This window comes from Hibiscus syriacus, unplaced genomic scaffold (assembly GCF_006381635.1).
Source record: "Hibiscus syriacus cultivar Baekdansim isolate YM2019G1 unplaced genomic scaffold, ASM638163v2 tig00110328_pilon, whole genome shotgun sequence".
In the NCBI taxonomy this organism is placed as follows: domain Eukaryota; kingdom Viridiplantae; phylum Streptophyta; class Magnoliopsida; order Malvales; family Malvaceae; genus Hibiscus; species Hibiscus syriacus.
Genome location: NW_024062685.1, coordinates 4,926,369 through 4,987,316, shown reverse-complemented (window position 1 = coordinate 4,987,316; position 60,948 = coordinate 4,926,369). Strand labels below are relative to the sequence as shown.

General features: G+C 34.1%; 2 protein-coding genes and 2 pseudogenes across 2 annotated transcripts; 2 read left to right on the top strand and 2 right to left on the bottom strand.

Moving 5' to 3' along the window:
- Nucleotides 1-6,759: 6,759 nt before the first annotated feature.
- Nucleotides 6,760-8,467, top strand: LOC120118521 (protein MOS2-like). The gene has a single exon (XM_039138550.1). It carries the CDS (start codon nt 6,891-6,893, stop codon nt 8,280-8,282), a length of 1,392 nt encoding a protein of 463 aa, XP_038994481.1. The 5' UTR covers nt 6,760-6,890; the 3' UTR covers nt 8,283-8,467.
- Nucleotides 8,468-12,783: 4,316 nt separating this feature from the next.
- LOC120118307 lies at nt 12,784-13,617 on the bottom strand. The gene has a single exon (XM_039138379.1). The coding sequence runs from the start codon at nt 13,615-13,617 to the stop codon at nt 12,784-12,786; it is 834 nt and encodes a 277-aa protein (XP_038994310.1).
- Nucleotides 13,618-17,818: 4,201 nt separating this feature from the next.
- Nucleotides 17,819-19,660, bottom strand: LOC120118306 (annotated as a pseudogene).
- Nucleotides 19,661-29,082: 9,422 nt separating this feature from the next.
- LOC120118264 lies at nt 29,083-31,034 on the top strand (annotated as a pseudogene).
- Nucleotides 31,035-60,948: the final 29,914 nt, after the last annotated feature.

Sequence of the window (60,948 nt, the reverse complement as noted above, 5' to 3'; positions counted from 1 at the left end):
CTAGTTCTAGAACACTTTTGCCTCTAGAATTTGATGTGTTGAATTTCAACCGGTGCTGCTTACTTGTTATGCAATGCTCACACAAAGTAAGTGATACATTTGTTAAGCCTGAAAGTAGTTTTTGCTCCGCAAGGACTTTCATTCCTTGTTCTGACATGTGTCCAAGTTTCTGATGCCATATCATTGCAGAATCTGAACTACATGAGGCAACAGAGGCTTCTGCTTCTAGCAAAGTCTCTCCCTTCAGCATGTACAAGTTTGCTGCTATCTTTTCGCCTTTCAGCACCACAAGCGCTCCACGGAACACCTTCATGATTCCTTTATGTGTTTCAATCTTGCTTGCATTATTATCCAACAATCTGTAGGATAATAAATTTTTCTTCAGGCCTTTCACGTGTCGCACATCTCGAACAACTTTAATTGTTCCATCATACATCTTCAATTTAATGGTCCCCATGCCAACGATCTCTAAGGCATGATCATTGTAACTATACACAGATCCTCCTGAGATAGGTTCATAATGATGGAACCATTCTATTCTTGAGGTCATGTGATATGGTTCTCCTGAATCAATGAGCCATATATCTGTAAATCTTTTTCTGCCTTCCACGGTAGTTGACGCTTCACAGCATAGAGCATCTCCATCATCTGAAGTGTTTGCGGTATTGTCTTGTGGATTGGAGTTTTTATTTAGACTCCAACAATCCTTCTTCAAGTGACCCTTCTTTCCACAGTTGTAGCACTTTAAATTCTTCTTGCTCCTCGACTTTGATCTACCATATTTGTGACTGCTGCTTTGGCCACGTTCTGTTGATCTCCCTCTCATCGTTGTCATCGTTGTCAATGCTTCTGCTTGTTGCAGATTTACTTGTCTGTCTTCCTTCTCTCTTGCGCCGATTTTCTTCTTGTAGAACAACAGTTGCAATGTCATCGAAGAGTAGACTGGTAACATTACTGTTTGTCAAGTTGATGATGAGTTGATCATACGAATCAGGTAGACTTTGAAGTAGAAGTTCAGCACGTTCTTGTTCTCCTATTGTACATCTTAAGGATGTAAGCTGAGAAAATAAAGTGTTCAGCGTGTTTAAGTGCTCCGTCACTGAAGTAGATTCTGGCATCCGGAGAGTGTACAATTTTCTCTTAAGGAAAATTTTATTGTGCAACGATGTGGCCTCGTACAATTTGGTGAGATGATCACATATCTCTTTAGTTGTCTTATTATCCTCGATGCTTGACAATACTTCATCTGCTAATGCTAGATGAAAGTTTGCCATAGCATTCCCGTCCATCTCGTTCCATTTGCTGTCATCTATGAAATCCACCGACCTTTCACTGATAGCTGCTAGACAACCGTCTTTCCTCATGATGGCCTTCATTTTTAATTTCTACAATTAGAAATTTCTCCCATTGAATTTTTCAATATCAAATTTCGTTGCCATAGCTTCTATTACGGATAGCTCACACTATTTCACTATCGTGAATAGTTCTCTGGAACCTTCAAAAAATGGGTAATACCTTCTTACTTTCTTATATTGGAGGATCCACCTTTTGGTGGCAACCACTAAGACAATAAGCATATATTACACACTCTAATCTGGCTCGGATACCAATTGTTGCGGAAGACGGCTATTAGATAGAGCAAAATCTCAACTAATAATTTGAGAAAATAAAAATGAAAATAAAGAAGACACAAATTTTACGTGGAAAACCCCTAAATAATATAGGGTAAAAACCACGGGCAACGGTAGAAGAATTTCACTATGAGAAAATAGGAATTACAACTTCTCTCAATCGACCAAGGAAAAAACAATGATAATTCTCTCTTGATAAAAAGGAGAAAATAACTCTCAAGAAACTCTCTAGTATTGGAATAAAGCTAGAATGTTTTGGGATGATTTTGAAGTTAAATGGGATCGAGTATTTATAGTTGAAGCTTGAGGATTAATCTTGTAAATATCCTAAAGTTTAAGGATTAAATTTTAGTAATTATCCCTTTATTATTTTAACAATTTAGTGCCACGTTTTGACAAAAAAAAAAAAGCCGCCCTATTTGCTGTCCAAATTAACCGTCTGGATGTATGACTTTTCAACACCCACTGCAGGCATCCTTTCCTATAATCCTTTCAGTACTTTTTATAGTTACTTTATTAATTAATCTTATCACTATTATATTGTATTTCCCAAGTCCCCATATTGTCGCTCCTGCCTTTCTTCCTCAACTTGAAAGCTTTTTTATTTCTCTTTTCTTCAATACACCCACAATGTCGAGTAAGTCGATTCCAGTTACTTCTAGAACAAGAAGTAAATGGAGGGAAGCGATGTCATTTTGTGGTGATAGCAAGCGAAGGAAGACACCGGAGGTGGATGATGGAAGCTTGGCCAAAACGAAAATGTCTACGCCGTAGCTTTCCTTATACGTTGACGTGTCTTTGAGTTCTCAAGAGGAAACCGCTCAAGTTCGAATATTGATAGAAAAATCTGACGATGAGTTAAGAGTCCAAGATGGAAGCAACCTTCAACCGGGTATTATTTGGCTGAGTAGTGATGATGATAATGATGAAGAAGAAGATAGTGACGATGACGATTCAGTCGGAGTTTCGGATGATGATCTCTTAAATACAAGTGGAGAGGATAGTTTTGAATCTTCTGATCCGGACGATTTGGATTATTACGAGGAATAGGAAGAGGAAGATCATCAGTCCTCTTTTAGTTCGGAAGATGACACCGTAACTTCTTTTTCAGAGACGTAAAGTTGTTTCACTTGTGAAAATAAAGTTGCAGAGACCGAGTTCGTCGTGGAATGCACTAAATAGTGTAAAAAGAACTTAAATGGCTCCATTGGCTTGGATGGTTCCATCACTATGTCTGAGAGTAAAAAGTTTGATCTTCTTAGTGTTCTCGCTGAATCTATTGCGGACAAGTAGGATTTAGACTTGGATTCTAACATATCCGAAGAGAATCTCATTCTAAAAGAAGAAAACGAAGAAAACTTTTTGCCTCACAAGTTTACTTTTGGAGTTGAGGAAGAAATCATTCCCGAGAAAATGGAGTTCGAGAAAGAAATGGATTACCTGTGGTCTGAGATGCATTCCTCTATGGTGTTCGAGTTCGGTTCGACATCAACCCTGTCATCTATGGTATGCCGAATGCTTCATGAATAATAACGAGGACGCCCTTGTCTCCATGCTGCATTTTGGATTTGAACTGAACTAATACTTTTCATATTGAAATATTGATGAGTAGGTGGAAAATGAAGTTGTTAATGTTTCAGAGTCTGAACATGACAGAACAACCCTATCTCGATGTCGTCAAGAGGGTCACCATCTCGTGTTAAACGAAGAAGTTGGAATGAAATGCAAATTCTGCTTTCCTACTGATGGATATCAAAGATATGTCACCACCTTTTGTAAGTTGTTTGTCATACCTCCATGTTTCATGTTTAATAATCTAAAATAGAACTTTCATTTTCATAATAGTGGTTTGTTTTATTGTATCTTGGCTGGGTATAAAGTGGCATGATTATATAACAAGTGCTCTGTTGAAAGCGTTGATGGATTAACTTTCTTGTATTTTGAATTGCTAGGAATGTTGGGAATTTTATCCCATAAATTTGGGTGAATCCACGAGATAATGTTCTCGAACTTTTTTATTCACGAGATAATACACATCCCAGATTAATTGCTGAAATGGGGTGAATTCTACAGTGAGCTTGGGCGACCTCGGAGGTCGCCATGGCATCCGGGCGACCTTGGAGGTCGCCATGGCATCCGAGCGACCTGTGGGGTGTTTTGCAAAGGTAGGTCGCCATGCAATCAAATAGTGTAGTGTTTTCAGATTCAATTTTTAAAGCATTTTTAGTCTATTATTGTATTTTATTTACATTTATTTATAATATACCTTTAGGCATCTTTGTTTCTCTGTTTAATTTTTAAGATTAACAGAGTTGTGTGTATATATAGAAATTTATTATTGAATTTAGAGAAAAAAGATTAATTATGAAGTCTAGCATTTGTATTGGAATGTCCAGCGTGAAACGTTGTTGTAGGTCGCCATGCACGTCCCAACACGCTGGGCATCCGAGGCCATCCGACCGAGGCCATCCGAAAGCATCCGATGCCATCCGAGAGCATCCGAGGCCATCCGAACGAGCTATGTGAGGGCATCCGAGGGCATCCGAGCGAGCTATGCGAGGGAATCCGAGGGCAACCGAGCGAGGGTAGGTCGCCCGGAGTACATGGCGACCTACAAGGTCGTTCGGTTTCCCTCGCACGGTTGCCCTCGGATTCCCTCGCATAGCTCGCTCGGTTGCCCTCGGATGCCCTCGCATAGCTCGTTCGGATGGCCTCGGTCGGATGGCCTCGGATGCCCAGCGTGTTGGGGCGTGCATGGCGACCTGGTAGGTCGCTGGGCGTGCATGGCGACCTACCCCAAGGACTGTAGAGATCACCCTATCTGAGCAATTAATCTGGCGAGGACACTATCTCGTGAAAAAAAAATTTCAACGCATTATCTCGTTGATTTTGCCCATAAATTTTGAGGGCATTTTATTCTAAGTAGTTCCAGTGATAATTATGTTATTGGAGTAGCTAAATGGCTCAATAGGCTAATCACTAGGAGCGTAATATGTATATACTCATTTATATAACACTTGACTAAATGGCCCTTATTGGCTGATGATTGATTATTCATAACTTAGTTTTGCTTGATACAGATGACAGATCCTTGTGGAAAAATATGAAAGGCAATTCTCTAACATTATGGACTCTTATATATTTGATGACCTTCAGTGTGAAGATTCTAACCGTGATATTCCCGACATTGATCACTCTGCTAATATCGAGTGCACAATGTGGGGAATCATTCCTGACTTGAAACGTAAACCCTATCCCCATCAGCATGAAAGTTTTGAATTTATTTGGAATAATATAGCATGAGGGATTTATCGTGACAAGTCGGAAAACTCATCCAAATGTGGTGGTGAATGCATTATATCTTATGCTTCCGGGACAAGGAAAACGCTTCTCATGACAGTCTTTCTTCAGACGTACTTAAATGAATATCCAAGTTTTAGGCTTGTGATTGTTGCTCCTCGCAACACGCTACTCACATGGGAAACAGAATTTAGAAAGTGGAAGATTGACATTCCCCTTCACAATCTCAACAGTGAGAATATTTTTTGGCAAGGAAAACCTGTAAGCACCGTGTTCCTTATCAAGATAGACCTCTTGTCCGACGCATGGTGAAGTTTATGTCTTGGAAATCCGATGGAGACATTTTGGGAATCAGTTACAACCTTTTTGTTTAACTTACCGGAAAAGACGTCGAGGAGAAGCAAAAATGTACAATGGTAGATAAGCATGTGAGTAAAATTCTTCTTGAGTTTCTCGGTCTCTTTGTTCTTGATGAAGGGCATACACCTAGAAATGATGATACACTTGTGTGGAAGGCATATCAAGAATCAAAAACGAGACGTCGTATCATTCTCTTTGTAACTCCTTTCCAAAATAATTTTGATGAGCTTTTCAACACTCTCTGCCTAGTGAGACCGAAATTTGCTGAAGGAATCCAGTATAGGCATCGAGTAGGGGCTAATAAGAAGTGAAGTGATAAAGGAAACGAAGCAAAAAGTAAATAAGACTTTTTGACTGATTCCATTGACAAAGTTGACATATATGAAGCAGAGAAATTGAGAGAGCTTAAAGTTGTGATTAAGCCCTTTGTATATGTGCACAAGGGTACAATTCTACAAAATACCGTTCCCGGTTTGAGGCATTCTATGGTTGTTTTACGACCCTCTAATCTGCAGAGTATAATCCTTGAGCGTGCTAAAGAAACAAGAATTCATTTTTGCGAGAGTATTATGTTTCTTTGATCTCTACCCACCCTTCTTTATTGCTGCAGTTATCTAGTTAAGAAAGATGTTACAAAAATCGTTGGCCCCATTGTTTGTATGAACGAGTTAGAAAGAATAAGACTGAAGCCTGATAAAGGAATTAAAACAAAATTACTCATGGAACTTCTTAAGCTTAGTGGAGCTCTAGATGAGAAGATGTTAGTTTTCAGTCAATACCTTGAACCAGTAAACCTAGTAGTGGAGCAGCTTAAATATTTTTTCAAATGGAAGAAAATGGATGAAATATTGTACATGGACGGAAAATGTGAAATAAAGCAGCGCCAAAGGATAATCAATGTTTTCAATGATCCAAATAGCAAAGCAAGGGTATTGTTTGCATCAAATAGGGCTTGCTTGGAAGGTATAAATCTTGTTGGTGGTTCTAGAGTGGTTTTGCTCGACTTGACATGGAACCCGTCTGTGGAAAAACAAGCTATTTATCGTGTATATAGACTTGAACATCAAAGTGTTGTATACACTTACCACCTTATCTCGTCTGGGACGTTAGAGGGTTTGAAATATTATCAATAAGCTGAAAAAGATCGGTTATAAGAATTATTGTTCTATGCTTCTCACAAAAAGGATGTTCGACACAATAAAAGATGCATTATCCCAGAGGATAGGATTTTGGAAATGATAGTGTAACAAGATGAATTCACTTCAGTGATTGAAAGGATAATAGACGAGACTTGATCGTAACTTACGGTGGTCTGTAACAGGTCAATTAATGTCGAATTTAAGAATTTAAAATTATAAAAAAAAATTGTATGAAATATCTCGGACTAAAAGAAAGAAAGGAAGTTGCATTGGGAAATTTGCTTCGGAGCCTCGTGTTTGTAATTGTTTCGGTCCCCTACTTAACGTATTTCCCTTTTTCTCCCTCTCATAGGTCAAATCGGACCATCCCCAACTTTATTCTTCAATTTTGACCTAATCGAATCGTCTGATCCAACACAAATCTTTGCTCTCTTCTTCAGTGAATTTTCGATTCGACGCCATGAAACTCTCCTTCTCTCTCCCTTCCAAATCAAAAACCTCCCAGAAAGCGGCCATCCCCAACCCTTCCGCCGCCCAAGAAGACCAAAACCACAAAGAATTCGTCACAGAATTCGATCCTTCCAAAACCCTAGCCGATTCCAAACCCTCCTTCGTAATCCCTCCCAAACAGAACGAATGGCGTCCCTACAAGAAAATGAAGAATCTCGATCTCCCTCTCCAATCCGATGCTTCTCGTGATCTCAAATTCGAGCTTGATTCCTCATCTATTAATCTCGACTCGGAGTCGGGAATCTCATACGGTCTCAATCTCCGAAACAACTCTACCAAGGGCGAGGATGATATCATGGAGGTAGCCCCTGCGTCTGCTGCTCCGGTCGAGACGGTTCTTCTCCAGAGTTTTAAAGAAGATATAGAGAGGCTGCCCGATGATCGAGGGTTTGAGGAGTTCGAGGATATGCCTGTAGAGGGTTTCGGTAAGGCTTTGCTTGCTGGTTACGGGTGGGTTGAAGGGAGAGGAATTGGGAAAAACGCAAAAGAAGATGTCAAAGTTAAGCAATACGAGCGGAGGACCGACAAAGAGGGGTTAGGGTTTAGTTCTAAGGAATTTAAATCTAAAGACAGGATTCACGGTTCGAAGAATGTCAAAGAGAATCTTGACAAAGAAGAAAGAGTGAAGGAGGATGGAGATGGCTTTTTTGTGGGTAAAGATGTTAGAGTTATTGAAGGAAGAGAGATGGGTTCTAAAGGTACAATAATGGAGAAGTTGGGTGGCAATTGGATTGTTTTAAAGTTGAAGAACAGAGCTGATGAAGTTAAATTTCGTATATCTGAGATAGCTGATTTGGGTTCCAGGGAAGAAGAGAATTGTTTGAGGAAATTGAAGGATTTGAAGATCAAGGAAGAAAAATTGTCAAAACATAAGGGCAGCGAAAGGAAGTCTAGCAAACGAGGCATAGAGAGTGAAAAAAGGAGTGAAACAGTAGTTAATGTTGAGAGAACTAGGAGTAATGGTGATCGAGGGGTTTCTTGGCTCCGAAGTCACATTAGGGTTCGGATTATTAGTAAAAGTTTGGCAGGGGGAAGGCTGTATTTGAAGAAAGGGCAGGTGGTGGATGTTGTTGGGCCATACATGTGTGATATATCAATGGATGAGAGTAAGGAGTTGATTCAAGGGGTTGAGCAGGAACTGCTTGAGACTGCATTGCCTAGGCGTGGTGGTCCAGTTCTTGTATTATACGGTAGGCATAAAGGTGTATATGGAGATTTGATAGAGAGGGGTTTAGATAGAGAAATGGGTGTTGTAAGAGATGCTGACAGTCGGGAGTTGCTAAATGTGAAACTTGAACAGATTGCTGAGTATATGGGTGATCCGAGCTATCTTGGGTACTGATTTTGGCCTTTATATTCTCGCCACAAATTAATCCATTCCAAGCCAAATGATACGATCGATAGGTATTTTCTGCTTAAGTGTGCCCTTTTCTGATAAATCTATGTTTAGCATTGATTGGTATGAAAAACACCAAACTATCTACTTTTTGGGTCCAAATATAATCATTCTTCTTGTATTTTTATTCATGCTTGAGGTTTAATATTCTCCATTATTGTTCATTGGCAGTTTAAAAGATTTCAATTCATAGATTAGAATTATTGTCGAACTGAAAATAAGGTTTTATTTCTTCCTATCAAGTATCAACTTATAGCTTCTACCTGCCCCCTGTCGACCCACCCTGACTACCGCTATGACACTAATGGTTTCAGAAATTGGTTCTGAAAAATTTAGAAGAGTTTGATATAAGTTGTTTGGAATGATAATATGTAAAACTATATTCCAATTTGTGTGTTGGTCTTCAGTAAAATTTGATATGAATTAAGAAAGAATCAATCTCTACATATTGAGTGATAGATTCTTATTTGCTCTGCTTTTTTATTCTAAAGGAATTGAACCTGGATTAAATAATATCACTGGGATGAGGCAAAAGCTTGATAATATCGTTTTTTTATGTTTAGGAAACTGGTAGCTGGTTTCTCTTGGCTTGTTCTGTTTGCCATCTCAGCGCCCGGGAGAAGGGGGGGGGGGGGGCGCAGGGGGTGGTTGTAAACTTGACTGATGTTAGGTAGGCATCTTTTAGTGACAGATAGGTTTAAATAATTTAAGATGTGAGGAAATGAAAATTCATATATGGTTTGATCCTACACAAGACTACCATAACTATATAATTTTGTAGGTTTATACTGAGATTATGTAAGTATGATCTAACTTGTTTGTAATTTTAGAAGCAAAATTGATATTTCTAAATTAGATGGATTGACAATAGTATCTAATACATATAAAAATATCTAATCTTAATTAATATAAACTTTAATAATAAATATTAACCTAATGTAATTTAACAATAGTGTATAAGTAAATTTATTAGATATAAAGAGTGTTAGATCGGTAAATTTTAGGGAAATGGTGTTTCACAGATAATATTATAATAATTAGGTATTTTTGGGTAAAAACGCCTTGTTATCAATAATCAATTCATCAATCTCAAACGATAATTCAAATTAACCAGTTACTTCAAATACCACAACAAGAATTAGCTTTATAAAAATAAAGATCAGGCTTAATTGATACCAGTTTCTTAACTACAGAAATGAGTAAAAAATGATTCCAATTTCTAATTGACAGTAATTATTCATCTTCAAGAAAAGTATTAGCCAAAATTACAAGCACTAAGACAGTTTCATGAGGACATCAAGCAAACCAACAAACCCTTTGAAATATCAATTTTACTTCTAAAATTATAAACAAGTTAGATCACACTAACATAATCTCAGGAAGGGTCCACAGAGTTGCATAGTTATGGTAGTCTTGTGTAAGATCAACCCATAGATAAATTTTTATTTCTCTTACATCTTAAATTATATAAGCCTCACATCTTACATGTTCATGGCACCAAGCAATATTTTTTTCATATTTTTATATTAGATTCAACTTAAATTATAGATCTAATTAATCATATTCAGTAAATAATACATTTTTATGTCAATGAAATATTTTTAATTTGTGTTACATAATTTTTTTGAACTTGTAATTAAAAATTAAGTACTTAAATATATTAACATATAAAAAATACTTTATCTTAATTAATAAACCTTAATAATAAATATTAATCCAATGTAATTTAATAATAGTATATAAGTAGATTCATTAGATATAGAGATAAAAAAATTAAGGAATACATTTTTTACTTTTATCCCACATTGTCAAGAAACATAACCTAAACACTCCAATATATGTCAATGGCAAGAGATGCTAATTTGTTTCAGATAAGAAGAAATCTACTAAGAACTAGCTAGTAACTACCTTGCTTTCTAGGAATCAAGAAAATAACTTCATTCCATAGGACTTTGAAAATCTCAATGCTTAGTCATCTAAATCAAAACTTAGCCTCAATAGAACAATTACTTGTCCTTGACAAGTATAAATCAACAACATGAAAAGTTGTATATGATAAAACAACAATTGCTAGTAACCCATTTCAGAAGTGGGTGTTTTTATGGTTCTCGATCTCAGGACTCCTACTGAGTACCTGGGCCAGAGGGCAGAGGTTCATGCAAGTTTTAGTTTTCTAGCTCTATGGTTAATATTACTATCACAGATACTTTAAGGTAATTTTCTTTTCCATCTCAATTACTGAACCCAAACAATGCCAGTAGCAGCAGCTATTTCAACAAAGTTTGACAAACAAAATAATTCATAAAATGGAAACCATCTTCTTGATTGTCACCAACTCAACGTAGTCTTCTCCCTAGTCCAAGTTTACAAGAAATAAAGTTAACCACTAGCAAACTTTACAATAGATTGAAGATGAAGTGATTCTTATCCAGAAACAATGATATCATATGACAGCATATGAGCAGTAGAAAAGAAATGTAGATGTCAATTCTGGGTGGGAAACAGGGATATAATTGTTCCTATATAAAGACAAATATTATATTATATTCAAAATCTGTAGACAACTTGCACTTTTCCCTTTTTCAAATTATATTAAATTGCATGGTATATTGTTACTGTTACAATAATTGAACAATAATAATAACAACTAGCCTGCTACCTTTTCATCTCCATGAAATGAAAATAATAAAATAATTTGCAGGTAATGAAAAGGTTGTGATGGAGTGAAGCTGATGGATGGTTTGTGGTCCCCCAAGATTTTACACCCAAAATTGAATCTTTTTGCATGGAAGAAATTGCATGTTGTAAATAAAATAAATTAATTAATGCCTCTACCATTTGTACGGAGACAGAGGACCTTATTGCAGCCATCAAGTAAATAACGAGTTTAATGGTTTTTGAACACCAGTTGACGGCAGTGACAGGCAGAAACAACAAAAGGCGAAACGATAATGTGGGTCATGCTGATGGTTAACGATTATAAACAATGAAAAAACCCTCCCTTTGTGTTACAGACTGACTTCATCGCAAACAAGTTAATTCTAAGATATCAGGAAGTCTAATTTAAATACATATCTGATATGAATATAGTAATACAAAATAGGAATACCCTACAACCCACAAGGACGTTGAACCCCAGTCTAAACCCATTGTTCCCTAGTAAACCACCATAGCCTCAACCCTCTTTTTTTTTTATCCCAATGAGTCCTTTTTGTGAATACTGGGAACCAAATAAAACCATGTTCTTGAAAGGTTTTACAAAGTCTTGAATTATTGAACTGCGCATGCAGACAGCTAGTTTTCACTTTTTCAACTTTCTTGGTACTGGATTCTAACCGTAGGCAAATAAGTTTTTCATGGTTTTTCTTAGAATACATATATCACTTGAAAAAAAGGACAATACAAAAAGCTGGCGGTGGGATCTTATAGAATTGCAGCAACTATTTTTACCATTTTGTTCCAAGGGATTCTAAACAATGAAAACACAATTATGATGGAGATCAATTAAAAAGTAGATCAAAAGCTTTTGACGTTCCTCACAAAATTTCAAGCTTTATTGGTTGTAGATTCATGATATTTTAATTGAATTGTTAATGCGCTTTCACTTTCCCTTTTTAATTTCAATAAATACGGATTGTTATATTAAAAAAATTGGCTTTTGAATTACCATAGTTGACTAAGGTAACACAAAGTTCCCCAAAAAGAAGTACTAAGACCAGTGTGTAGCATCAACCAAGTAACGTCGCTGGTAAATGAATTGTTGTTATTTCAAGCGATTTCGGTGGTAAAAGAATTGTTGTTATTCCAAGCGACTTCGGTGGTAAATGAATAGTTGTTATTCATTGAAGTATCGGGTTCGAGCACCATGAATATCACAAATGTGAGAGTTCAATATCAAATGATTGAAAGTTATCTTTGAACAGAAACTACCTTGTACTTACTCTAAAGAGTGATTAAAATAACATACAATAAATTGGAGATTTAAATCTTAACCTACATAATTATTTTAATATGCAAAAAAATCTTTTATGTAGGATCAGGGTTTTAAATAGCGTTCCGCGATCGTGATAACACCCGCTGAATAGTGGTAGCGAAGCCTTCCGATATATCAGCTATGGCCATAATAGCGCTCGCTATGGCCACAATAGCGCTCGCTATGGCCGCAATCGCAGTAAATGAGACATGACCAAAAATATGACCGCAACTACGATTTGAATACCTGTGTAGGATTGCTTTTGGTTCATACGTAAAAATTTAAGCTCAGATATTCATATAGATTAATAATAATCTCATTAAGTTTAACCGGGAAATATTATCACTGTACATCCCAAATAGTTATTAATATTATACGATCCCAAACCCTAATAATTAGAAAATTGTTATACCTTTTTTTTAATTGACTTGGTCTGATTAATCTCCTAAGTCTTCACTCGAATAAGCAAGTCTCCTAGTGTGATGGGGCAGTATTTTCTTGCAGCAGTGTTTTCTTTCTCTCAGCGATGAAACTATCTATAATCAGCTGAAACTCTTCGCTGCTCATTTCGTCCATTGATTTCTTCCGCGGCTCTATACTTGAAGTCACCAGCTTTCCGCCGCCGATAATCGTCTTGGATCTCCGAAGCTCCACGGGCCTCTGGTTTCGAGATTCCGAAACCATTGATTGACTTCTTCGGTATTCCTTTTCCTTCAATTCAGCTGAAGACACGGCCGCCGGCTTTGTCTTTGTCAGTATTGTACGGGCCATCGTCGTCGTATGTTGTTTAACTGGTGAGGGGGGAATTTTTGTATCTCTAATTGTATCAGTATCAACTGTCGTTTCTAGCTGCTTTGCGGGAGAAAGAGGAGCCGCATTTACTTCAAAAATGATTTGCTTGTCCATCACGGTCTCTTCCGTTTCCGGAGCCACCGTGGAGGCGGTGTGTGTGGGTATACTCCGGCGTGAACTGCAGACGTATTCATCGTAGATGTCCATGTCCGTGCTGGTAGCTTGTTTCTGGGTCTGTTTTTGGCCAGATATTATATAAATAACCATGATGATGAAGTTTGCAAGGACGAAAGTAAAGAGAGGTTCGTTAAAAGTAGAGACAACACGACGGAGAAAATCTCCGGCGACCGCAAAGGTGGCAGAGATCAAAGTAGGGAACCAAGACCATGACAACAAAAACAAAGCCAACAAAAATCCGGTTAAGTGGAGCCTGATCTTCAACTTCTTCTCCATGTTGTATCTCCATAAAGCATCTTCTTTCTCAGCCTTGACATTATCAAATTCAAAGGAAGCCATGTTTGATTAAGAGAAGACTGAAGAGGAAGGTCAGAGATTACTTTCAGAGTTTATTGAATACAGAAAAGAAAAAGAAGTAAGAAAAAGAGAGCTTCTTCTGGGTTTCTAAACTGAATGATTTGCATTGAGTCGCAGGGCGCAATGTACATTATATATAGGTGAAATATGCAGTGCCTTTTGCATTAAAAAATATATACGGAAATAATAATTGAGATAATATGTAGTTGACAATGACAGTGTCAACTAGTGAAGCGAGACTTAAGTCGAATGTGAAGCAGACGTCGGTAGAAGAGAGGTCAGTTAGGTGGTCCGCAAGACTGTCGACACCGGTGGGGCGAATCGGACAGGAGCTGATGGGTTCCTTCGGTGTCACGCTCACGCCAATAATTTTCCTTTATCGGCCGTATCGCGAGACGCTCCAGCGGCCCAGCCTATGATTTATCAAGGGTTTCATTCCTTTTCTTTACAAGAATAAATATTTACTATTTTATCTGTCAATATAAACTTTTTAATCGCATGAAAAGATCAAATCAAAAACAGTTTGCTATTTTATATTTTTATATTATAATTTTTTAATTTTAACTTGTAAGAATATATATATATAATTAAATACTAAAGTGAAAAAAAAAGAATTAATATGAACAAAATATTATAAACTTACAATATTAAGAGGAATGATCAACTTGTGTGTTATTGAATACAACTTCAAAGACCAACACGATAAAAAATTAACTCTATAATTGTATAGTGTAATTTAAAAAAGTTTGTAATCGACAGTCTTTGTTTTCTTTATGTCTAAGACATAACAACGCTGTCCATTATAATTATATATAACCCTAAAAGATAATGCCACGAAAGTGGGATACAAATTACTCTATAGTAATAAGATGAACTTTTTATTATTTTTTCATGGTCTGTTGTTTGATATTTCTGATTTGAGTTTTTTTCTTTTTATGGATTCGATTAGATATTTTTAGCTTGTACTAAAACAATACATTATTCCTGGCAGAATTCAATATTATTTCTTGCGGGAGTTATTTAGAAAATTGTATATATTAATTAAAACATTTTAATACCTTTCTTACCGTAAATTATATATTAAAATATCAAATTAATTAGTTTATTTTTATAAATATTTAAAATTTATTTATTCACGTAAAAAAAATTATATCGTTAATAATATAGAATTCTATCTAACTTTTTTTAATTTCAGAGATGAAAAATTCGTGAACTCACATAACAATAGATATTTGAAACAAAATCATAAATATAAATTTAAATAAAATTTTATTTTTAAAAATATCTTTAACTGAAATAAAATTAAAAAGTTGAATATTTGATATGTTATTGAGGTGAAGAAGAAGAATCAAATAGAGAAAACATGAACTTTTCTATTAAAATCGTAAATGACAACAAATGGATTCATTTAAAAATAAAATAATAATATTAAAATTTAATGTTAACTCTTTTTAATAAATGATAAGTGATTTTTAAATTTTAAAAAAATATATAGAGAGAGAGAGACAATTAAATCTAATATACTATACATATTATTTGTGGGCCAAATTTAATAATTTAGTATATATATATATATATATTATTTTTTAAATATTTGGGGCCATGACCCCACTAACTCTCTTTAGTTCCGCCATTGGTACCAGTCTATTTATGTTGTAACTACAACATTGCTACTTGAGTTATTTTAAAATATTAATTAGTATTAGATGTCCTATTTATGTGAATTTTCTTCATATGATTTTAAATATATATATATATATGTATCAAACAAGTAAATATTAAGAACGAATATTTTAAAACATGGGAAGAAAATTGTTGTTTTTTCTCAACAAGTTGATGGATGAAAATCTTATCCAATGAGTCAATTTCAATGCTTGCATATTTGCAACAAAGGGCCATCCAAGTTATATGGTCCCAACTTTCACTCGGCCATAAGTTTAAAATAGAATTAATGAACTGCTAAAACCTTGTTGAGAGTTTGAATTTTCTCAAGTTAAACTAAACTAGTTAGCAGTCATTGTTGAATTATTGACTTGAGTTAGAGAACTAATTTGAAATTTAAGTTGGTTTAAATATTTTTTTCAGCTCCTCTAATTGTATCCCAAAATTAAATGGGTTATTATTTTTAACTATGGATCAAATAAATTTATATTCATGGTCAATGATATTTCTTTAATTGTAATTCTAGTTAATTATATTAATTGTTGTCAAACTTATTGACGTGATAGTATCAAATTTGCTATGGTTACTTTAATATTGAAAAAAAAAACTATCTTAATTTATAATATATGCCATTTAATTTTTATAGTAACTCTTTATTAGGATAAATTATGTATTTAGCTATCCAACTATTTGTGTAGTTATGTTTTGATTATTTAATTATTTTTTTTAAAATAATATATAATTTTATGTTTTTATTTTATTCTGGCAACTTTTGTTTAAAAATTGACATAATTATTAATGTGACATTTTAAAAAAATCAATGATGCTATGACATTATCTTATGGTGATACGTTAATATTATGGTTAATTTTTTTTAACAGCCGATGACAAAAACGTAACGTTAGTTATGATTTTAAAAAAATAATTGAATGGTCAAAATATAACTGCATGAATAATTGAGTGACTAAATAGGTAAGATATTTTATTTGTTATTAGTAGCGGAAAGATGTCCAATTCTTGGATAAAAAGGGGACGAGGCTAAGGTAAGGGCCTGAAAGGATTTGTTAAAGTAGGAAACGAGAGTGGGGGAAGGAAGCAAAATCATTGGGCTTACTCCATTAAAGAACATGCCTTTATTTTCGGATTTTGTTGACTCATTAGCGCATTCGGCTTTTTTATTTAGCTAGTAGGGTATTCAGGTATTTTAGATAATACGACAAATGTTACAGTAGATAAAAAAATATTTCTTATTAAAATTTATTACATCGAGATAAAAAATTTGAATAAAAATATTTTTTATTAGAACTCGTCATTTCAATGTGATGAGTTCCGTGCACGATAAAATATATCGTAGATTAAAAAAAAGTTTGTACCCTATTTTGTAACTATTTTTTGGGGCTGACCCATTGGCCAAAAAAACCTTTATTTTCATTTCGGTGGATCTGACACCTTGTGTTTAATGCAGAACAAGCCCATCCCTTTTCAAGGTCAAGCAGTGATGACTGACGAACACAGCTTGGAGTTGCGGTCTGTTCCAAGCCTAATTTGCAAAGCACATTCATGCTGATGTTTTTTCAGATATGAAATGATATTACTTTCCCTTTGTATTTTTCTTCCAAAGGAGAATAAGCTGATCGGTGGAGATCATCCATCCTCATCACTTTAAATACCAATCTCCATTGCTACACTTCCACGTACTTCCATACCCGAGCTGAAATGGCCAACTTATTTGTTCGTCTTCCAAGCAATACCTCGCTTATGTCGTTGAGTCGTCGGTGTGAGTCATTGGTGAATGAAAACTATTGTTAAAAGTTGAATATGAAAGGTTATGTGGTGAGAAAAAGAGAGGATAGTGTATTTATATTATGACAATTCTTTTAAAATTTAACTAAAAACCAAAAGTTTAAATTATGTTTTTAAGTGACCAAAGTTTTTTTCAAATAAGTGAAAGTTAAATTTAAGGAATTAATGTGATTTAGAAAATATTAGGTAAATTTAACAAGGTCGTTATGTCTTGTCTTTTATAAAAAGAATGAGATAAAGTCATCTGTAAAACTAGATGACATTATTAAAAAAAATGAAAGTTGTCGTTAATAGATTATTTAACATTTGTTTTTTTTTGAACCACTAATTTTTTTATTATAGAAAATAGCTAGTTTTACTAAAAAAAATATTCATAATTATAATAAAGATTTACGAGCATAATCGTAAACGTAAACGTAAACTAAATTATAATTATAACATTTTCCTATAACCAATAACATAGAAACTAACCACCTAGATCACACAATGATCATAAAAGGAAAAGGTTAAAAAATCTAACCAATGCTCGAATAAAATAAAGATACAAATAAATCTGACTGCATCGGCAAACGAACTACAAAAGGGGATGAAATTATTGAAAGATCACCGACAAATCGCAAATCAGAGTCAAGGAACGTGAGAAAACTATCCACGAGAGCAAAACGCATATCCAAATCAATTCGAGGGTCCAAAGCAGCGAAGATCAACAGGATAACAATTAAGCACCATCTTGATCAGTTGTGACAATGCCAAATCTAACAATGTGAAAAAAGATAAACGAAAAAAAGCAAAAAAAATCGTAAGCTACCAAAAGGAAGAGAAAAATGTGTCATAAAGACAGAAAACATGCACAAAGACATAATTATTCTTATTAAAAAAAATTAAAAAAATAAAGAAAAAATATAACTGACGGACGACAACCAACATCAAAATCAGTGCCGCCGCCAGTTAAACAAAATTAAAAAAAAAAGTTGAATTGATCAATAAAATTGACACAAATTGTAAAGAAGAAAAAAAAGGATAGAGAGGAAGAGGAAGAAAATGACTATGGTTTTTTTAACCGACCTTTGTTTTTTTAATAGAAGTGATTTGCAATCATAATCGTAAATGATTATAAATTAAACATATGATATGAATATTTTTAAAAAATTATTGATATAAAAATTAATAATTAATTAAACATATAATTAGGATATATTGATACAAAAATTAGTAATTAAGATCACATAAGGATCATACAAGGAAAGATTAAAAAATCTAATCAAAACTCGAACAACGAAAGATACAAATAGATTTAATTGTATTAGCTAACAAACCGTAAAAGGATCAAGTTATTGAAAGATCACCGATAAAACCATAATTCAGAGTCGAGCGACGTGAACAAAATTCAATAAACGCAGATCGAATATCCAAATCTAATACGAGTACATTAAATACTATATATATCATTTAATATTACGTTAAAAATAACCCTTTATTTGAAGCAGTTCGAAAAGAGACCGATGACTGACGAGTACAAATTGGATTGAGTTAATTACCACATTCATACATGGATTATATCCGATTTTTAGTTTCATACATAAAGTTTAAAAAATTCTTGATTAGCTACATAATGTTTTCTTCAGTTAACGGATTCACCCACTTCCGTCACGGAAAGTGACGTGGAACCGTATAACCATAACATGTGACACATTAAAAAATATGTTTTTTATTTTATTTTTTAAGTAAATTACACTATTCACCACTCACCTATCTTCTAACTCTTATTTTAATTATTAAAATTTATTTTTTTAATTTAATTATTAAACTATAGAATTGCTCTTATTTTAATAACTCAAATTTATTTTATTAATTTTTTATGACATGACATCTATTAATAACTCAAATTTATTTTATTGATATTTTAATAACTCAATTAATATTTTAATTGATCCAAAGAAACTGGAGCTTTTGTCTCCATTAGAAGAGCCATTCACTTCTGGATCATCTAAATGCAAGTGTCTACTGTTGCCATTGCTGTTTTTCTTCTTACCTTGTTCAACCGAGTGCTTCCTCAATAATTCAAGGAGAGAATCGACTGTTTCACTCTCTTTTCCCTTCTGTGAGGCTTCAGTTTTCTTATCTTCGTTAACTGCAACTTTTCTTGAAGTTTAGTTTGGACCTTCCTAAAAAGCTCCACAATCTCCTTCTCTCTTGGACCTGGGGCTGCAGCAGCTTGAAATTTCGTGGAACCAGAAAGAGAGAGTAATGGCCCGTTTTTTGAAGATATCATTTCAGATTCATCTATATTTTCAAGATTCTCTCTCTCCTCATTCTGCATGTTCTTCCCTCGAAACCCATGTCTTTGCCTCGAGAAGTTAGGGTTTCTCCTATGACCACTAGAACCTGCTCTGCATACAACAGATATTCCTCTCGAACTACATTTCAAGGATCTAATCTTCACCTGTGTGCAAATTCTGTGGTGACTATGTGAAGAGCAAGGAGAAAGAGTCGCTGCTCTTCCGGAAATGCTCGAGTAGGAGCGATATCTGCAGTCTGTTGGTCCATAACCTACAATAGATCAGAATCAAATGACACAGAGTTAAGAAAATAACCATTTTCGATACAATATTATCTGTGGGCCTAATTCTTTACCCATAAAGCACTTGTCAAAAATCCGAATAACTAAAAACAACAAATAAATAACACACCAGCAATCTAGCCAATAAACTACCTTGGGAAAATCCCACATTACAATCAGTTGCAATCACCTTAAACCGGAACAAATTAAAATGAATTTTCAAACCAACCAAAGCATGCCTACTTAAAATAATCTTCTCCGAGACTTCCTTAGGGTGCAATAAACCTTTTGCTCAGGAATATAACAAATTTCTACTTAGATAATATAAAAGCAAAAGTTCAACATTCGCTAAACTAATCTTCCAGATACATAGCAGCCTAAGAATGAAAACAACACTCAACCCCAAAGTCTACTTATGTTACCCGAGCTACACCCGAGCGACGAAAACAAACCCAACAAGACAGGACTATCTCTTCCTCTAGCTCATCACAAATGAAAAATACTTATTTTAGATGCACAAAAACTGCGTAACTCAGTGAACTTCCTTTTTTTTTTAAAAAAATGCAACAAAAAAATAGAAAACAATTAAGCTACCTTCCAGACCACAAGAATGCATATATAAACAAATTCAACATATCAACATGAATTAACAATAGATCATGCAAGCAAGTTGGCGCAACTTTGTTACTTTTGGCCAATTCTTGTTCACAAATTGGCGAAGTTTCTTCGTACTTCTTGAGCTTTTACTTTCTGGATTTTCCCCCTTTTACTTTCTGGATTTTCCCCCTTTTATGAAATGACAACACCTACACATATTTAACACGTAATTTTAACACTGAATTATCATAATTTTTATATCAATTCAAATTATCTTAAATTTATTTTATTATCAAATTCGACTTAAAACTTCTAGTCACGTTTAAATTCTAACGCTCTCTAAACTTAACTTTTCGTTTTAAACTTTTCCTTGAGTTTATAGAATATATATGCTTTCAACGACTTCATAAAAATATATGATAGTTAACCTTTTATTATATAATATTAGCTATATGTTTTCTTCACCTATTCTCTAGTAAACTGATACTTTGTATCGATTTCTTTACTTCGGTTAAGAAAGATTAAATTCCTTATAAAAGATTTTGTAGACTTGTTAACATAAAATGTCGTTGGCACTTCTTGTGCAAGATTTAACTCGTCCATCTTTTTTAATTATTTTGTTTGGTAATTACATATCATAATTAGGTATGAGCAAAACTTGATTTGATTCGAAAAATTATTTTTTTCAATTTCGAGTTATTCGAGTCAATCTGAATTATCAATTCGGTTTTTGAGTTCACGTCGAGTTGAAATTTGAAAATTTCAAGTTACTCGAAAAACCAAAAATTTCAATTTAGTCTCTTCAATTTCTCCTCCTTTTTAAGTTTATTTTTAATCAAATTTGAACCACATGCTCCTAAACCATCGTAGAGTACATATGTACTTTCAATTTCTCTTTTCGATAATAAGTTTTCTATTTTTTAATTTAGTCCCTTAATTTTTCATAATTTCATTATTATTTTTAATTGATCCTTTATTTTAAATATATTTTTACTGTATACCACTATAGAATACCTATGCAACTTCAATTCCTATTTTTTAAAACTAAAAATGTACTATCTTTTGTATTTAGACCCCTAACATTACATTTTACTCGCAAGCAATTGACCTTGCTTATCATCCCCGTAGGCCCCAAACATTCCACCATTAACCCCGAAGCCAAAGCTAAGTCCACGAAAAGTATTCGCAACGCTTCCGCCGGCCATAGTCTTCATAGGAGATGGCTCATCAGCTGAAGCAAGGATGTGCCTTTCAGCTCGCTTAATATATGCTCAAGCTCCTTGATTTCCACCTACATAATAGAGCAAATCCATTGTCATCAAACAAGAAAATTATCAAACCGGAGAACAAGTAATAAAAACTGAAGAATCTGACCATAAATTAGTCTTGTCTATAAGACTAAAACCGCCATAAAATTACTTTTACTGACAGCCTCCACATGCATCAACCAATCAAAAAGATATAATAAAAGAATCTAGCCTATTACTCTCAAACAAGAGAAAACAGATACACACTACATTTTTAAACCTTTTCATGGTCCAGAACATAGCAGAAAGAGGGAAAAATAAGCTGAATACAATTTGGGGAGTCCTGATGACCAAAACCTATAAATTATACCCAAGATGAAAACTTAAAGCAAAGTAGCATAAACCCATAAAACAGCAAGTAAGAAGGGATTAGAAGAAAAAAATCTAACAGAAAAGATGCAAGAACTTACTAAAGAGTGAAGTTAAAAAGAAAAAATGGGAAATACCGGAATAGAGCCACCACGTTCGCCGAGAGTTTGATGGAGCAAGGACCAATCGACACGAGCCACATGGTCAATGAGGGCAGCTGGTTGTAGTCCCAGTATGAGGGGAGCCTTGGCCTCCCCGATCTTAACCAAGGTTTCCGCTCCCATAGTTTTACCCGGTGATGGCTTTTGATGACTCCCTCAAAAGGGTCCTCTGAAGTAGTCTCAGGCTCAGCTCTATTGGATATGGCACTGAATATGCGTACAAGTATTATATATAGGCAAAGCACGCCAACAAGCGCACTACCACTGCAGCAGTTGGTGAAGGCGTGCCGCTCTGCTACTGGCCCCTACTACACCTCGGCGCCCCTGTTGGCTATTTCGGCTCTTTTATATTTATTTTTAGTAAATTATACCGTTGCTATTGAACTTTATTCTTTTTCTTATTTTAATCATCATACTTTCAAATTTTATAATTTACTCATTGAAGTTTACGAATCATTTTGTTTATTCTGCCGTTAACTTTTTAACAATGTTATAACATGACACAAGCAACAAAACAACATCGTTTTGAAAAACTCAAATATATACCAAAACGACGTCGTTTCATATCCTCTTCTCCCCCCATTTTCTCTATATTTTGCAAATAAGGTGACTAGTTACTGTCGCCGATCACCACATCATTTTTCATTCCGACCACTTTCTATCGTTGTCAATGGTTGTTCGGTCTCAAAATTCATGGTTCAGTTCATCTTAACTCCTGAGTCTGAATTTGGTGGTTGTTTCATTGAAAAATGTCCCAAAATCCGTGAATCTTGACTGAAACGTTTCGACTTCCTAACTTTTAATCTCTAATTCGTGGATTTCAAAGCAAATTCCGATAAAATAAAGGTCGGATTCGAACTCAATTGTCGAGGCAAAGTGACCCATGAAATTTGAAACCGAACGTCCATAATCTATGACCGTCGATGGTGGCGGGTGGTGGTATCCGGCCACCTTATGTTTTTATTTAATAGTTAAGTGAGCAAAATAGGAGAGAGAGAAAGGTGCAATTTACCTTTATATTTTTAATTATTTTATATTAAATAATAATAATAAAACCCACGCCATCAGAACGTTAGAGAGATAACGACAGAGTGAACAAAATGATTCAATCTATAAAGGTTAATGAGTAAATTAAAAAAATTGAAAATACGATGAGTAAAATAAGAAGAAGAGTAAAGTTAAGTGAAGAACGGTGTAATTTACCCTTACTTTTATTATATAAAAATTGGGGCATTTGGCTGCGAAGAATGGTGTGGATTCTCAAATTTGGGGTTTGTCGGTAAATGCTAATGATTGATGAATCCATTGTTGGGAAGTATGAGTTTGACTTGACTTGTTTTGTAAGACGCCGGTCCTATAACTTTGATTCACGTTGGGAATCTTTTCCTTCCGCTTACAAAGAGGATGTAGGTGTAGTTTTGTTCGCTTATTTAAACGAATATTGTGCTTATTTTTTTAAAGAGAAATGGCGATGAGTAGAAATTCTTTAACAAAGTGGAGTAGTTTTATAGTGTAGGTGGCATTCATTGTATGGTATGTTGATGATTTTATTGATTTTTTAAAATTATATTTTTATTTTAAGATTAAATTAAAAATAAGATAAAAATATAAAGATGAAAACTAAATTTTATAAAAAATCTATTTTTTAGTAGGTTATGGTGATTAAAAGATAATATTTGTTCATAATCTTTTTAGTTATTGACAACACGTTGATTCTGCCACGCAGTTACTCAAATCTAAGATATCTAGAGAAAACAACACTCTCTTTTGTTATCAAAGTTGTTTTTCTCCAAAATTAATTCATTTAAAGTTGTTTTTTTTTATTTTAATTTTAGTTACTTCACTTTTATCTCTTTACAATTTAGGTTGAACATGATAATATTTTAGGTTAAAATTACCTTAAATTAGGTTGTAGAACAACATAACTATCCGCCCTAAAGATGAAGAGGGCATTTGATAGTCTTGTAGAATTTTAACTCAAATGTAATTATGATTTTCGGTTCGTACATATTTTTTAACTCAAATGTTCATTCATAATTTATTCAAAGCATATTTTCCCTAATATAGGCATATCTTAAGTTGTTAACATTGGTGAGATATTTCAAGATATGTTGAAAAGCTAACTAATAGCATATTATATTATAATAAATCATCTGGTCGCAAAAGTATTTAAATCCCATTCAAAAAAATCGTTGCAAATTTATTATTGTTTCAAACTTTAAAAAAAATTAATTTCTTATCTAGAATGGTTAATTTTATCACTTTTATTCTCTTATTTTGATATCATACCGATAACGATTTTAATAATTTATAAAAATTGAATGAAATCAAAATTCTCATTTATAATTATATAGAATCAAAATTCATATATGCATTGCACATTTGACCAAAATTCATATATAGTTTTAATATTTATCTCATAAAAAATATATAAAATTGACCCTTTTCAATCAAATATTACCAAAGTTTTCAAAGGTCTCCTCCAGTCAATAGGTTCTCCGGTTGGTGAGTGGACCCTAATGTTTTGGAAACAACATCAATCAAGGCTTAATAATTGGTTCCTGATGAAAAATAGAATAAAAACACAGCTTAAATACAGTATAGTAAATTAAATTAAACTCACCTATGAAATGATTCAAAACACAGCTTAATTAAATTAAATTTTGAAAAATGCTGTAAAATTTCTTTAATAATTTTTTTGGGTACATTCGAGTTCGATACATCGTAGTTGAAGAATATAAAGAGGAAAACACCATATTACTTGCTATATTTGAAGCATGCATGGGAAGAATCATTATCACATATATTACTAGTAGTTACCTTTAACTAAAAATAACCGTCTAAATTTATTTTGTTTTAAAAATAATAATAAATAGGGTGAAGTATAGTAATGGTCACTAAACTTTTCTAAAGCTTTCATTTAGGTCTCTCAACTTTTAAAACTTACAATACAGTCCCCCAACATTTAATCCGTTTGCAATATGATCCCCCAACATTTAGTCTGTTTGCAATATGGTCCCCGACCATTTGACGCCGTTACACTGCCGTTAGTACGTTTGCAATATGGTCACTGAACTTTTCAGGCACTTGCATTTAGGTCCCCCAACTTTTAAAACTTACAACACAATCTTAAATTTCATTCTAAACCCTAAATTGCTTTTCAATCTTGAATTTCCTTTTTCGCTTCTCTCTTCTCATTTCCAGCGTAACTTTTCAGTCGGAGATGCATGAGAAATTCTAATCTAACTTTGAATTATGTGGAGGTGTTGACTTGAATAAGGGTCCATTAAGTGAAGACCCGACGAAGGGACTATCGGGACCATCAACGATTCAAGGTGTAATGTTAGATACATGTCATCTCAGGTGAAGCATAGATGTTCGATGAAATGCTTGTGAGAAAAAAGGGGTTAGAAATGCAGAGTTGACAAATACTACTAAGATGAAATAAGTATCATTGTTGAAAGTCACCAACAAAGTTGTAATTATTTTGTATAAATGGCATATAATAATTTTTTCATTTAATCCTTGTGCTTAAAGATTTTCCAACAGATGATCAAATATAATGAAATCCCAAACAGCGCATTCACCTCTCAGTCTCTTTCGCAACTCGAAAGGCATCATGACAAGGTCAAGTAGCTGCTCCAAATATACTACGCTGTCATGATGCCTTTCGAGTTACGTGCATGCAGAATTGTCTTCTAAAGCTATAATTCAATACAATTCAACTGTAAAAATTCCAAAACATATAAAAAATCAATTCATTCACGATATATCAGTCCCATAACGAGCTTACAGGACGCTGAAAACCACAGGTCGGATCAATACAATTCACAGTAAACTAGTACCATCAGTTTATCGGATTGAGCCTGGCGATTTCACTATGTCGATACTCACAACCAATTCCCTGATTTAAAGAAAAACCAAACAAGAATATCAAAAAAATTTAGCCTAGGACCCTATTTCACTTCTATTCTGATGTACTGAATATCTTTCATAAGGAGTACTAAAAGCTTTGATTAAGAAGAAAGAAATAAAATTAGATGGTTTTGGTTCAAAACTAACACTGAATATCCAGAGCATTGGCATCCAGTTCCAGAAACATAAAAATTTCAACAAAAAACACACTATGCGAGCTGAAAATGGGAAAGTGCGAAAGAGGAAAAGCTTACTTCCGAATAGCCCAAAAGAGAAAATAAATACCTTATTGCAAGTGAGGGGAGAGGCTAAGAAATAAACGCAATCGGTGTTGCGTTCAAGCAATTCTTCATCCATTTTTTCTTTGTAAATAAAAAGCTGAAAGACAGAGCACTGCTTGAGTTTACAATTTTACATGGCGGAAAATTGAAGAACAAAAACCAAACGAGAGGTGAATGCGATGTTTGGGATTTCATTATATTTGATCATCTGTTGGAAAATCTTTAAGTACAAGATTAAACGAAGAAATTATTATATGTCATTTATACAAAATAATTCCAGCTTTGTTGGTGACTTTCAACAATGATACTTAGTTCATCTTAGTAGTATTTGTCAACTCTGCATTTCTAACCCCATTTTTTTCTCACAAGCATTTCATTGAACATCTATGCTTCACCTGAGATGACATGTATCTAATATTACACCTTGAATCGTTGATGGTCCCGATAGTCCCTTGGTCGGGCCTTCTCTCAATGGACCCTTATTCAAGTCAATACCTCCACATAATTCAAAGTTAGATTAGAATTTCCCATGCATCATCGACTGAAAAGTTATGTTGGAAATGAGAAGAGAGAAGCAAAAAAGGAAATTTGAGATCGTTAGAATGAAATTTAGGATTGTATTGCAAGTTTTAAAAGTTGGGGGACCTAAATGCAAGCGCCTGAAAAGTTCAGTGACCATATTGCAAACGTACTAACGACAATGTAACGGCGTCAAACGGTCAGGGACCATATTGCAAACAGACTAAATGTTGGGGGACCATTTTGTAAACGGACTAAATGTTGGGGACTGTATTACATGTTTTAAAAGTTGGGATATTTAAATGAATGCTTTAGAAAAATTCAGTGACCATTACTATACTTTACCCTAATAAATAACGATTATAATTAGAAATAAATTAAATTATTATGGGTATAATTGTCATTTTCTTTCTCGATGGAAATGATGAAAAGGCATGAGGATTTAATTGTTTAGGAAGTAAAAATAATTAGTTAAAGTACTTTTTTGTTTTGTTTTAGATATCGAAATTAATTACTTAAACTATTATATTTAACTATTTTAAGTCTTTAATTTTTTCAGTTAAAAAATTATTTTTCAATACGTTATATAAAGTTAGGTGTTTGTTTTGATAAAAAATATTTTAGGGTATTAAAGTGAAAAATATGATTTAAGGGATTATTTTAACCAAAAAATTGTTTTGTCACTTAAAAAAAGTTTAGTTTAAGTGTTTAAGCCTAATGTTTAAAATGAGAGATAGAGTTGTGCTAGTTTTCTTTGCGACACTTGTCCTCATTCTCCGTATTTGTCGACCGGCAATGACATCACTTTTATTGTTATGGTACAGAGTTGATTTTTTTTAATGTTTTATTTATGTTTTATTTATTTTTTTATTTCTAATAATTCTATTTTTATAAGACATTTTTCTCTACTTTTATTATATATTTTAATTTTTTTTGACACATTTTTCACTTTTAATAGTTATTTGATCGTTCTCTTAGTTTAATTTTCTAGAGACTGTATTCGATTTCTCTCAACTGATCAAAATGACACTCATTTGTTGTTCTTTTATTTGTCATGTTTTGGACCCTCAAATTAGATTTAGATACACATTTTGAATTAAGAGATATTTTTCTTATGAAGATTGATTTTAGTTTGTGATGGTCAATACGTCTTCCAATTGTTTGATTCCTTGTTATAATTTTTAATATTTTTTTTACATTATAATTGTATAATCATGAGTGACTAACTTCTTATATCAATAATTATAAACATCCTCTAATTATATATTTAGTTTACATTATTATTATTATTATTATAAACTTTGATTGTAATTTTTTTTTTTATATAGTTTTTATAATAAAACTAGCTAAAAAAACTATAAGCCGATGAAACGAGGGTAATTATGTTAGATCAACGCCCGCAAACTCATTGAACCATACATTATCTTATATGCATGTGTACTTACGTATTAAATCTCGTCCAGAATTGATCCTTTTTTGTTTGATAAATCGAAATGTATCAATGACAGTTGTAATATTTGACATCATCGGTAATTAAATGAAAGCATTCATTTCAAAAAATAAAACACCATCGACTTTAATTTATAACTATATATAAGATGTTCCTTAAAACCTTTCTTTTACTATTTTTAAAGCAAATTTAGTAAATTGCATTGAAGCTAGGCTATCATTTTCTAACGACAATTTGTAAGCCCTTGAATGGAAAAGTTGGAGCAGGATTTGGAATTATAGAGTCTGTGAACCAAAACACCTGCCACTTAAATTGGTGAATAAGATTGAAAATAAAATTACGTTCTTCAAGAATTACAAATTATTTAAATTAGAATCAAACTGTAACTGAAACGGAAAGAAGAAGAAAAAAGGCCTGGTAGTCGCCGTTGCAGACCAGCTTGAGGCGGTGGCCGCGACGGTGTGAGAGGCGGAGATGGCGAGAAAGGGAGGAAGAAAATGAACGATTGGACCGCCAATCTTTTAAAGTTATTTTTTATAACAAAAAACGGATGCAAATCTCGAGATTTCTCTTTCCATTGGATTCTCTCTTTCTCGCTATCTTTGTTCTTCCCATTGATTGGAGATCGTGTACGTTCTCCGCTTCGCCTCTCCCTATCGTGTTCTCCGATGAACCCACCTTCTTTTCTGGAAATCACTGATATTTTCCAAAATTCCTCTTCGCATTTTGAATTTTTTTGAAGATTTTCGCTCAAAGGTTTCTATTACTAGTTTGGATAACAGCGAAAGAATCCAAATCTTTCAGGTAAACTTTGAAATCAAAGAATCACAAAAATTAAAAAAAAAAAAAACTACTTTCGTCGCTTATCGTTTTCTTTTCTCCTATCATGATTTATCGTTACTATTCCAGCTCTGTTAAGCCAAAATCAAGAGAAAAAATGCCGATAAAAGCCTTTATTCGGGAGATTGGAAACATATCAAAGAATAGTTCAGGGAGGAAAGGTAACAGTATGCGTGGACGATCCGATATTGTGCCAGAAGCTTCTTCTTCTCCATTATTGTTAGGTGGTTCATTAACTGAACTCGAGCAAGGACATTGGGCAAATTTGCCCCCGGAATTACTGCTTGATATTTTACAAAGAGTGGAAACAAATGAAACATGTTGGCCGGGAAGGAGAGATGTGGTTGCTTGTGCTGCCGTTTGTAAGTCTTGGAGGGAAATTACTAAAGAAATTGTTAAAACACCTGAGCAATGTGGCTTCTTCACTTTCCCCATATCTCTAAAGCAGGTGAAATTTTAGTCTTCCTTTTTTTTTTTTTTACCTTTTTATTGAAAAATTTCGATTTGATAGTTTATTGGTGTTTCTTTTTTGGGGGAGTATAGCCTGGACCAAGGGATGCTCCGATTCAATGCTTTATTAGGAGGGAAAGGAAAACTTCAACATATCGATTGTATATGGGTTTCAGTCCTGGTAATTTTTTCATTTTTCTATCATTCTTTTCTTGGTGAAAATGAGTGTTTTGGTCCCTACAACTATGATATGAATGATGAAAATGAGGAAAGATGGAAAATTTGTGAAGATTCAACGTAAGAGATTGGTTATGAATCTTAATCATATGGTTAACAAATTTTTCATCTTTCATTCCAAGCAAAGCCCGTATGTTTCAGCTTAGGACAACTTTGATTTGGTGTGTAATGTATTATTGAAATTTTAATTTAATTTTATATATCTTTAGAACCGTAAAATCAATCTTTAACTTGTACAGTTACTTAAAATTAAAATTATCACATTGTTTTGCACATTAAATCAGGATTTATATAAACATTTTAGACCTATCTCTTCATTCATATAACTGACGTCTGTTAGTTTTTTTTTTTCCTTTCGAATTTACAGCTTTGTCTGGTGACTTGAGTAAACAGCTATTGGTAGCAAAGAAAGTTAGAAGGGCTACCCACACTGATTTTATGATTTATTTGAAGGGGGGTGATTTCTCAAAATCAAGCCACGATTATATTGGAAAACTCCGGTTAGCTTATGGGTAAAGTTATTTTTAGTTCTTGAATACTTTTTTAAGGATTGGTTGGTTAAAAATGAAAGCTTTAACTGGTCTAATTTCCTGGGGACAAATTTCAACATTTTCGAGAGCCAACCTCAGCATTATTTTTCTGCACAATCCGGTTATCGATCACATTGGAAAACCTACTTGAAGTCTGTGCCTCCGAGGGTCCCTACGACTAAAGTTAACACTGCCAGTATATCTTACGAGCTCAATGTTCTTCGCACCAAAGGTCCGAGGAGATTGAAGTGTGTGATGCACTCGATCCCTGTCTCTGCTGTCAAAGAAAGAGGAACTGCTCCGATTCCAATTGCATTTGGAAATTGCCCTGAAGGTCATCCTTCTCTACCGATAGATTCAAAAGGAAAAAGCCCATGCATTGGATTCAATTCGAGTGACTGTTGTGAGCCTGCAAAATCAGGGCAAAGTACAGCCTTTGTTTTGAAAAAATAAAACACCTAGATGGCATGAACAGTTGCAGTGTTGGTGCCTAAATTTTAAAGGACGAGTTACCGTGGCTTCTGTAAAAAATTTCCAGTTGGTGGCCACTGTGGAGCCGAGCCAAGACATTTCAGCAGCAGAACGAGACAAAGTGATTCTGCAATTTGGGAAGATCGAGAAGGACATTTTCACCATGGATTATCGGTACCCACTCTCAGCTTTCCAAACATTTGCAATCTGCTTGAGCAGCTTCGGAACAAAACCAATTTGCGAATGACAAATTCTCTCGTTCTTTCTACTTAAGTGCATTATAGTACCTTCCCTCTATATGTGTGCATGCTCAAGCTAGTATCCGCAACAATTTGGTTGTGCATAATTCTCTCTGGGAACATGTATTCTATGTTATACATCTGTTTATATTCAAAATGCAAGTTCCAAGGTCGCCCCGAGTATGTTGCTTCATCAAATTCCACGAATTTTGTACCATATGTCGAGCAATATGCGAGCGCACTACGTGTTATGTTGCATGGGTAGATTTTATAACCCCGGTGAATATCAATGGTAATCTGTATTCTTTGATTGGTTTTAAGCCCAAGTGAAAATATTCTAATGCTCCTCTGTTTTCTTTCTTCCTCTTCTTTCATTGTCTCTGGTTTTGTTCCAGGATTGCAACTGCATGAAACTTAAATATTTGTTCTCTGCTGTGGCTTTCCATCGCATTATCAGCTTGTATCAGCTTACATTTATCATCAAATGTAGGCTACTAGCACTATTTTTCACATTACTAATATGAAACAAGAAGAATAAGTTCAATTTCAATATAAATAATCCTCCTTTAAATAGAGTGTGCAACACAAGTGCACATATATTTGGATGCACACATGGCTCGTGGTTCTAAATTTTTGGATGCATCCAACACAGGTATTGAACAAATACTTCAAGTACAATTTTAATGCCCATAGCTATTGCTTTCTTAAATCGTGAACAGGTTTGTGAAGATAATCTATAGGTGGAATGAAGAAGAAGTTGCAGCTACATTGTGGAAGAAATGGAGAGTCGAAGTTGTGATTCTCCCTCCAAATGGCTCCTTTTAAGTGTGTAGGATTAGCTTGTTAATATTGCAACAAAGTTGGAACTCTGATTCATCATCATCGAAACAAGCAAGGAGAAAGAAGCATGACAGTGCTAAAGAAAGAGGAACCAAATTAAGGAAAAATACTGGTTTGAATTCTGATCAGAGAGAGAGTGATTTTAGAAAATAAGCTGTCATCCAATATTTTGATTTCGCCAAGGGGAGGGAATCGGTGTATTTTAAGCTTACGAAAAGTGGGGGAAGCCCCAAAAAATGTTCTGTTTTTCCTCTTCAAATAAAGTAAAAAGAGAATTAGTAAAAGGAGCATGGTAAAATCTTAAATTGGAGATGCGGGTATCCATCGTCCCACCTCTAGTAGGACCGTAAACGAACCGAACAAACATGAACGAGGGTATGTTTATATTTGTTCGTTCGTTCAATTTTAACAGAACAAACGAATAAACACGAACAACTAGACGACGAAATTTCTTGTTCTTGTTCGTTCATTAAGAAATTTAGCTTATTCGTGTTCGTTCATGTTTGTTCGTTTAAATGATTAACGAACACAAATGAACAAACGTAAACAAACACAAATGAACGTAAACGAACAAAAATAAAATTAATTGAGTTTATATTTGAGAAGAGTTTTTTTTTTCTTTTTAGATAATTTTCTTTTCATTATTATTAAGGTAAAAAATAACAGTAACTTGTCACATAAAATAATATACAGGAGATAACGTCAGGTACCTTACTGAAAACGAACTAAAAATTTGGTGATTGTATTGTAAGTTTTAAAAGTTGGGTGACCAAAATACAAGATTCTTAAAAGTTCGGTAACCATTTATGTAATGTATCCTACAAATTATTTAAAAGTTCGGTAACCATTTATGCAGTTTACCCTAATAAATGTGTGTGTGTTTCCTTTTTATTATATGTAATCTCATCACATGTCATCTTTGTAATGCATTTTGTAGTTCATGTAAAAGTTTACCCTAAAATTATTTCTTTTTTCTTTCTTTTGTCAATTTCTAGATAGCATTTAGACAAATGTGCAATGTACTTAAGGAAATCGAAGCTTAGTAATGTGATATGCATACGTGTTTTATACTTGTTTGAATTGTGCATTTATGAAGTTATTTCATTACTACTGTCTGTTTGGTACCGCTGAGCTCAACTGGTTCAGTGCGCAGATAAGTTTCCATGCACCGGTAGCAGGTAGAAGACAAAGTAAGTTTGAGTCTTAAGCAGCCATGTTAGAGGATTTGAGGGTACAACACTTGTTGAACTGCTTTTGATCTTTTCTAGCTGTGTCTTGTTAATGGTTCTACTAGTTCCTAGTTCCTAGTTCCTTAATAGCTTTTGTAATGCCTTGGCAAAATTAAATATTATCTTGCTAAATGTAAATATGTTTCCAATATGATTAGATTTCATGTTGTTAGATTGTAGTAGTTAATGTGAATTGTTCAAGTAGGTTAAATTGATCATGTAGTTATATGTAGATCGTCTTATTCATGTTATGAGTTACATTCAAAGCACACGCATATATATTTATTATCATTAAAAATAACCATGATGATTAGGAAATGAAAACGGAATAAGAGCCGCATTTCTATAGTTGCTGCTTATCTGCAATTCGTTTTATTAAAGCTTATTTCTACAGGCCGCTTCTTTTAAAAGCTGAGATTACTCATCCTGCAGGAGAACCACAAGAGATTGTTAAACAATATAGGAAACTGATCAGAATTTAATTCAATTACTTCTTTTAATCATAAGATAGCATTAAATAAATCCAGGTTTCGAAATTTCTTTATTTTTAGTTCCTTTTCCTTAAGAGCTAGCCATGCATTTAGAACGAAGTATATGAAAAGCAGTAATTAGGCGAACATATATAACCTTTGTTCATCACATATCCTTTGGTGGCTCCGCTTTCTGATAAGGGGGCAAAGGCACATGGCCGGACTCAATCTGCTTGATGTCTTGGACAAGATTCTCGTAATGCAACTTCACTTCCTCCACGGTCTTCCCTCCCACAGCCCTCGCCAGCTTGTGCCACCGGTCGGGTGTGTCCTTGTCATACATTGCCAAGGCGTTCTCAAACAACTTGTTTTGATTTGCCGTCCAGCTCGAACCCGACGCCATTACACAGAAAAACAACAATCGAAATTAAGGGTCTGACAAAACCAAACCCCCAAAAACAGAGAAAGAAATATGTATAAGATTGTATGATCAAAGTTCTGTGGATGAATGCCTGTCTTCATATAGTAGGAGGAGAGAGAAAAAGAAGATGAGAGAAGGGAAGAGTTTGGAGTTGACATGAATTTTCTCGTAAGAAATGATCAAATACGTGCATTTCCACAGAGATCATACTATATAAAACCTCATGCTAAATGTGCTCAACGCGATTATCTTTGTGGAAAACGAACATTTCATTGGAAGGATCAAAATGCTTTTTAATGTGTTAAACGTGCAACTATGGCCAGTTCTTTTGTATAATCTACTTGAGCATGATGTTATGTAAACACGCGTCGCTTTACACTAGAATTTTGGAAAACCAGCTTTGAATTTGTTCAAACATACAAGTAAAAGGGTATCTACTATCTAGATTAAAAAATATATATTCCAAGAGGAGTCATCGAAAGTACATTCACTGCAGTACAGTAATGGGGATGCATACACAGAAAGCTTCATCAGGTGGGCCCATAGTTTAAGCGTTCACGGGTTCACCATTGTTGAAAGCTTCAAAGTCTAATAATGCTGTCCAGCTGTAATCAGAGTAAAAATCTCACTCATTTTATGGATGATTATAGGGTGCGACAATATGATATAAGATTAAGGAAATTTTTTTTTAATATTATAAAAATATTATATTTTTTAATATTTTTAGTTTAATTTAAAATATTATAAAAAATAATATTTTTTATTTTTAACTTAAAAGGTTACGAAAAAAAGTTTTAACTTAAAAAAATAAGAAAAAATAATATTTTATATTATACTTAACCTAAATATTATATTATTTATAATATATTAAGTCCATCTTTCTTTCATTTTATATTATGGTGCTCACACTAGAACTCCCGTTCATTTTAGCCTTTTGCCTTATGTTTTGTTGTTACTCTCTTTCTCAATAACATTCCAGAACTTCTTTAGCTGGCTTGCTAGATCTTTTCCCGTAAATTTTTTTTTTCTGCTGAATAAGTCGATAGCTTATTATTTTTTACCAGGTATAACTTCGGGACAATGTTCTAACGATGGGTCAGATCTGTAGTAAAATTATGTTTCCAATATGTTGAGACAAGAGTAGTCATTATCCTTGTGGTGACTATAGGACGGCAAGCCATGGATATTGTACTTTGTTTACAGTGTGAATGCTGGAAACCAACATAATAGACTGTCTTTGACAGTAGCGCTACAGTAGGAGTTGAGAAAATCGAAAAATCGATATGAATAGAGTAAAACGGTTCAGTTCGACTTGATATTATACGGTTCGGTTTTTGAGTTGGTTTAAAGTCTCAATTTTTTTGATTCGGTTCGGTTCGGATTTTCCATATGGAACCCATTTGTTCCATATTGAACCGAATATGTAATTTTTTTAAAAAAATTATAGTTTCAAGTGATTTTTTCATTGAAAAACCGATAAACCGAACCGAAAAACCCGAACCGTTTAAAAAATCGAATCGAACCAAAAAAATCGGTTTCGGTTTTTTTGATTTTTTAACCATTCTGTTTCGGTTTAAATTTTGAAAAACCGTTTATTTCGATTCCGTTCAATTTTTAGTAAAAAACCGAACCGAATACACTCCTATTTGACAGATGTTGTACCTAAACTCCATGGAAACTATGCGAGGGATGGGCATAATGTTAGGATCGATGAAGCTCGTTCCATCAATTGAAATATGTCAAGAGGAAGTGAATTGATTTTTTGAAGTTTAGAGAATAATGAGTATAAAGATATAAAAATTTACATAATGTTTTATAGTGGTTCAACTCCCTCAATGAAGTCTACATCCATTACTTAAGCTTCTCACTTAGAATTTCCAACAAATCTACTAATTTGTTCTTTCTTTTACAAGAACAAAAAAGATAACATTTACAACTCCCTAATTTTTCACTTGGCTAAACTAGAACCAAAACACCTTTACAAAGTTGAATAATTTGTGTAAACAAGAAGACCTCTAAAGGTTGGTGTTTACAAAGATTTAACTCACAAAAACAAAACTTAAAGATATATAATTAAGCTCAAAACACAAATATTTACAAGAGAAAGAAAATAAGGATTGAAAAGTTTTTTTCTTGTGTTTGAATGCTTGGATAGGTGTTGTTGACCTTCTCCAAGTGTCTTGAACTTGTTTTTATATGTTGGAATGAGTTACTAGTCGTTTGGGAAGGTTTGGAGCCGTTGGAAGACTTTCTGCACACAAAGTTTCGAAACTCTGGGAAAATTTTGAAAGCCTTCGAAAGAGCCGTTGGAAAAATATGACTGCTAGAGCTAAAGTATCAAAACTTTAGGGAAAGTTTCGAAACTCTTGAAAAGTATTGAAACTTTCTGGACTACTCTCTTGGAAAGTTTCGAAACTCTTGTAGAAGTTTCGAAACTTCTGGTCAAAGCTTGGTTAGAAAGATAGTTTTTGACATTTTGAGAAACAAAAGACTTTGAAAAACATTCTAAAGTATTTGAAAGATATTTTTAATATAATTTGTACTTAAAAGACTCGTTTTAAAGTTTTGATAAAGTTTAGAAACATTGAACACATATCTTTCAAATTTAGTTGGAATTTCAATTATTTTTGGAAACTTTGAACAAATTCAATTTAGTCCAACAAACATTTTGTCCTTATTTGTTACATCAAAATATAAGTTCTACAATCTCTTCCTTTTTGATATAACAAAACCATTTAAAAATTATTTTTTTGGCAAAAGCTCCCCTTATCAAAACATTTAATGAAAAAGAGAAATATTTTAGAAAATATTAAAGCTCCCATTTTTTTATTCTTGAAATTGAAGTTTTCAAACCTATATTTCTTCCCATTTTTGTTATATAAAAAATAATTCAAACTTTAGGTTCAAAAATAACAATGGAGAGTAAGTAGAGAATCTTAGCATTAAAATCATTTGAAAAATCAAAAGTTCTCTCTCAACAAATGCATTCCAAACAAAAATTTGACTTTAAAAGCTTGACACTTAAAAGACATTGAATTTCAACAAAGATGAACAAATATGTTAGTAACACATGAAATTCAATATATTCAAGTCTAATATATTTTATGCAATAACAATTGTTGTATTTAAGTGCATGTGCATAAAACTATCCAAAAATGTTATGCATTTGAAAAATTGATATCAATTGTTAGAGAAATATCAGTTTCAATAAATCATATGCATAAACATTTAAATTAAGGTCAAAAATTAAAATTTGTAAAACAAAGTATTAAAACCAATTTTGACCAAAAGTCATTAGGATGAACAAACATTTATGAAAAATCATTAAAACTTTAGAAAACGTTCATTACAACACTTTTTAACATACATGAGACAGAAAATCAACACAAAATCATTTAAGTTCAAAACTCATGTATGCATACAACAAATAGGTAACCAATTAATCAAAACAAAAACATTAAGCTTAGAGGTTACCCATTCATTTTCCAGTGTAGCTAGAGCATTTGAATAGCTTCACTTTCATCACCATTTCTCCCTCACACCTACAAGAGACATTCAATTGGATTTTGGTATCCAAATTGCTTTTGATCATTGGAAGTTATTTTCAATGCCCCTTGTTCCCTTTGGAACCCATATTCCCTTTGGAACCCATATTCGTCTAATTTTAAAACATTTTCCTTTCTTTAAAGGACAAGCATGTTCCAAATGACCATGAAAATGGCAATGTGAGCATTTTTCCATTATGAAATTAGATGAATTATTTAAATGATTTCCTTTTCTATCAAGAATTCAAACTTAACTTTTAAATCAAAGCATTCTTTCTCAAAATTTTCAATTTTTATTTCTTTTTCAAAATTTCATTTTGTTTTTCAAAATCCAATTTTACTTTCAAAAGAAAATTGTTTTCAACTTTAAATTTTGAATTTTCTTGTATTTGAAGTTCATGGTCTCAAACTTCAAAAATAATTCATCGTATACATCTTGTAACTCATTACAAGAATATGAATTAGATTCACTAGAGTTAGAAGATATTTTGGACTCTTCAAGAGCCATTAAGCACATTACCTTTGGTGGTTCTTCTTTCTTGTCACCATGAAGTTCTTCGAGCTTATTCCAAAGCTCCTTGGCATTTGAACAAGAAGAAATACCTTCATAGACACTGGGACCAAATGCACAAAACAACATGTGCATGACTTTGGTATTTTGTTGGGTGCTCTTTCGTTCTTGGTCACTCCGCTTCTTCGTCTTCTTCGTTGGAGAAGAGTAGCCGTTCTCGATCATATCCCATGCAACAAGGTCATTGAATTGGATGAATAGCTTCATTAATTTCTTCCAATGACAGTAGTTAGCTCCATTGAAGTATGGAGACTTGTCGACCGGTTAAGAGTCTTCCATGTGGAATGAGTCGTAGGTGGAAGCCATTTTCTCGGTTGTGTCAGAAATGGATAGTTTCTTCAATGATTGTCTCAAGGTTGTTAGACCTTCTAATAAGTTAAGCTCTGATACCAATTGTTAGACTCGATGAAGCTCGTTCGATCAACCGAAATATGCCAAGAGGGTGTGAATTGCCTTTTTGAAGTTTAGGGAGTAAATAGTATAAAGATAGGAAAATTTGCACAATGATATAAAGTGGTTCAACTCCCTCAATAAAGTCTACATCCACTACCTAAGTGCCTCACTTAGGATTTTTCAAACAAATCCATTAATTTGTTATTTATTTTTCAAGGACAAAGAGATAACCATTACAACTCCATAGTTTTTCACTTAGCTAAACTATAACCAAAACCTTTTTACAAAGGTGAATAATTAGTGTAAACAAGAAGACCTCTAAAAGTTAGTGTTTACAAAGATTTAACTCACAAAAAGAAAACTTAATGATATACAATTAAGCTCAAAACACATATATTTACAAGAGAAAGAAAATAAGGATTGAAAAGTTTTTCTCTTGTGTTTGAATGCATGGATAGGTGTTGGTGACCTTCTTCAAGTGTATTGAACTTGTTTTTATATGTTGGAATGAGTTACTAGCCGTTTGGGAAAGTTTAAGCCATTGGAAGACTTTCTGCACACAAAGTTTCAAAACTCTTCGAAAGAGCCGTTGGAAAAATATAACCGTTGGAGCCAAAGTATCGAAACTTTCTCTTGAGATAGTTTCGGAACTCTTGAAAAGTATCAAAACTTTTTGGACAACTATATTGGAAAGTCTCGAAAATCTTGTAGAAGTTTCGAAACTTCTAGTCAAAGCTTGTTTAAAAAGATAGTTTTTGACATTTTGAGAAATACAAGACTTTGAAAAACATTATAAAGTATTTGAAAGATATTTTTAATATAATTTGAACTTAGAAGACTTATTTTAAAGTTTTGATAAAGTTTAGAAACATTGAACACATATCTTTCAAATTTAGTTGGACTTTGAATTATTTTTGAAAACTTTGAATAAATTCAATTTAATTCAACAAACATTTTGCCCTTATTTGTTATATCAAAATATAAGTTTTACACATAGGATTTTAAGTTTCAAACCAGTTACATGTTTCACTCTTGATTATATGTACCACGTAGAATTGATCAAAATGAGGGTGTTTTTACCCAAAAATACCCTAACAATGAAATATTACATGTCAGACACTCTTTCTCCAAATATTACCAATTTAACACCATTTTTGACAAAACGTGGATCATGAAGCGCGCATTCGCGATATTCTATCCGAGCTGGCGCCATGGTGGAAAGGCGCGAATCATAAGTTACGCCTTCGTGGGGTTCTGTATAAGCTGATGTCATGTTGGAAGGCGTGAATTATGAAGCGCGCCTTCGCGGGGTTCCGTCCAAACTGGTGAAAACTTTCATTGAAATCCAACCGTCCGCCATAATTACTGCCCAACCGTCTGTATGCCTATTTCTTCCCCCCTATAAATACCCTTCCCTTTCAACACTCACGCCACAAAGGAAAATATTATATTTCTTCATTTTATTTATACTTCTATCAAGTTTTAAGAAGATATAATTATCGTTTTTAGAAGCTAATTTTTTATTATATTATAATAATTTAATAGTTTACTATTTTATTATACTACATTTTTATTACTTTTTGCAGTTATAAAATGGCATGTGGGTTACTGCGTTTATATGTGAATCATATCTCAAGTCATTTTACCGATTTAGTAATAATTTTAAATTCTGTTATTTTATTTATTAGGAATGTTTTCTTTAGTAAATTTTTAGTATTATTTTATATTTTAATTTGTATATTATTTATTTAATTAGGTGAATAGTCGTATATTAAATCCATTTATTCGTACCGTTAAGTTAGATATACTAAGTCGTGTCTGGTCGTATTTAGCCTTAGTTGGATTAGGTAACATAGCGAAATACGAAGGACATTGTAACTTTGAACCCAATCTTATTTCTGCACTGCTTGAGAGATGGAGACCATAGATACACACATTCCATCTTTTATGTGGGCAGTGCACTTTTACGCTGGAGGATGTTTCCTTACATCTAGGGCTTTTGGTAGATAGAGATCTTATTTCTGGTGTGGTGGATGGTGATTGGCATTCCTTGTGTGAGGAGTATCTTGGAGGTATCCCACCTAATTTCAAAGGTGGTCGAATACAATTATCACGGTTGACTACGAATTTTCGACAGTTGAGCGAAGATTGTTCCAAGAAACAAGCTAAAATATTTTCCCGGGCTTGCATTTTACAACTCATAGGAGAGATCATGATACCCGATAAATCTCACAACCAAGTTCATTGTATGTGGTTGCATTAGCTCATATATTTTTGAGTTGCCGCCTCATTTATTTGGGCTTCGAGGTTTTGGCATCTCTGTATAGAGAAATGTGTCGAAAAATTAATTATCGAAAAAATGCTATCGATGGATGTCTCCTTCTTCTGCAGTCTTGGGAGTGGTATCGCATGCACTTTTTATGTCCAATCATGAAAAACCTTATAGTTTTCCCATTATTGTTAAGGTAATTTCAATATTGAGTTCGTATATAAATAATTTTAAATATATAATGAATTTTTTTTACACTGAACAGGTGGTCATGTATAATGAAAAATAATTGTGATATACCAGACAAATTGGAAGAAATTCGGCTACTCATTGATCAAAAAGTTGGTACAGAGGTATGTATTTAAATTTTGTTATTTACCTTTAATTATCATTATATAATTATAATGTTATTTTGATAAGAATTATAAATAGTTGTTTTAGTTTCAATGTGCTCCTTATGGTACTGAAGAAATGAGGCATTGCATCCCACTTCACTTGAGTAGCATAGTAGATGTATGGATAACGACGGTCCCTTTGATATGTTATGCTATTGTAGAGTGACATCCTACTGATCGCGTGCTCCGCTAATTTGATTTCGTGCAATCTATTCCTGAAGCACCTATGAATCTCGACAATATGCATAACGTCGATAGACGAGGCAAAAAAGATGTCAATTGGCTAATGAAGCACAACGAGTGGGTAATGATCTAGGAGGACCGACGTGAACACATTCCCGTATGAAGCTGATTTATGTTGATCGTTATTCGACTGTGGATGACTATTATCAATGGTTCAACAAAAATGGGATGTCGTTCCTATTTTCTGAGGAAGCACGAGGTGGGAGCATTCATCGATGTCGAGAAAAATGTTCATCGTCACAGCATCAACGTCCCCCGACTCATGAATAGAGAGCATGCACTTTCGGCTCGTCCTCAATTACAGTATTATAACTATCACAACAACCACCGTCTATACTGGTTTATATTTCGTAGCCGTTTCAGATACCAGTGCAGCCAATTCAGATGGCACCGTATCTATTTCCGTTACCACGACAGTCATTTCAGATGCCACAATCTCATGGTTTTATGACACCTCCTGACGGATATACTCTCATACTTATAGATCTAGCGTGGTCTTCAAATATTGTTTATTTGGCGGGTGATGCTTCACCAGAGACAAAAACACTTCTGGCTCAGTTTTCGCATTCATCTATGCCGACGTTTTCATAGTTTTCACAGTTTTCTATGAGCGGTGGGATAGTTAGTTATACACCTTCATAGTCCTTATTCTATGTAGGTGCTACATCGTCATCCGTCCCTCATCAACAAAATGTAGCTACTATTGTTACTGTTGTTGATGATAATGATAATGATAATGATAATGATAATGATAATGATAATGATAATGATAATGATAATGATAATGATAATGATAATGATAATGATAATGATAATGATAATGATAATGATAATGATAATGATAATGATAATGATAATGATAATGATAATGATAATGATAATGATAATGATAATGATAATGATAATGATAATGATAATGATAATGATAATGATAATGATAATGATAATGATAATGATAATGATAATGATAATGATAATGATAATGATAATGATAATGATAATGATAATGATAATGATAATGATAATGATAATGACAATGACAATGACAATGATAATGATAATGACAATGACAATGATAATGATAATGACAATGACAATGATAATGATAATGATAATGATAATGACAATGACAATGATAATGATAATGACAATGATAATGATAATGACAATGATAATGATAATGACAATGACAATGATAATGACAATGATAATGATAATGATAATGATAATGATAATGACAATGACAATGACAATGACAATGACAATGACAATGATAATGATAATGATAATGATAATGATAATGATAATGATAATGATAATGATAATGATAATGATAATGATAATGATAATGATAATGATAATGATAATGATAATGATAATGATAATGATAATGATAATGATAATGATAATGATAATGATAATGATAATGATAATGATAATGATAATGATAATGATAATGATAAGGAGGAAGAGCAACTTATACAAAAAAATCCTCATCGAAATAGATAGCCACCGCCCCGTGGAACACATTCAATAAACAGACTTTGATAGACTTGTTTTTATTTATTTTATTTCTTAATGTTTTATTTAATTATAGAATTTTTATTTGTTTTGTTTCTTAATGTTTTTATTAAATTATGGACTTTTATTTATTTATTTATTTTGTTAATGTTTTTAGTATTTAGTTGTTTGAATTATAACGTTTGTATTTAATGTTTGTATTTAATTATTTTTATTATTTAGTTTGTAATGTTTTTATTTAATTTTCACTTGAGTAGCCCATCACTTGAGTATCACATTAATTAAAAGTAAACTAAAATGAAATAACACAAACTAATGCTTCATAATCTACAATTATATTGTCACAACATCAACGGTTACGTGATGATAAAATAGATGGACATTTTTTCTATTATGGCCTAGGTTTCTAAAATGCTCACATCTTTTGTTTTCTTTGGACGTCTATCAAATATCCACATCACAATGAATTCAAGTGGATTTTGGACGACCTGTCTCCCTTAATAAGGATGGATATAGTATAATCAGAAGTCAATTTTGAACCTCATCTGGGTCTTTCTCATTACCTATGGGGTGAACTCAAATTCATATACCTTAAATACTTCTGAAAGTTGGTATACATGATATACAAAACGGTTATAGTCTTGACGGGTATAAGAGCAAGCTGCTATGACATGGGAGCATGGATACTTCATAGCTTGAAAAATCCCATAGTCACATCACTTGTCTTATAGATTTACTCTGAACGAGTTAGATTCAATCTCTTGAATAGGTCGTGGCATTTCTATGACATGAAATAATTCATGGGTTCGAGAGAAGCTTGTTATAAACATTTCATTTGATACAACAATTCCTTTTTGTAGATCTACAACTAATATTATGTGATGAGTATGGTTGTTTTGCATCCAAGTTAGAGTTTGTCCCCTGTGCTTGGCAAAAAAGCGCTTCCAAATGAAAATAAGTCGTTTTAACCAAAGTTGTTACTGGTAAATGGCGCACCCCTTTAAGGTTGAATTGATAGATTCAACCAAGTTGGTCTTCATGTGTCCATATCGATATCCACTATCATATGCATTTGTCCACATTTCTTTGTTGACGAGGCTGATGTAATTACACTATTGCTCATTTTTTTCTCACAAATCTTGAAGCATGGGCTCAAACGTTTAAGGTAACAGTTGTAACCTGAGCGTCAAATGTAGTACTTACTTTTAAGTTCCCAAAAAAAATAAAAAAGATTGAGAAATGAAATTAGGTATTACGACATACCCGTGCGCACAAGTAATTGGCGCTCATCATTCTTCTTGAACTTTCCATGATAGTTTGCAACAATATATTGGATACAATATCGATGTTGGACATAGGGTGGCTGCCACATTGGACCCAAAGACTCCATTGCTGTTTTGATCCCAGATCCGCGATATGAAATGACACATATTTGTTTTCTCTCGTGACAACATATAAGCATAAGTTTTTTTAGGAAAACGCCCAAGAATCTATATATTCTCCTTCAACAAAGGCAAAATAAACTAGAAGAATGTTGTGATTACCATCTTGAACAACTGCCAATAACAAAACTTGCTTGTATTTTCCACACAAGAATGTCCCATCAATTTGAACCACAGGCTTACAGTATTTCACAACATTAATGCACTGTGGGTAAGTCCAAAAAAGCATGTAGAATTGTCATCGATCACGAAACAATCGATCATTGTGGTGTACATAGCATGTTTTGAAGTCGACTATTGTCATAGGATTCAGCCTGCGCACTATCCTAAACCTACTTGGTAGTTTGTTGTAAGATGAATCCCACTCGTCGTGAAGTTTTTTAATGACATTTTGCTTTGCCTTCCATGCTTTCTTGTAGTAGACAGTGTACCCATATTGAGATTGTATAACTGAAATCAATACCACAATAGCTATATGGGAGCTTGCTTCGACTATGGGCATGATGACTTGACAGATAATGTCGAAGTCCAAGTTGGGATGGTCCTGGTTGATCCCTCTAGCACAGAATGTATTAGGACCTTTATATACTGTTAGTTCCCATATATTGTTTTTTCTCTTCCTCTTCGATACATGAACCATCCAATTGCATCGTTATCATGTTAGACACAGTAGAAGACATATTTTTTGGTGGTGGATCGATCAAATCTAGAGTGGACAAAATTATAAATGTTGTAATTCTTAATTGCAATCATCGCTTCTTCTTTGGATGGAAACTCCATTCCGATATATAACTCACCATCATTTACTAATTATTTAAAACCTTAATCACCAAAATTAGGCATATCCGTAAATTCTTGCCCGCACATTGCATCACAGTCAGTTTTATACAAGTGTGCTGGAGGTTCCGTATGTAACGTATTTGTGGGAACTTCATCTACATCTGACAACTCCATAAAAATACTATGTTTTTAGTCTTTTTACTTAAGTTATTGTTTGTCTAAACATTGTTTTCATAACATATTAGTTGCATTTAGTTGTATTTAGGTCATATTTGCATGTGGTGGATAAGTTTTGCCTAGGCAATATTTATTTGGCTTAACTGATGCTGTTAAGAAGAAAAGGCTTTTGTGGGTTGTGCATGTGCAGGAAATGACTTAGGAAGAACATTTCAGCCATGACAAAACATTTCGCTAGGGCCAGTGGAACACAGAAGACGAAGACAGTGAGGAACAAATTTTTCTTGCCAAGGTAAAATTTATCTTGTAAGTCTGATGCGGATCTAATGAACTGCTGACGTAAATTTCCAGCTGTCTGATTGACCTCACGTGCAATCATACCCTTTAAAAAATTAACCATCTCCATCCGTCTTTCTAACTATAGCATGGACAAGTCAACAAGGGTATTTAGGGAATATCCAATGACACAAAACCCTAAGAATTCCCATTATAAATACCCTATTATAGCCACCCAGAAGAGGAGGCAATGAGAGAATTTACCTTAGGCGTGGAGTAAGTAGCTGCATTACCTTACCTTCCACCGTTCCCCCACTCGACCATCCTTGGTGCCCTCCATAGCCAGATTATAGCGGAGCGGCGGTCAGGCCTCGAGAGAGGTTGGCCGCCAGAGCAGACATGGTGATGGTCAGAGCTGTCATGGTAGAGTCCCTGTTTGGGAGTCGTTCTTCATTTATTCTCAATTTCTTTAATCTATTTTGGGCATGTACTTAAGGATGATATTTTTGGATGATACTTTTGTCACACCATGATTTCTTTACTTGGTGTTGGTTTTTGTTTTGTCAAAATAATTATTTGATAGTTAATGAATGATGCATTATGATTTTACTTAGTTGTAAGAGCCTTCGAGAGATTACCTGGTGCCTAGGCGAAACATTTCTAGACCTTGTAAGAGCTTTCAAGAGATTGCCATTTTTCTAGAAATTGATTCTTAGATTCGAGAGAATTAAGATAAATCTACGTAAACAATGAAATAGATCTGGGATGGTGATGTTCTAACCCGCCTTAGAGATAAGGAAAGAGTTTCAATCGACTTAAAAGGATAAATATTTGTGTAGGATATGCAACGACTATAGTTCACTTTGAGGGGTATTGTCGCAACAACAGTCTGAAAAACCAAGGGTTGTAGCTCAAGCCAAGTAATATTGCCATAGCAACCATCCTAGAATACTCTAGTAATCCTGTCGGATAGCCTAAGCATATCACAACAAATCCTTCTAGACTAGAATAATTTCTCACCATAGCAAAACCAACCTAAGTGCTATGTGAAAAGTCTGAATATGTGAGGTTTTTCTAAATATATATTAAAATCAATGCTTTTATTTGCCTTAGCTATTTTTATTTGTTGCTCTAGCATATTTTCTTTGCCTCGAACAAACTTTTCTGCTACCACACTTCACAATATTTTATTGCCTCATCAATACTTTGCCACATGTTCATATAACCCATTACTAATTGTTTCATCGTTTTGACACGAATTTAGGAACTAGCTCGTGACACATAGTTCTAGCCGTGGCGAAACATCAAAATCCTCACTAATCAATGAGGAGACGATAATTCACTTACCCTTTATTACTTGATTTGACTGTGTATTGACTGTGTACACTTGCACATGTTTGCTTGCCTTAACATATACATTTACAAGCGATCAACATCATTGTCATTGAAGTCCATGTTGAATTACGGTGATTCTGGCTCAACGAATAGTCAAGTCTCAACATCATCCACATCTGGCTCCCGAAGAAGTTCTTCTAGTGGAGATGAGGGTTCCTCTGTGATGTTGATATTTAGGTCGAACAAACTGGTAGTTTAATTTATTCCCATTGAACTTGAAAGCATCGTGTCATATGAGTTTTAGATCGAGTGTTGTATCGTAGGCATCTTCACATTGAGGTTGAAAAAGCTCACAGTTGAATGCCTTCCCCTGGAATTTAAAGGCATCGTGTCAAATGGCTACTGAACAGATTATTGAGTCGAGGGTATCTCCATATTTAGGTCAAAGAATTTGACAGATGAATGCCTTCCCCTTGAACAGGAAGCGATGTTGCCATACAGATTATTCGTGGAGCCACTTCGGTGAAGATCGTAACAAGTTGTTGATGAATGTCTCCCCATTGAACTTGATGGGATTAATGAGTTAAAATCATTACATATTACTTGAGTTGGGCTGTCAACTTGATCAGCTTGTTGAGTTATCCCATAGTGGGAGCATAATGACATACCACAAACCGCAAACACTTCAACAAATATTGGATACATTTATGTATAAGCATCTGAATTTTGATTCTGAACATCAACCATCATAGAAACATCGTCATCGTTGGAGAGTTCGAACGTTGTATAAGTTAACAGAAATAGTGCAGTTGAAAATCTGTACTGAAGAAAGTACAATCTTTTAGTACTTCCAACATGAACATTCCTTGAAATTTTAGTGATCAGCTCCTCAAGAGTGATGTTTCTCTTTAAGGATATTCTGAAAAAAATGATATGATGCGAAGACAACACCGGTTTCATCTTCCCGAATTTCTCCATCATAGTAAACAATAACTGAAATACGCCTCATTTTGAGAGTTTGAAAGATTGAGAGTCCTATATCTGCAAAAACAATAGCTGAAATACACATAATTAAATAAATTATATACAAATTAAAATATAAACTAATGTTAAAAAATATAAAAAAAATCACAATAATTTAAATAACACAATTTAATATTGTTACCATATCGACAAAATGTATCGAGATATGATTCCTTCTTCCATTTTACAACCGCAAAAAATAATAGAAAATAATTAGTACAATAAAATTTGATCAACTAATTAAATATAAAATAAATATAATATAATAAAAAAATAATTCTACCTTCTAAAAACTATAACAAAATCTACTTAGCTTAATAGAAGAAAGAATATGAAAGTAATTTTGGTGTGGTTTGATGTTTGCATTCGGGGATATTTATAGGGGAAGGAAATGGGTGAATAACCGAGATTTAAAGCTCAGTTAACAATGGAAGGCGTGTTTCATGATAGACGCCTTCATGTACGTGTCAACTTTCTCCGTGAAGGCGCGTTTCATGATCCGCGCCTTTCTACTGTGGCACCAACTCGGACAGAACCCCGCAAAAGCGTGCTTCATAATCCGCGCTTTGTCAGAAATAATACTAATTCAGTAATATTTAGAAAAAATATGTCTAACAGATAATATTTTGTTGTTAAAGTGATTTTTGAATAAAAAGGCCCAAAATGAGGGTATGTGTACCGGTTCCTCCTCATAGCTTACTGTTTGACGGGCTGCAACACATTATACTGTTTTCTTATACGGAAAATAAAGATTCTTTGAAAAAACATTATACTGAAAATGAAGTTTAAATTCACTAGTGCCCATCCATCTATTTTGAACTGAAATGGCATCTCAGTTTAATATCAGTTTAATATATTAATTATGAAACGACTTACATGCAGCTGATATTGGTGATCGATGGAATAGGAGCTTAATATCAATTCCCAAACAATTAGGATATAGCTGTCATTATGAAGCTTCTAAAAGCTATTGGTCATAAACAATATGCATGCTGATCTATAATACGACAAAATGATAACAAATATAAAATTTAATAAAATTTTAATATGTTAAATTATTAAGAATATAATATTAAATTTATAAAATTATACTATTCTCACTATTTATAACAATATTTTAATATATATATATAATCACAATTACAAATTTAATACAATATTATAAAGTCGTTAAAAAGTTTTATATATATGATCACAATTACAAATTTAATACAATATTTTAAAGTAGTTAAAAAGTTATATATGTGTGTAACAATATGATCTGTGAAAATATTCATTTGGAAAAAAATAAGGAGTTAATTTGAGTTATCTATTTTCACTCATTCAACGATCTTAAATTAATACGTCCTTGAGCATGGGCGAAAGAGACGCTCGCCCAATGCCCCCATTGTGGGCCTAAAATTGTAAATTCACATATAATTAAAAGATGATAAATTATATATTTAGTCACTTATCTATTATTTTATTTCTGTTTTGGTCATCCATTTTTTTTTCAAAATCATAATTAATGTTTACATTTTTTTTCTTTTTTGTACTATCCATCATTAAAAAAAATTAACAACAAAGTTGATGTAACATTTTTAAATTATTTTTTACTTTCCACTTAATTATTCTGTTGTTATTTTTTTTGACAAGATAAAGAAGATTACAACCTAACATGTACTCTTTTAAAAGAGAATCATACTTGTTTTGTATGAGTAGTTAGGTGTTTAATAATTTTTTTTGATGTTTTCTATTTAAAATTTAATGTATTTATTAAATAATTTATTAAACATAATATAAAAAAATTTACAAGTAAATTTATTTAGTTTTATTTGTTCTTACAATTCAATTTTTCTATACTTGTTATTAGGGGAATAATTTTTATTTTCGGCCCAGACCACTAAAATTTCAGAAACAGACCTGTCTTAAATCTATGTAAAACTAAAAAGTCTTATATATGTATATATATATTAAAAGGTTCCGTTTACAACCTGGCTGATGATTATATACAAAATTCACAAGCTTAAATTTGAGTTTGACTCTCCATTCAAAAATTCACAAGCTTAAAATTTTTAGGTCTAACTCGAATTTGAAATAAAAATTTAAAACTTAACTTGGAAGCTCACGAGCTTAAAGTTTTCAAGCTTGACTCAAAATAAAAATTTGATGCTCGACTTAGGCTCGAAATATTCTCAAACTTAACTTAATTGAAGCTCAAACTCGAACCTAAACTTTAAGTACATGAAAGTCATATGTTGTATTTTTCCCAAATATATATAATTATTAATATTATTAATAACTTAATTTAAAACACTAAAAATTTAATGTTTTTTTATTATTATTTTGAGTTGCATAAGAGTTTTTCGAGTCGGATATCAAATAACTCGTTACGGTTTGTTAAATATTAGAATTGAATCAATTCTTATTCGAGAATTGATTGAACTTTGACCAAATCAATCTTAAATAACTCATCTATCTCATTTGTAAACGGAATGCACAACATTTTTACAGGAGGCAAAGGGTTTCCATTTTTGCAGGAAACAATTTTAATGGCGGTCCATTTAAATTGCTGAATCAAGTGAACCCTTTGATCTTTTCAAAATCAGAAGCTTAGTTAGTGCTCATTGAAAAACAAACGGGCTTTAAACAAGGAACTTAAACCTATCAACATTCGCATTAGAGGTACACAAAAAATCCGAATATTTGATTTTACGTAAAAAATATTCGAAACCGGATTTAGGAAAAATCGGTTTTTTTAAACCGGATCGGATATTTTAAAACCGGATAGTATAACCGGTTTAGGAAAAAATTCAAATCGATTTTTATCGATCTGGATCGGATTTAAATCCGACTATGTGCATCTCTAATTGACATGCTAATTAAAATTCTTTTGGAAACATCGTCTTTCCATCTTATATCGATTATATGTGATATGCCCACTGATCAACATTTTGTCACTGATCAACATTATTGTTTGAAATAAAATTCAAACATGAATATTATCATTTTTTTAAAATTTTTCGGATTGATATTTAATATTTTATATGGGTTTTGTTTAATTTCAAATGATTTTTTTATCTATGATTTTAAAATATGTCCTAACTAGATTGCAAAATTTCATTGTAATTTTAATTTTTTTTAATAAGATTAGTAATTTCTATTTGTATAAAAATAAAACATAATGACATGAGAAAGTTATAATATTTAGTATACTAAATATTTATTCATTGTTTTTGAATATTATAAATAATTGTAAGAAAATATTACTATTAGGGTAATAATTATAAAAAAGTATTTTAACTATATTTAATAAGAAATATAATTACATACAATTTAATGGAATTCACTAATTAAAAATAAATAAAATTTTAAAAACCAGACTGTCGCAACCGTCTTTCGGTTGGGCCCAGGAATTGGGCTTCGACTTAGGAAAATGTGGATTGGAGTCGCCACCGACCACTTTAAAACGAATTTAGGTGGGTCGAACATCATTTTACCTGATCTGCGTTGTACCAGAAACGTGTCGAGTTCGGGAGTCGGTTACGGTCAAGGAAGGATTAGCACACTTGAACCGCCCTTTCGGTACCACATAATTTTCAGTTGTCTTAAATTAAGAAAATTGTAATTTTAAATAAAAAGGTAAAATTTGATCCTGATTACTTACCTTAGATTGATTTGAAAATATCCTTAAAAAATCGATAAATGTGTTAGATAAACAAGGTAAAGAAAACAAATAAGATAAAGAGAATAAAATAAAAGGAAAAAAATAAAATAAATAAATAAGATAAGGAAAAAAATAGTAAAGTAATAATTATATATAGTAATATTTGAAAAAGGAAAAAATATATACATATATATATACATCAAAGTATTAATAAAATAAATAAGCTATATATATATATATACAACAAATATTTAAAAATAGAAAAGCTACATTCTCACTTCACCGAAAGTGGGGGGCTTTAGTCAGAAATAAGACAAAAAGAGGAAAGTGGGAGAGACTTTAGTTAGAAATAAAATAAAAAAATGGGGCCTCTAAGTTAGTAGTATATAATATAATGTTTAATAATAATAATAATGATAAAGACACAAGATTTAAAAAAAAATATAATAATGAATAAAAAAACAAAAATAATAAAAAATAATATATATATATATATATATATAAAGTTATAAGATATATTACGTAAATAAAAAAATAATCAAATAAAAATAATTAAGAATATGTATATATTAATAATAGGTATATAAATAAACTATTAAAAGTATAAAAAAATATATAACTAGATAAAGATAATTACAATATATATAGTAATAATAGACTTATAAGTAAAATATTAAAGAAATATATATATATATATATATATATATATATATATATATATATAAAATATAGTAAAAAAAGCAAATGAAAATAATTTAATATATATATATATATATATATATATACATATAATAATAACATGAATAATAAAAATAAATGAATAAAATATCCATATAATAAATAAAGAGACTAATATAGATTTTTAAAAAGCTCTTCCCCTCCTTTAACCGAAAATCAAACCGGTTTTTCAAAATAAGCCTCGGGGAAGCGTAGATCTAAGAGAAAAGATCTTGGTTCCCTTGTGTTCATCGGCCCTTTCAAAGTAAAAACGGAAAAGAAGAAGTGAAACAAGCCACATGCAAGCGAGAATCGAAGCAATATAGGTAAAAATACCTCTTTTATTTCTCTGTTGAAAATTACAAGCGAATCTTTGGGGCTTATTGCATATTTTCTTTGGGTATTTTTGTGTGTGCGTAATCCCGTATGATAATCGTGTCCCCTGGTGTGGTAATTACAAGGCTTATTTATAGTACTAAAAAACCCTATTTTAGACTAGTATTTGAGTCCTAATCCAACTCTTCTTTTTTGGTTACATGAAGACTAATCGGTTGGCAGGACAAAATCTGGTGTCTTCAGCTGCCCCTCTTTGCTCATTATCGTGTAACGAAAACGGAGCAAAGATTACAAGACACAAATTTTGTCCATATCGAATATCATCTGTCGTAGAGTTGAAATCATTGTGAGGTTGAGTCAAAATTGGAAAATTCTGAGCACGAAATTCTTCGTCGTGAAGTTGAAAACGAGCTCAAAGCTTTTGACAAGTGGCCTCTGAATCGTCTTCTGGCTCAAGATACTTCGTCGTGAAGGTGGAACTTGACCTGAAGACTTTGGTGTTGTGATGTTACAGATGACCCCTTCATCGTGAAGTTGAGTCAATCTGTTGGGGTATGATACCCTTCGTTGTGAAGTTGTATATGTATATGGCCCCTTCGTCGTGAAGTTGAGCATGAGAATTGGATATCCTTCGAAGTTGAAATCCAAGTAGGTTGTATTGTTCCGAGTCCAATATCCTCCGCCGTGAAGTTGAAATTAGCTATGGAACTGGAAAATTGTTTGTTGACAGCCAACTGCCCCTTCGCTGTGAAGTTGAACTTGTGCTGTCTTGAGTCTAATATCCTTCGATGTGAAGTTAAAATTGACCTTGAAATTGGGAAATTGTTTGTTGACAACCAGTCGTCCCTTCGTTGTGAAGTTGACAACCAGCCGTCCCTTCGTTGTGAAGTTGAACTTGTGGTCTCGAGTCCAATATCCTTCGATGTGAAGTTGAAATTGACCCTAAAATTGGGAAATTGTTTGTTGACAACCAGCCGTCCCTTCGTTGTGAAGTTGAACTTGTGTCGTCTCAAGTCCAATATCCTTCGCTATTGACTCTGAAATTGGGAGATTGTTTGTTGACAACCAGCCGTCCCTTCGTTGTGAAGTTGAACTTGTGTTGTCTTGAGTCCAATATCCTTTGCTGTGAAGTTGAAATTGACTCTGAAATTGGGAAATTGTTTGTTGACAACCAGCCGTCCCTTCATTATGAAGATGAACTTGTATTGTCCCGAGTCCAACATCCTTCGATGTGAAGTTGAAATTGGCTCTGAAATTGGGAAATTGTTTGTTGACAACCAGCCGTCCCTTCATTGTGAAGTTGAACTTGTGTTATCCCGAGTCCAATATCCTTCGCTATGAAGTTGAAATTGGCTCTGAATGAAACTAAAAAGTAGTTTGTTGACAATCAGCCGTCCCTTCGTTGTGAAGTTGAACTTGTGTTGTCTCGAGTGGTGTGATATCCTCCGTCGCGGAGTTGAAATCGCTGATGGCCCCTTCGTCGTGAAGTTGAGCTTTGACTTGAATATCCTTCGTCGTGAAGTTGAAATCCAGGTATCATATGTTGTGGGTGGACACGATTCCCTTCACCGTGAAGTTGAAACTGTGGATGACCTCTTTATTGTGAAATTCGGCTTCGAGCTAGATATCCTTCGTCGTGAAGTTGAAATCTACTCTCGAGCAAATTGTGTCGCTTTGAGTTCAATATCCTTCGCCGCGAAGTTGAAATTGACTCTAGCTAAAATCTGAAAAAAGTTATGCATATATGTTTTTTTGGGCTCTGGAGAGAAAACTCGAACTCCGGTTGCTTGTCTGATATCTTGATTCTAGAATCTTGAAGTTTCGATCCCTGGTCTTGAATTCTTCAATGTTCAAATCTGATGTTTGTTTTTTTTTATATCATTGATCTGGGAAATGCTTCTCGACCATCTCAACTATATGCATGAGCCTCGATCGGCTTCCGAGTACCTGTACTTTTCAATGAATCTTTGTACAGTAATATGCGAATATCTTTTGCATAAGTAAATAAATCATTAAGTTTAAGCTCAATCCAAGATGCTCAAAAGGAATTGGTGTAGAAAAAAAATTATCTTTTATTCATGAGGAAAAAAAGGAACAAATAATACATGGCAAATATTCTGGAAGATGAAGACATGATGGGGTGTAAATGAACGTCTTAGATTTCAATAATGTGGGCACTTCTGAGCTGAAAAGCCATTAGGTGACCTTGAATACGGCCTTTATCAAAGGATCTTTGAGAATGCGACAACATTCAGGAGAGTACAACCTTTCTCCGACTCGTTGATTCTGTGGAAAATTTAGATGCCGGGGAGTTTTAACTGTTTGGATTTCTTGAATTGTCCAAATCGCCCTTTCGAGTTTTCAACTTGGACCCCATCCTTGGTTGCAAGACGCCCTTTGCGGGTTTTCATATTGAACCCACATTATTTTGTTCTTTTTGTTCTTTTTTCTCTTTTTCATTTTTTTCAATTTAGGGCACCCTTTCGAGTTTTCACCCTAAACGTTTTTCCTTTTTTTTTCCGACTTAGGATGCCCTTTCAGGTTTTCATCATAAGCGACGTATTTCTTGACTGCATCTGAATTTATAGGATGTGGCAGGTAAGGTCCGTCCATTTCAGCCAGGACAAGTGCCCCCCAGAAAAGGCCTTTTTCACGACATAAGGTCCTTCCCAATTTGGCGTCCATTTTCCTCGGAAATCTTTCTGAACTGGCAAAATTCTCTTTAGCACCAGATCTCCTTCACGGAATATTCTCGGGCGTACCTTCTTGTCATGTGCTCGAATCATTCGTTTCTGATAGATTTGACCACGGTGAATGGCTTTCAGTCTCTTTTCATCTATCAGATTAAGCTGATCGTATCTGGATTGCACCCATTCTGAGTCATCCAATTTAAGTTCTGTTAAGACCCGTAATGACGGGATTTCTACTTCAATGGGCAGCACTGTTTCCATTCCATAAGCTAGTGAAAATGGAGTTACCCCAGTCGAGGTTCGTACTGAGGTTCGGTAAGTGAACAAAGCGAAAGACAACTTCTCATGCCAGTCATTGTAGGTTTCGGTCATTTTTTCCACTATCTTTTTAATGTTTTTGTTTGCTACTTCTACTGCACTGTTCATCTTTGGTTTGTAGGTAGTAGAATTGTGATGCTTTATGTTGAATTGCTCACAAGCAGCCTTCATCATTCTATTGTTCAAGTTTGTAGCATTATCGGTAATGATCCTTTCAGGTAAACCATACCGACATATGATCTCTTTTTTCAAAAACTTACAAATAACGGATTGAGTGACACTGACATAGGAAGCAACCTCTACCCACTTAGTGAAATAATCGATAACTACAAGGATGAAATGATGACCATTCGAAGCCTTTGGATGGATTTGCCCAATTACATCCATGCCCCACATAGAGAAAGGCCATGGTGACATCATGACATGAAGCAGATGAGGCGGGACATTTATTTTATCACCGTAAATCTGACATATATGACATTTTCTAGCATAGTTGATGCAATCACTTTCCAGTGTGGACAAAAAATATCCGCATCTCATTATCTGTCTCGACATCATATGTCCATTTGCATGTGCTCCATAAACTCTGTCATGTACTTCTTCCATTATCAATTTTACCTCTTCAGCATCGACGCACCTTAACAGAACTTGATTATGGATTTTCTTATACAAGACCTCTCTGTCAAGGACGTATCCAGCTGCCATCCTTCTAATGGTTCTTTTATCGGTTTCAGTGGCCTCCTCTTGATAGCTTCGATGCTTGATATACTACAAAATGTCGTAGTACCAAGGCTTAGTGTTTTTTACTTCTTCAATCTGGTAGCAATAAGCCGGGTACTCATACGATTGCATGTCAATTGGCATCATTTCAGACTCCCCACCAACTTTGAATGCGGATGCCAAGGTAGCCAAAGCATCATCCATTTGATTCTCTTCCATTGGCACATAGTGGAAAGTGACTTCATCGAACTCTTCGAACAGATCCAGTATTAGCTTCTGGTATTCCATCAGTTTTGTATCTTTGGTTTCCTATTCTCCACGGAGCTGATAGATTACTAATGCTGAATCTCCGTATATCCGCAAGGTCTTTACATTTTGCCCCAGTGCAGCTCGAATTCCCAAAACACATGCCTCATACTCTGCCATGTTATTGGTACAATCGAATTTCAGTCTGCTGGTAAATGTGTAGTGACTCCCTTCTAGAGAGATCAGTATTGCCCCGATGCCTTGTCCTAATGCATTGGATGCCCCATCGAAGTACATTCTCCAGGAACTGTCTGTTGAAGTACCTGTTTCTTCTAAGGATAAAGTCATCAAGTCTTCTTCTGGGAAATCAAAGTCTAATGGCTCATAACTCTCATCGGTTCTGCTTGCTAAGAAATCCGATATGGTACTTCCTTTTATGGCTTTCTGGCACACGTACTCAATGTCAAATTAAGACAAAAGCATCTGTCATAGGGAAAACCTTCCAGATAGAGCAGGTACACCCATCATGTATTTTAAAGGATCTAACTTGGAAATCAACCACGTGGTGTGATACATCATGTATTGTCTAAGTCTTTTTGTAGCCCAGACTAGAGCACAACAAACCTTCTCGATAAGAGGATATCTGACCTTGCAATCGGTGAACTTCTTGCTCAGATAGTAGATAGCTCTTTCCTTTCTTCCTGATTCGTCATGTTGGCCCAAGACACACCCATTGAGTTCTCGAATATGGATAGATACAAGAACAGAGGTTTGCCTGGGATGGGGGATATTAAGATAGGAGTATTAGATAAGTACTCTTTCACCTTCTCGAATGCAATCTGATAGTTTTCATCCCATGCTCCAGGGTTGTTCTTTCGGAGGAGGCAAAAAATTGGATCACACTTATCGGTTAATTGAGATATGAATCGAGCTATGCAATTCAATCTGCCTAGAAAACTGCGGACCTCTTTTTGTATTCGAGGTAGAGGTAGATTCTGGATAGCCTTAACTTTGTCAGGATCAACCTCAGTGCCTTTTCTGCTGACCACGAAGCCTAATAGTTTCTCGGATGTCACCCTGAAAGTACACTTGCTAGGGTTCAGTCGAAGCTGGAACTTTCTCAATCTCTGGAAGAGCTTTCTCAAATGCTCAACGTATTGATTCTCGGTCTGTGCCTTAACAATCATGTCGTCGATATAAACCTCGATTTTTTTGTGTATCATGTCATGGAACAGGGTCACCATAGCTCTCTGATATGTTGCCCTAGTATTTTTTAATCTGAAAGGCATCACTTTGTAACAGAAAGTTCCCTACATTGTGACAAAAGTGGTCTTCTCCATGTCTTCAAGATACATCTTGATCTGATTGTACCCCGAAAATCCATCCATGAATAAGAAGTAGTTATTCCCAGCTGTATTGTCCACCAGAGTGTCTATATGTGGCAGAGGAAAGTTGTCCTTAGGACTTGCCTTGTTAAGGTCTCGGTAATCGACACACATGCATACTTTCCCATCCTTCTTTGGCACATGCACTATGTTGGCTACCCACTCCGGGTATTTGGCCACTTGAAGAAAACCGGCATCAAATTGTTTCTTGACTTCTTCCTTGATCTTAAGGAGCATTTCTGGTCGTATTCTTCTCAGTTTCTACTGCACTGGTTTGTATTCTGGTTTGATAGGCAGTTTGTGGACTACCATATCTGTGTCTAACCCCGGCATGTCTTGATATGACCAGGCAAACACCTCTATGTATTCTCGAAGTAAATCTATCAGGCTTCGTCTTGCTTTAGTCGAAAGAGTTGTACCGATTTTAACCTCTTTTCGATCCTCCTTGGTGCCCAGATTCAAGATTTCGATTGTTTCTTTATGGGGCAATATTTGTTTATCTTCTCTTTCTACCATTCTCAATAATTCAGTAGGCAAGTTACATTCCTCTTCAGTGTTGCTTTCATCAAATTCCCCGAGACAAATAGCTGATTCAAAATCCACCTCCGGATCAGGGTTATTAGTGTCTACATTATCGTTATCTGAGGATCTGGAAGAAGGGAAAATATGCATGTGTGAGAGGAAAATATCCCACACGAAATAATCAAGAATTAAATTCGAGGGAAAGTGGAAATGAAGCATCGAAATGAAGAAGATAGACAATGAATTCAAAAGGAAATAAAGGAAAATTTGTTTGCCATGGGAAAATAAAAATGCATCTTTTATTGAACTTAAACATAATGTTTATTAACCCTTACAAAAGATCACCTATTGCCCCGGGTATAGACAAATAGGGATAGTTCGAATATTACTCTGAAAGACTCTTGTAAACCACATGTAGTTCTTCGACTGACCAACGGCTAGGCACGAACCCAGGTGGCAGAGGGCATATCCCAGATCTAACGACGTCGTCAACATTTCCAGTGATTACATCATTGATGCTCAGATCTTCCAAAGCCGCTTCTAAATCTGACAAGGTGGTCTCAAATACGTAACCACCTAACTTAAATGTGTGGCAAAGAGGCGGGAATGTCATGGGCTCCCATTGAAGTTCACTTCCAGTCAACCTGGCTAGTCTTCTTTCTCGGTTCTTCTGAACTTCTTTTCTCTTCTCATAGTAACTAGGCTGAAAACCGAGCCCAAACCGGTCCATCTTTGAAATAGTAACGACTAGATTAATCATTCATTGCAGAAATTTCCCAAGCCTTCTTCCAGTCTTGGCACCTTGTCCCAATGTTTGCATTATCTCCATTCTGGTACACTTAGAAATCTGGGGGTCTAGGAATCGTTCTTCCTTCGGCTACAAAGGTGGCATTCAAAAATTCTAAGGAGTGGAATGAACACTCCACCGCTTCCTTATCCACCTCGATGTATGGGGCCTCCATGATCACACTTGCCACAATATCTTCCTCAGCATTGATACTAAGGCCCCGTCAATAACAAATTTAACCTTTTTGTGCAGTGTGGACGACACTGCACCTGCTTGATGAATCCATTGCCTTCCCAAAAGACAGCTGTAGAAGGGCATGATATTCATTACTAGGAACTCGACATTATAGGTTGCAGGCCCGATAGTCAATGACACCTCGATCTTGCCAATAACCTCTCTCTTGGTCTCATCAAATGCTCGAACCACGTTCTGGAAGGCTCTCATATGTGAGGTATCTATTGGCAGTCTTTTCAATGTTACTAAAGGCATCACGTTCAGGGCTGATCTGTTATCAATCAGTACACTTGGCATAGGATGCTCCTTGCAGTAGGTAGTGATGTGTAATGCCTTTGTTCGGCCTCTTCCTCCGGATGGAATCTCATCATCTGAAAATGAGATGAGATTATTAGCTTGAATATTATTTACCAGCCGATCCATCTTACTGACTGGTATGTCTTGTGGCACGAATGTTTGATTCAGGACTTTCAACAGTGCATCCTGATGTACTTTTGAGCTTAATAAAAGTGCCAACATCGAAGTGCGTGTTAGCAAGTTGTGGAGCTGTTCTACAACACTGTACTCACTATGCTTCAGAAATTTGAGGAATTCTTTAGCTTCTTCCTCCTTTATAGGCTCATTGATAGCCAATACGTCTTCCTTGAAGGGCTCTAGTTGTCTTTGCCCCACATTGTCGTCACATCCTTTGGAAGTACTCACCTGGCATCCATACTTCCATGGCACTTGCCGATTGTCTTTGTACTGAAAAGGTCGAGGTGCCGTAATCACCACCTTTGCTTGTGGAGTTGTCGTTGTCGTCTTTGCCTTAGGGGTAATGATCAAAGGATTACTCCTGCCGAGTCTTTTTTCTGATGATTTTTTGATAGCGCAAATGTATGTTTCTGGGGAATCCTGAACTTCTTCGTAAAACTCCAGCTCTTTCTGGTCCATCATGAGCTGGACTAATGTCCTGAATTCGGAGCATTCTTGCACTTTATGCCCCTCTTCGTTGTGGTAACAATAATAGTTACCACCTTCATTCTTTGCTGCATATGACTGGGTGCAAGAAGCCCTGCCTTTACCATTTGGCTCCATACCCAAGCCAAAGGAGCTTTAACTTCTGAAACACTGGTTTTGATTCTCCTGCTCTTTTCAGTAGTAACTGCATTGATTCCGGTTTCTGGGTGATTAGGTAAGGGATTTTGGGTGACATTCGGTGTTTCAGAGTCGAAAGTGATCAAATTCTTGTTCCGCATTCGTTGTACAAGCCTTTTGAATGCGAGACAACCTTCGATCGAATGCCCTTGCACACCACCATGATATTCGCAGTTCGCGTTCTCGTCATACCATCTCGGATATGGGGGCTTCATCGGATCCATTGGGTAAGGCGACACTGCGTGAGTGTCAAAGAGTTGTTGATATAACTCTTTATATGTCATGGGAATGGGATCGAACTGCTCCATTTCCCT

What these genes read in the sequence shown, in the direction of transcription:
- LOC120118307 (XM_039138379.1), bottom strand. Translation starts at nt 13,617, where the DNA reads ATGGCTTCCTTTGAATTTGATAATGTCAAGGCTGAGAAAGAAGATGCT.
- LOC120118521 (XM_039138550.1), top strand. Translation starts at nt 6,891, where the DNA reads ATGAAACTCTCCTTCTCTCTCCCTTCCAAATCAAAAACCTCCCAGAAA.